The sequence below is a fragment of the Trichomycterus rosablanca genome, chromosome 13 (genome assembly GCF_030014385.1).
Source record: "Trichomycterus rosablanca isolate fTriRos1 chromosome 13, fTriRos1.hap1, whole genome shotgun sequence".
NCBI classification, from domain to species: Eukaryota; Metazoa; Chordata; class Actinopteri; order Siluriformes; family Trichomycteridae; genus Trichomycterus; species Trichomycterus rosablanca.
In genome coordinates this window covers 3,657,113-3,723,321 of record NC_086000.1, presented here as the reverse complement: position 1 = coordinate 3,723,321, position 66,209 = coordinate 3,657,113, and the positions used below count along the sequence as shown (strand labels likewise).

General features: G+C 41.9%; 2 protein-coding genes and 1 long non-coding RNA gene across 3 annotated transcripts; all 3 read right to left on the bottom strand.

Moving 5' to 3' along the window:
* Positions 1–8,727: 8,727 nt before the first annotated feature.
* On the bottom strand, positions 8,728–30,551 carry ctsl.1 (cathepsin L.1). Its single transcript, XM_063007884.1, has 24 exons — positions 30,461–30,551; positions 29,363–29,505; positions 28,971–29,168; positions 28,656–28,847; positions 27,869–28,034; positions 26,774–26,867; positions 26,573–26,666; positions 22,423–22,433; positions 21,583–21,716; positions 20,944–21,086; positions 20,552–20,749; positions 20,244–20,435; positions 19,501–19,666; positions 18,411–18,516; positions 18,210–18,303; positions 13,924–13,937; positions 13,287–13,387; positions 13,036–13,178; positions 11,306–11,503; positions 10,926–11,117; positions 10,685–10,850; positions 10,208–10,313; positions 9,531–9,632; positions 8,728–8,912 (listed from the first exon to the last, which is right to left on the bottom strand). Exons 1-23 carry the CDS (start codon positions 30,549–30,551, stop codon positions 9,533–9,535), a joined length of 3,042 nt encoding a protein of 1,013 aa, XP_062863954.1. The 3' UTR covers positions 8,728–8,912; positions 9,531–9,532.
* Positions 30,552–46,206: 15,655 nt separating this feature from the next.
* On the bottom strand, positions 46,207–48,898 carry LOC134325824 (uncharacterized). Its single transcript, XR_010014364.1, has 3 exons — positions 48,778–48,898; positions 46,741–46,872; positions 46,207–46,335 (listed from the first exon to the last, which is right to left on the bottom strand). It is a non-coding gene; the product is annotated as an uncharacterized LOC134325824 (long non-coding RNA).
* A 1,789-nt stretch (positions 48,899–50,687) lies between these two features.
* On the bottom strand, positions 50,688–56,103 carry vgll2b (vestigial-like family member 2b). The gene is made up of 4 exons (XM_063007883.1): positions 56,004–56,103; positions 54,529–54,897; positions 52,834–53,238; positions 50,688–51,289 (listed from the first exon to the last, which is right to left on the bottom strand). Exons 1-4 carry the CDS (start codon positions 56,101–56,103, stop codon positions 51,246–51,248), a joined length of 918 nt encoding a protein of 305 aa, XP_062863953.1. The 3' UTR covers positions 50,688–51,245.
* Positions 56,104–66,209: the final 10,106 nt, after the last annotated feature.

The following is a 66,209-nucleotide window of genomic DNA, read 5'->3' as shown; positions in this document are numbered from 1 at the left end:
CGCCCGGATTTCTCGATGATAACAGTGAGAACGTGTGAGAGAATCTTCTCAAAGCACAAATTTTCATCTTAAAGGCCACACGACGGCAATAAACAATGCAGGGAGGGACAGTGGCCCTGCTAGCGCTACCGTAAATGATCAGCTACAGATACAGTCAGAGCGAACGAGTATTCAACCACTTATGTGCAAATATTTACTTCAGGTTTACACACAATGTCTTGACAAATGTAAACAAAACAAGTATTTATGTGCGTAATCAAAGAATTATTACATTATTACAACATTATTACAGCAGGAAAAGTATTTGGGTATTTAGTTGGGGTGTTTTGCTCAGGATCCCAACAGTGGCGGGGCTTGAACCAGTCCAGTATGTTAACCACTGAGCTACCACTGCCCTATTATATTAAAAATGTAAGTGTGCTCAGGTGGCACAGCAGTAAATTATACCAGCCCACCACTGCTGGGATCCAGGGTTCAAATTTCAGGGTTCACACACACACACACACCCACCCACATGATTGGCTGTGTGTAAAGGGGTGGGGGTGGCCGAGGCAATGGAATGTACACTAAATGACTCAATGAATTAACGCCCATTCAGTGTCCAGTATGCAGTTCCCAAAAGGGATTCTAATAACTAGATATAATAACTGGTGCAAGACTACAAGAATACAGTCGCTGTATTTGTAAACGTCACATCGTCTTAATTTCAGCCGTGTTGAACCCAAACAGGACTCGGACTCTTGGCTCCTGCACATACAGATGATGACCACAAAATGTATGTGACCTAGCTCGCCCTCCATCAACCTCTGCATGGTGTCTGTCAGCGCTTCGGCCAGAGAAGCCGCAGAGTCCAGCACTAGGATGGCATTGCCGAAGGAGCTGGTGGCCAGCTTGGCCAGCCAGGGTAGCTGGGAGGGCGTGAGGGGCTGCGTCAGGGCTGAAGTGGAATTGTAGAACAGAGGTTTTGGTAAATCTCAGGTCCAGTTTGGGTAAATTAAAAGGGTGTCTTGTGTGATCTAGGAAAGTCATATTCACTAAAATATGGAGGTGTGTGTGTGTGTGTTATTATGGGGCTGATTGTCTGCTAATAGTACTGGGGCATTACAAACCGTTAACAGGAACATTACTGAAGCAATGTACCGGGACTTACACTAGATTGACTAGGAAACTAAACCTGGACAGGGCGCGTCAAACCATCTCAAAGCATCACACACTAATTTATCCAATCACTTACACATACAGGTGCAATTTAGAGCAGCAACTACACCTACTGGCACATTTTTAAACATGGGGAGAACACGCACCAGTTCGTTTTAACCTGTAATAAATTGCATTTCTTAAAATGTCCACTAGGTGGAGGCAAACCGCAAATCACAGAAACACTTTCTTAACCGCTTATCCACCTAGGGTTGCTGGAGCCTATCCCAGCTTTTCAATGGGCGCAAGGCACACAGTAACACCTTGGACAGGACGCCAGTCCATCGCAGGGCAGACACACACACACACACACACACACACACACACACACACATTCACTTATAGGGCAATTCAGTGTCTCCAATACACCTGACTGCAAATTTGAAGTAAATAAACACCAATCAGCCATAACATTAAAACCACCTCCTTGTTTCTACACTCACTGTCCATTTTATCGGCTCCACTTACCATATAGAAGCACTTTGTAGATCTACAATTACTGACTGTAGTCCATCTGTTTCTCTACATGCTTTGTTAGCCCCCTTTCATGCTGTTCTTCAATGATCAGGACCCCCACAGAGCAGGTATTATTTAAGTGGTGGATTATCCTCAGCACTGCAGTGACACTGACATGGTGGTGGTGTGTTAGTGTGTGTTGTGTTGGTATGAGTGGATCAGAAAAAGCAGCGCTGCTGGAGTTTTTAAATACCGTGTCCACTCACTGTCCACTCTATTAGACACTCCTACCTAGTTGGTCCACCTTGTAGATGTAAAGTCAGAGATGATCATTCATCTATTGCTGCTGTTTGAGTTGGTCATCTTCTAGACCTTCATCAGTGGTCACAGGACGCTGCCCACGGGGCACTGTTGGTTGACAGTGAGGTGTTTAAAAACTCCAGCAGCGCTGCTGAGTCTGATCCACTCATACCAGCACAACACACACTAACACACCAGCACCATGTCAGTGTCACTGCAGTGCTGAGAATGATCCACCACCTAAATAATACCTGCTCTGTGGTGGTCCTGGGAGAGTCCTGACCATTGAAGAACAGCATGAAAGGGGGCTAACAAAGCAGTCAGTAATTGTAGAACTACAAAGTGCTTCTATATGGTAAGTGGAGCTGATAAAATGGACAGTGAGTGTAGAAAAAAAGGAGGTGGTTTTACTGTTATGGCTGATTGGTGTATAACAAAACCAGAAGTGGTTGAATATTTGCTTTGGTTCACTGTGGTATAAATGTAATTTATTGAGAATTATTTTTATGATTCGTTCACTTGTCAATTTCATATGCAGGTCAATTTAATAGAAACAGAATCTGGATTCCATTGGAATACATTTCTCCCAACTTGAAGGTGGTTGAAGGTGCCTAGGAAGGTACCTGATCATCTTGTGTTCTCACAAAGCCGGGCTGAACGTTGAAGAGCGTCTTTGATTACTGTGGTCATGTGAAACTTTTGCTTGTTCTGTTTTATTTCACTGGAACGTTCCTGCATTCGCTGTTATTTTATCCCTCCATGGATCCAGGGGGGAAAAAGAGCATTAAAGCATTAAAGCATTAAAGCATTAAAAAGCATTACGATTCTCGGATGGGTTGAACTTCGAACTCCGGGCTGAATCTGTGAGCAGTTGTTTTCTCAAGGTACGGAACGATTGCGCTCTTTCACCAAGACTTTGCTCAACACGGAGCTGCCTGCAATGAAATCAAGTGCCTTCAGGACTCAGAGGAACATCATTCTGTTTGGAAAACTGCTGAGCTGTTGTTGCTCTTCGGGATTCTTTAATTGTAAGGAGTCGCACCACACACAGATCGATCCATCTTCCATTTTTCCATCATTATTTCCATCAGCCATTGCTTTGAAGCCTGCATCTGGTCGTTCATCGAACCCTGACTGAGACGGAGGAACTGAAGAGGAAATAATTCCTTGAACGATGGGAAGGAAATTGTTTCGTCACAGTTAAGAGGGTCACTGTGAAATCTTACTTCAATCCGAGGTGTTAAGGAAGGACGCTGCTTGTGCTGTTGAGGACCTTCCCGAACGGTACAAAGGACAGTAAAAAAAATCCACACGGATTCTTACAAATAATATTTTATTACAGAATAAATAATAAATGACTGATTTTACACAAACTCTTTCAAACGTCTGAACTACCTGCAATCATGTGACCTTAACCAGCCGGTTTTTAAAAAAATATGTATTATAAATTCACTTTTATTCCTCATCATATTCGGGATGAATTTGTTCCCTCCATTCGTTTATTTTTTAATCTAAAATACATTTTAAGCTGCATTTTTTTCTTTTTGTGTGTTTGTTTCAAACGTTCCTTTGTACTGTATATTCAACATAATATATTATGAATTCATATGAAATATTATATAAGATTTATATACAGATACGTTGAGCAGAGCAGGACGTCCTATATATATATATATGAAAATATATATAAAAAATAACATTTTTACCACTCAACAAATCAAAAAGCACAAGTAATATTACTGTCGACAAACAGACACACACACACCGTTGTTTTTCTTCGATTTAATTTAACAAAACACTCAATACACGCCACTTCCTAGTAAATGAACATGAAAAGAAGTTTTGTCTCCAATCAATAAAAAAAGATTCACTTTATTTGATCCAGTGTTTGTTTTGTTGAACATTTTCCAAATCTGCTGTTACGAATATAGGTGGACACCCCTTCCAATAACAGACTTCAGATATTACTGTTTCTATACTCACTGTCCATGTTATCAGCTCCACTTACCATATAGAAGCACTTTGTAGTTCTACAATTACTGAATGTAGTCCATCTGTTTCTCTGCATGCTTTGTTAGCCCCCTTTCATGCTGTTCTTCAATGATCAGGACCCCCACAGCCAACAGCGCCCCGTGGGCAGCGTCCTGTGACCACCGATGAAGATCTCAGAGATGACCAACTCAAACAGCAGCAATAGATGAGCGATCGTCTCTGACTACAAGGTGGACCAACTAAGAGTGGACAGTGAGTGGACACGGTATTTAAAAACTCCAGCAGCGCTGCTGTGTCTGATCCACTCATACCAGCACAACACACACTAACACACCAGCACCATGTCAGTGTCACTGCAGTGCTGAGAATGATCCACCACCTAAATAATACCTGCTCTGTGGTGGTACTGTGGTGGTCCTGACCATTGAAGAACAGGGTAAAAGAAGGCTAAAAAGGTATGTAGAGAAACAGATGGACTACAGTCAGTAATTGTAGAACTATAAAGTGCTTCTACATGGTAAGTGGAGCTGATAAAATGGACAGTGAGTGTAGAAACAAGGTGGTTTTAATGTTATGGCTGATCGGTGTATCTTTGGATTCTTTCATTTGAGAAGGGAAACAATGTACATTATAAAATGCACACTTGATGATTTGTAATGTTTTATTCTGTATTCTTGCTCAATACTCATGTATTCGTGTTAGTCTGTTATCTTGATCTGGCTGGATTTCAGTAGGCACTGCCAGTCTTGCATCAGTGCAGGTATGTCTTGCTACACTTGACATGATGTTGAATTTTTTGATTAACAGCTGGAAAACCAGTACACACTACTGTTCCACTGTAACGATGACCTGCTACTGTGCATTTTCCATGGATCTGGAAGTGTACTGGAAACCCGTTCAACCAGTGGACCAACACTGCCCACATGTGGCATGATTTGGTAAGTTTGTTCCATAAGTCGGTAAAGCTACACTTCATGGCCAAACGTAGGAGAACATCAGGGGCAGATTTGGGGTATTTGTGCCAATTCAGTCAAACGAGTGTTTGTGAGGTCAGGCATTGAAGTTAAGGTCAATTTGCAATGGGGTTTATTTACTCTGGTCCAACCATGTATTTCTTGACGTTGTTTGGTGCACAGAGGTAGAAAAGGTAAGGACATCCCATAATAGTTAAAAGTAAATCATTTATTTATGATTGAATAGTATTTTGTAGTGTGCTGTTTTATCAGGTGAAAAATCTACTGTGTGAGGACCAAAGGTGACGCACCAGACCAGCTTGGCTGACTAGAGGACAAGAGAACAAGAAGTGGGGTCTGAACCTTGGGTTCCCAAAGCGTAGCCCCATACATTAGCTTACAACCGCCTTGCACATTGTAAACATATATGAAAGGTATGTAATGTATACAGGTAATGTACACTGATCAGTCATAACATTAAAACCACCTCCTTGTTTCTACACTCACTGTCCATTTTATCAGCTCCACTTACCATATAGAAGCACTTTGTAGTTCTACAATTACTGACTGTAGTCCATCTGTTTGGTCAGGACCCCCACAGAGCAGGTATTATTTAGGTGTTGGATCATTCTCAGCACTGCAGTGACACTGACATGGTGGTGGTGTGTTAGTGTGTGTTGTTCTGGTGTGAGTTTTTAAATACCGTGTCCACTCACTGTCCACTCTATTAGACACTCCTACCTAGTTGGTCCATCTTGTAGATGTAAAGTCAGAGATGATCGCTCATCTATTGCTGCTGTTTGAGTTGGTCATCTTCTAGACCTTCATCAGTGGTCACAGGACGCTGCCCACGGAGCGCTGTTGGCTGGATGTTTTTGGTTGGTGGACTATTCTCAGTCCAGCAGTGACAGGTGTTTAAAAACTCTGATCCACTCAGACCAGCACAACACACACTAACACACCACCACCATGTCAGTGTCACTGCAGTGCTGAGAATGATCCACCACCGAAGTAATACCTGCTCTGTGGTGGTCCTGTGGGGGTCCTGACCATTGAAAAACAGCATGAAAGGTGAGTAACAAAGCATGCAGAGAAACAGATAGACTACAGTCAGTAATATGGTAAGTGGAGCTGATAAAATGGACAGTGAGGTGGTCATAATTTTATGCCTGATCGGTGTATGTTAGATTCATGATGACAAGCTGTTATTGTACTAAGGTTTTTAGATTCCTGGTGTAACATTTTAATAATGTCCCTACTTTATGATCATCTGACTTTGAACTTTAAGCATAAGGAATATAATCAGGAGCTCTCAGCTCTATTTCCCACATTATGGTTTTGTAATTTATGGTTTTCCAGGTCCTAGCAAGCAGGTCCATTTATCACCTCTGACAGCCAACAGAGAAAACAAACTACTGGGTGTGTAAATGTAAATGACAGCACTCTTTACCGCCGTCCAATGTACGTACTTTGGAAAGGGATTTGAGCCAAAATGCATAATTAGTAATTAGATGATGTCCTGGTTTTAATGGTAGAGGTTAATAACATCAGTAAGATGCATCTTACACTAATGATGCTCTGGTCGGTTTTGTGTCTGCGCATTTTAATTCAATCTGTGGACAATGAGTGCAGTCATTTACTGAATAATCTGTATAATATCAGTCAGTTGGGGGAAAAAGGAACAAGAACATCGTGCTTCTGGCTGTAATTGTGGTCTGTCAAACCAACACTGACTGTAGTGTGGAAGCAAATGCATCATTCACGTGGTAGATGCTAATTGCAGTGCTATGCTACCTATCATTAGCCTTTGACATGTCCTGTTTTATCATTATGTTGCCTGTTAGGAAATGATACGATGTTAATTCACTAATCTACTGATTTATTTAGAAAATAATTTGCCCTTTGCAGCCTTATTGTTTCATTTTATGCCATTTCTTTTAGTAAATCATCTTTAACTGTCCCCCCAAAAAATTTAAACAGGATTTAATGTAAAAGATTAGCTAGGACTCACAAGCATCGTCTTTCTTGTACAGTATTATTCTGTTTAAGACTATTTAAATTTGTTCCATCTTATGTCCAGGTTTAGTTTATTGGCTAATGTGCATGTTTAATACCTCAGTACCAGTAGCCCCATATCATGATGCTCCCACATTCAAAGTTCAATATTTACTTATTTACACTGATCAGCCATAACATTAAAACCACCTCCTTGTTTCTACACACACTCTCCACTTTATCAGCTCCACTTACCATATAGAAGCACTTTGTAGTTCTACAATTACTGACTGTAGTCCATCTGTTTCTCTACATGCTTTTTAAGCCCCCTTTCACCCTGTTCTTGAATGGTCAGGACCACCACAGAGCAGGTATTATTTAGGTGGTGGATCATTCTCAGCACTGCAGTGACACTGACATGGTGGTGGTGTGTTAGTGTGTGTTGTGTGTTTCATTTTACCATAATGAAATCAGGAGTCCTCAGCATCACTACCAATAAAGTGATTATAGGCTGGGAATCTTACATACAACAAGGCTATACTGTATATTTTATTTAAATGCATGCACTTCTATAGAAACAAATAATGTATTCATTATTCATTCATTTTAGTAGTTAGTAATTTAGTAATGTTGCTGATTTAGTAAGATAAAATGTCCATATTATGCTTGTGCTGTAATGTGTTAATGCGGTGGAGTTACTTTTACCATATAAGGATGTTTCCGTTTCCGGTGGTGTGTAATTAGCCACGCCCATTATCAGTTCTATTTCCCCCTTTTTATACCACATTAACATTTAAACCTATGAAAATGTTTTATCAGTCAGTTTTCTGTGCTGGAGTGCAAAGAAACCTTTCAGGATTTGAATATAATACTGTTTTACAGATCATTCCTGTACTTAACCTGCTTAATTTTGGTTAAACTGTTCAACCCTACATAGAAAACAGTGAAATTGCTGTAATTTATATTGACCTTTGGATAAAAATGCTTCCATTACTGTTGTATCAGTCAACAATGCTAAATCAATCCTGGTTTAAGTGTAAACAGAGAATTATTTCAGCGAAGAAAGCTTATATAAGTTTATAACTTATCACATTGTAATGTCCTGACACTGTCTAACATCTATGAAGTAATCTACAGTATTAGACAAGACTAAGACAACCTCAAAATGAATTGTTTTATCATTGTGTTTTATACTAATACTGCAAAAAAATATAATTTTTCACCAAAAGTCTCCATCTGTACCTGTCAGAATAATTCATCCTCACTACTGCACCAATCTGCAAAGCAGCTTTTACCACGTGTCAGCGTGTCTGCTCTTCAAGACCACAAGTACAGGTAAGGGTTCACCTCACTGGCTTCCGGTCATTGTTGTTTACATACAGTCTTTAGTTCTATCAGTTCTGAGCTTCACTTACCCATTTACATTTAGTGCATTTAGCAGACACAAAATACGTACAATAAAGCAATTAAGGGTAAATGATCAAGCGTCATGCTCCAGGGTCTAACAGTCACAACTTGGCAGTGGTGGGGCTTGAACCACAACCTTCTGATCACTAGTCCAGTACCGTAACCACAGTACATCTACGCGGACGCTTTTATCCAAAGTGACTTACAGTACTGTGACAGTACTGTCTAAGCAATTGAGGGTTAAGGGCCTTGCTCAAGGGCCCAACAGTGGCAACCTGGCAGTGGTGGGGCTTGAACCATTGACCTTTCGATTACTAGTCCAGTACCTTATCTGTTAGGCTATAACTGCCCCCTGTGATGTGTAACTGTAGGTGTAAAGCAAAATAACTCACACCAGAAACAGATGTTTTTAGTTTTAGATGTTTTTATTTAATTATTGTCCTGTTCACCTTCATTTAAATATTCCCAACATGCTCTCACCCACTCAGCAGAAAATTATAATCCTTGAACTACAGTAGTAGGGTTTTCGGAGCGGTCTTTAAATTTCTTTGTGTACACACATTTCAACAGGTCAAGTTGTCACTGTGGATTGCAGATCTTTGGCGTGTCCACCTGTAGAAAACAATTATTATGAATACAGAGACACTTTTAATGTTTGATTTTGTTAATCACCTCATTGATATGCTATCTGGTCAAAAGAATGGGCCAGAGAACTTGGCTGTCGGATCAAACCAGTGTTCTTTTGATGGCCTCACCCCCAGATCACAATCCAAAATATACAGATGGGCACCTCTGTGTTAATGGTATGGTTTTGGAATGGCTTGTAGTACAATTCATGGTCAGATATGTGCAAACCTAAGACGATGCAGCAGTGGCTTAGATTTATTCATGTAGCAGTTAAGCTGTGCTGGTTACGTTAGGGTGGCACCTCTATATTAATACACACATTTATGAATTGAAATGTACATTTAGATTTTACTTTTATTTAAAGTGACTTACAGTATTGTGAAAGTATATTATCTAAGCAATTGAGGGTTAAGGGCCTTGCTCAAGAGCTCAAGAACTTGAACCAGCGACCTTTCAGTTACTAATACAGTACCCTAACCGCTAGGCTACAACTGCCCTCTGTTGGTAGTGGAAAGTAGAGCGGTACAAAAGCTTATGGTATAGTGTTCACATACTGTACTTGTAGCTATACAGCATATTTTATATAATCATTATTGTACAAACCTTTAGACCAGTGGGTAGCTGGCAGCTGTGGCAATTCCACACTGGTTATTCTTTTTCATGGACATTTTGATGTATCCTTTGGTACCCCAGTCAAGTCCCCAGCTGGAAAACAAAGTTAGCAAAGGTTGAAATGGGCTGTTTTGCTTTAACTCAAATTAAAATGTAAACAGGTAATTAAATCTATGTGCATGTAATAGACATAATTACTATAATTAATTATATAATTACCCTGTGCTTAATGAATTTTTTACTTATATTAAAAATAAATAAATATTAAATGTAATACATTATTTTAATTTTATAATAAACAGTTAATTAAAAACATGTTTGTATGCATAAACTGGGTATTTTTCCTGTTATAACAAGCATGACAAAGGGAGACGAGTATTATATAACATTTGGCTAACACACAGTTATAGTATGTATTTAATTTACTCAGAATAACATCAAGTGAAACATTTCCCCTGGCTTAATTTTAATTCTATTTAAACGGGCTCTTGAGTTGTCACCAATCAGAATTGAATTAGGAGGCCACGTCAGATGTTCAGTGACTTTACAGATATTTTTCCCAGTTCAAATAATAGTCTGAACTGCTCTATGTATGTTTTTGGCCCTCCAGATTTTGTCATTTTTGGAATTTAGACAAACAAAAGTCCTAGTTTATATTTTTTATTTACCTGTTCTTTACCAGCCAGTAGTCCTTTCCATTGTCTGTACCATAACCAACAGCTAGTACGCCATGATCCAGTTCAGTGCTGCTACAATCAGGCTCATCGTAGATACCTGCAATATCAACCAGGGGTTAATGGTCCGAACACCAAGCACTAAATTAGTAATTTAGTTGTTATGTAAATATGCACTATATGGCCAAAAGTATGTGGCCACCCTTGTTATTAACGTTCTTATTGACACAGCCACTCCAAAATCTTGTGCAAAGCCTCCCTAGATGAGTGAAGACTGTTACAGCCTCAAAGACTGGAGCCAGCTCAGCTCAGAATAATGCCCATGGTTTTGGAATGGCATGTCTACCAAGCTTATGATCAGATGTTTACATACTTTTGGCCATCAAATGTATCTAACACACACTAGCCTGACACTTGTGAATACACTAGTTAGCTATGCTGGTGTTACTGGCACATGAGACTTTGCGTCACCTGACTCGTAGAGCTGGAAGGACTCATGGCCGGCGTCGATGGCGACAGAAATGGGTCCGATGGTGGCCACGGCTTCCTGCAGGGCGTTCTCGTCTTCGCTGGTGATGTCCACGTACCCAGTGCAGGTGGCGCCCACCGTGGCCGTATTGAACCTGCAGTCTCCGTCCTGCAAAGATTCAGATTGCTAGATTGCTAGTTTCACATGTCTCTTTATCCCGCCGCGTTTTCATGATTCACTCACTGTGGCTTCGTAGGGGTAGGACTCCTCAGTGTCGATTCCCTTGTTGTCCTTGATGTACTTGAAGGCGTAGTCCATCAGGCCGCCCCCGCATCCCATATTGCCGTAGGAAGTGGAGCAGTCCACCAACTGCTGCTCGCTCAGAGACACCAGCTTTCCGGTCTTTCTGAAGTTCTGACCTTCCAGGGACCCCGTCTGAAAGAGACAGAATGGAAATGGTCACATTTAGGGCCACGTGTTCCTTGTGGGGCCAAAATAGCAGAGCTGAGATTTAACTTAGACAGCACTGGTGGCTAGCTGGATACACTTAACAAGTTTAATGCTACCACCCTGGTTCACACTCGTTTTCTTAATCATCTATTCTGGATCTGGTTCTGCCTTACCGCACTGAAAGCCCAGCATGAGCCACAATCCTTCTGGTCCTTGATGTCAGTCACGTAGCCTTTGTCCCTCCAGTCTACGGTGTTTGGAAGAACAGCACCTCCTGCTTGTCTCAGGAACGTCACTCCACTGTGTCCCTTGGTCCTGTTGAAGGCACCCAGGCAGCCCATGGAGACAGCCTGTCTGTACTCCTGGTTATCCTATCAGAAAGGGAAATAGTAGATGTTATAATTTAAGTTGTCCAGACTGTCTTTTAACATAATGGAGGACTGGCATCCGAGGATCAGTAGTTGTTTCGTGCACATAAGATGTAAAATCCTTGGCCTGTAGTCCACAGGTTGAGAATGAACCATTTATGCTCTTGGACTTTTGGACGCAGCTGCTCTGATTGCTTTTCTGTTGTACCACTAGCATCAGTCAAGACTTTTCCAAAGACCAAAATGCAACGTCACATGGATTAGCTTAGGTCCTTTAATTCTTCCTTTATAACTAGCCCTTCAATACATAATTCATTACACAATATTAGCATTTACTTAACACTGTTTAGAATATAAAGGTAAGAGTGATTGTTGACTCAAATGATTTTTTTGTGTGTATAGAGTATATAGGGACAGTGGTAGCCTATGGAAAGAGCTTTGAGCTGTCAATCGGAAGATTGTCGGTTCAAATCCAGGCTCTGGGATGTACGGAAAAAAACGGTACTGTACACGTGTACATGTAAATACTGTATAACAAATAAACACACTCATGTTCTTCTTCATATAACATTAGTATTGTCTGGATAGGAAAATATTGAGATATAAATTCAAGCTTTTATAAATCATTATATATACGAGTTTGCATTAGGTTTTCATTTAAGTCAACAAATTATTTAAATGTCAACAAATTATATCACCGTAATTTGACTATTATAACTACTGTGTTTTATTGATTATACTTTCAGTGCATACTGTATTTACACTTCAATTTTACGCACAGTTTAGTTTCAGTTGTACTCGTAAATATGGGGGGAAAGCCTGTATTCATAATAATAAACAAATAAATGCTTAATAACATAATTAATAACAAATAAAAAGTATTTAGGCACCACAAGCGAATCCTATCAGCACTGTTGTATTGTTGCAAAACTGCTGTTGTCCACTGTTGTGTTATTTGTGTTTGTTTGTTTTTTTCATTTATATAAATCCTTTTTTTCCACGTTTGTTCCCATTAATTTGATTTCTTGCACAGAGCTTTGGTTTTTCTTAGTCATAATTATAAATATGTGCAAAAGTTCATATTTTAAAATAGAAATATAGACGTGTCTACATTAGTGAGTGTATTTACTAGAAGTATCTAAAATTATCATTATCATTAAATATTATTTTGCTTTTTTTATTTTTTTTTATTTCAATAGCATTCAAGCAGTAGATTGGCTAGAAAAACCTGCCTGTGAAGGTTTAAGGTGTTTGCTCTGGTTCTATTTGCACAATTTGCTGCATTAATATTTAGAACTTATTTTTGTGGGTTTTTTCCATTTATATAAATACTTTTTTGTTCATGTTTGTTTCCATCAATTTGATTTCTTGCACATAGTTTTGGTTTTTCTTATTCATAATTATAAATATGCGCAAACGTTCATAGACTTTTTCTATTTTGGAATATGAACATGTCTACATTAGTGCATATATTTACTAGAAGTATGAATATTTTTTTAAATAATTTTTTTAAATATATTCAAGCCTCATCTCACCATGTCAGCAAAGAAGGTCATGCCAAGTCTGTAGTTCTTGATTCCCTGGTCAGCTAACATGTTGTGGACCAGGACATATTTGCGATTGGCAATCCATGTGATCTTACGCTGAGATTCCTCCTTAATAGAGCTGTAGCTCTTACCTAGTAGAAAAAAATTTAAAGATTTAATGTAAAAAAGTGTGCGTGAAAATGATACGATCAAAAACATTATAAGATTATAACATTTCAGGCTTGTTTAGGATTTCTCACCGAATTTGAGTTTCCAGGAGTGGAATTCCAGGTCTTCTAGAGAGATGCTGGCTGCACTGCCCAAAGCCACAACGGCGGCAATAAGAATAAAAACCCTCATCCTGCACACAGAGGATGAAGAAATACACAGAATAACATGTTAGTTCTAGAAGTAGTCCTCTCCTTATAGTCATATAGCAATCTTGCGTTTAAAGTGGGGTAAAAAACAGGTACAAATTACATATTTTTTTGCATGTAATACTTACCTGTCTGAAGCCACTCGACTGCACCTATGGATGGATCCTAGACTGAAGCTTCGAGACTTTTATATAATACTTTATTGCATCTCGGATCAGCTGCCTGTCACACGTACAGCCATAGAACATCTCTTTTTATTGAAGAAATTGCATTGCAAGTTTGTCATGAGATGATTACACAACACACAGCACATGCACATGACCCCATATATGCTATATGGACAAAAACATACACACACCCTTCCAAATATACAGCTCTGGAAAAAAAACAACGTAAGAGACCTGTGCAGAATTACCTACAGTAATTTTATATTTTCTGTAATAAGATCTGCTTCAATTTCCCCCCAGAACTCAAATTTAACACCTTTAGGATGAATTAGAACATCAGTTTTGGACTTTACAGATGATCTTTTGACTAAAAAGGTACAAATTCCCACAGATGCACTCTAAAATCTTGTAGAAATCCTTCCCAGATACGTAGAGACTAATATAACTGCTAAGCAGGAAACAACTTCAGGTACCCACATACACTATATGGACAAAAGTACTGTATTGGGTTACCTGACCGTGAGCTAGTTGGACGTCTCATCCCAAATCATGGGTATTATGATTGAATTGCTCCATTTTTCTGTTGTAGCTTTAATATCGTCCACTCTTCTGGATGAGCCTTTCTATAACACTCTGACTTGTGTCTGTGGGAATTTGTGCCCATTCTTTTTATTTTTAGAATTTAAATATTTTATTAGATTTTTGTCATGAATATGGTATTCAGCAAACAAGAAGGAAATAACAAAAAAAAAGCAAGAAAAAAAAAAGAAAAAACAAATACACAATTACATTTACAATCAGGCAGGTATACATAATGAATACATAATAAATGAACAAGGCATCTGCTAGTCACATTGACAAATAAACTGGCAATTGTACACCATCTCCGGTACTGTTATGTCCGTTCATCAGTGTCTTTACAAGGTTTGGCTGTGCCCTCAAGTATTTACTGAAACTATCCCATTGTTCCATGATGTTATCGCTTGTCCAATTCAATCTGTCCAGCATCTTCTCACATGCCACACTCTCCATCATTAGAGTATTCCACAAATTCAGTGGAGTTTGAGGTTCCCTCCAACACCTTAAAATTACTCGAGCGCATGCAATAGTCCAGTTTTTAATATCCTAAACATAGGCTTGCTTAGGTGTGGCACTTGAGATTTGTGCCCATTCTTTAGTCCCAACTTTTTTGGAACGTGTTGCAGGCCTGAAATGCAGGAATGGATGTTTATTAACAAATGAAATGAAGTTGACCAAAACATGAAATATCTCAGGTTCATCCTTTCTGCAATCAAATAAAAGTCAAAGTAAATGTAAGAAACACTGCATGTTTATTTTATTTGCGTTTTCCACACTGTCCCAACTTTTTCTGATTTGGGGTTGTAGTTAAAATATTACTAGATAAGCTGTTACCAGTTTGTTAGCATTACTAGTAATGTTTAATACTCAGAATGAGTGATAAGGTCTCCCACAACAATCTTGCTCTCTTATTAACCACCTATTGTTTTTATTGTGTTACATTCCGCTTCATGGAGATGTAATTGAAAAACACAATGCTAGCTTTCACTTCTGATACATTTATGCTAATCTGTGTAGCCAGACAGCAGCACAACGTTGTATTCAAAACATAGCGCTTACATCTGGTAATAATTTGGATGAATTGGAACCTCCTTCTCCTAAAGTATGACTTTTATTCTCAAGTTTATGTCCTGTCAAACATTAGCAATATGCTAAAGTAGCTTTGGACTTTTGGACTGCAGTCTTATACAGTTACACAGACTGAGTATTAAGTTCTGCAAGTCATGCTAACTCATCAACATGCATGTTTTTATTTTCACTTACCGTTTAAGCCTGGTCAGGGTTGTGGTGTGTCCACCACACGAGGCTGTAACATACCCCAGACAGGCTGTCGGTTTGATTGCACCTAGGGTCAATGTAGAGCAGCAAATCCACCTTCTGTATGTTTGTGGGAGTAAACCAGTAGACCCAGTTTGTTAAGAACCTTGTTACTACAGTACGTGGTGCCCAGTCTACCACCCCACGCGTTAAGGTCATTATTAAGAAGAATTAATTATTAATCACGGTGATGCCGCTTGCACAGGAGACATCACACACCAACCCGGATTCAGTCTTTGCCTTCAGTCAATGAATGTGAGAACTTTTGCATGTTCTTCATACACCGATCAGCCATAACATTAAAACCACCTTTCTACACTCACCGTCCATGTTATAGAAGCACTTTGTAGTTCTACAATTACTGACTGTAGTCCATCTGTTTCTCTGCATGCTTTGTTAGCCCCCTTACATGCTGTTCTTCAATGGTCAGGACCACCACAGGACCACCACAGAGCAGGTATTATTTGGGTGGTGGATGATTCTCAGCACTGCAGTGACACTGACATGGTGGTGGTGCGTTAGTGTGTGTTGTGCTGGTATGAGTGGATCAGACACAGCAGCACTGTCCCTGCTGGACTAAGAATATTCCACCAACCAAAAACATCCAGCCAACAGCGCCCCGGGGGCAGCGTCCTGTGACCACCGATGAAGGTCTAGAAGATGACCAACTCAAACGACAGCAATAGATGAGCGATCGTCTCTGACTTTACATCTACAAGGTGGACCGACTAGGTAGGAGTGTCTAATAGAGTGGACAGTCAGTGTACACTGTGTTTAAAAACTCATACCAGCACAACACACACTAACACACCACCACCATGTCAGTGTCACTGCAGTGCTGAGAATGATCCACCACCTAAATAATACCTGCTCTGTGGTGGTCCTGTGGTGGTCCTGTGGTGGTCCTGACCATTGAAGAACAGCATGAAAGCAGGTTAAAAAGGTATGTAGAGAAGCAGATGGACTACAGTCAGTAATTGTAGAACTACAAAGTGCTTCTATATGGTAAGTGGAGCTGATAAAATGGACAGAGTGTAGAAACAAGGAGCTGGTTTTAATGTTATGGCTGATTGGTGTATGTCTACATGGGATTATTAATTGTACTTCTAGTGTTTGTGTTGTACCAACTTTACTGCTACTCAAACCAGGTTGGGTAGAAAGAATAAATACAAATCAGATTCTTTCATTTTTATACAGATTCCAAACTGTGCTGAATGTATATAATCTGTAGTTCACTTTTACATTCATCAGTAACCCAGACACCAGTCTTGTTGTGAAGTTCCTTTTATTACATTTTACATTTTCAGCATTTAGCAGACGCTTGTATCCAAAGCGACTTACAGTACAGTTACAGTTACAGTATACAGTCAGAGCAATTGAGGGTTAAGGGCCTTACCCAGTGACCTTCTGATTACTAGTCCTGTACCTTAACCACTAGGCTACAGCTCGCCCATTATATTAGTTGTAAATTATGTTAAAGTAGAAAACAATACAGCATACAGGCATAATAGTAAATCCATCACTGCTGACGCTCAGATTGGTGCTTCTTCACAGTTAGTCATGGACGTGCTGGTTCTCTCCTCCTATAAAAGCATTTAAAAGAGTCACATTAACTAATGTAACTGCACTTAAGGTCAAATATTTACACACCTTTAGAAGTAACGTTTCACATATGCGCAGTCTTAGACACTCACTGTCCATTTTATCAGCTCCCCTTACCATATAGGAGCACTTCGTAGTCCTACAATTACTGACTGTAGTCCATCTGTTTCTCCACATGCTTTGTTAGCCCCCTTTCATGCTGTAATGGTCAGGACCCCCAGAGGACCACCACAGAGCAGGTATTATTTAGGTGATGGATCATTCTCAGCACTGTAGTGACACTGACATGGTGCTGGTGTGTTAGTGTGTGTTGTGCTGGTATGAGTTGTGCTTCACTCTATTAGACACTCCTACCTAGTTGGTTCACCTTGTAGATGTAAAGTCAGAGACGATCGCTCATCTATTGCTGCTGTTTGAGTTGGTCATCGCAGGACGCTGCTCACAGGGTGCTGTTGGCTGGATATTTTTGGTTGGTGGACTATTCTCATACCACTCATACCAGCACAACACACACTAACACACCACCACCATGTCAGTGTCACTGCAGTGCTGAGAATGATCCACCACCTAAATAATACCTGCTCTGTAGTGGTCCTGTGGGGGTCCTGATCATTAAAGAACAGAGTGAAAGTGGGTATGTAGAGAAACAGATAAACTACGGTCAGTAATTGTAGAACTACAAAGTGCTCCTATATGGTAAGTGGAGCTGATAAAATGGACAGTGTGTGTAGAAACAAGGAGCTGGTTTTAATGTTATGGCTGATCAGTTTATATTTACATTGTACATTGGTTGGTGTAGGAAAAGCCAGTCGTTCAATGAAGCTTGTTGCTGGAGGGTCGTCTACATTCCAGCAACTAAATCATGCCATGGGTGTAGTCACACTACCCCTAGTTACAGTACATGGGCACAGAGAGGCCATCAGCTGGACCACGCCACAGACTAGAATGTTCAAAACTACCAGATAAAATCATTTAGGTTACAGTGTGTATATTTTTAACCCAAAAAAGACCTTCAATAATTCAGCCGTACACCAAAAAACTACTTAACAACAGTCGTATGTACAGTATATATTTTATTATGTGTTGTTAATTTGCATCGATTTACTTTTATTATAAGACATTATTGTACGCACATTTAGACCAGAGGATAGCTGGCTGATGTGGCAATTCCACACTGGTTATTTCTGTTCCTGGCCATCCTGATGTAGCCCTCCTCACCCCAGCCGACACCCCAGCTGCAAAACAGTCAATTACAGACATTAGTGTGAAATGTTGAAAACTGGGTAAATCCTATATTATTTAACAGGATAAAGTCCAGGATTTAGATCAATTATTATTTTACCTGTTCTTGACCAGCCAGTAGTCCTGCCCGTAATAACTGTCATAGCCAACAGCCAAGACACCGTGATCGAGCTGGCTGCTGCTACACGCAGGCTCATAGTAGATTCCTACAATCAATCAAACAATAATAAATGTAGCTTTTTCACTAGTATAATTTAACATAAATTGGCGATTTTAATACTTCCCTGAAGAGGACTCTAATTAATGAAAAGCACAAATGTTCTCTTTGTTTTTAATCATAGCTGTAACATGGCACAGACATTAACCCAAAACAGGGGTTGAACATGGGACACTAGAGCACTGATCAAGGAAAACTGGACCATGTTAAGCTTAGGTTTAAGAACCAAGTTCTGTTTGGCTGGAAGCTCTGAAGAAAACATCGCTGGTGCTTGATTACTCATTTGGGAGGTGACATTTAACAGAGGAAACTGGTCATCGAATGACATAAAATGACAATTCCAGTTCCAACTAGTGCAAACAGAGCTGCACCAGCTACACAGTGGGTTTAACTGGCTGTTCAAAGTAGTTCCTCGATCAGATTAGGCCACTAAAATAATGACTTTCATACACATTTACTGTAATACTGAATGTAACGTCTTTTTAAAACACCGGAAATTGGCGGGTTTTCTTTGTGCCATGTGTCCTCTGGTTAAACCCTTTGACACGGGTTATGATAGTATTCCTATGCTTTTAGCGAGGATGACAAAGGTTTTGTATTCTTGCTCAATTTCATGAATCCTTGATATTTTGGTATTTTCTGATATTGGTTGATTTAGTGGGTTTATTTCTTGTGAACTGGTGGTGGGAGCTTCCATATCTGGGTCTGCTTCAGTAGGATCCGCATCAATAACTCAATCGGAATCAATTGTGGTCACCATCCATTGACCTTTGCACCTTAGAGGTGGCTAAATAGAAAATTTGTCAATGCTCGTAGACCCAGCGTAGACCCAGCGTAGGCTATGGGCACATTAAAATAGAAATATGCCAATAGTCTACCGATTTTCCCATCCCATCACGTTATGGGATCCCCCTCTGAGTTCTCTGAGAACCGCCGCCCTCGACTAGGCTGTTGTGAATTACATGTTAGTCACCTGAGCTATAGAGCTGGAAGGATTGGTGGCCTGCGTCTATGGCGACAGAAACAGGTCCGATGGACGCCACGGCTTCCTGTAGAGCTTCCTCGTCGCCACTGTCTATGTCTACGTAACCAGAGCAGGTAGTACCCACCGTATTGGGGTTGTACCTGCACAGGTTATCCTGCGGAGAGATAAGCACTTAACCACAGTTTTTATTCAAGATTTACTTGAGCATTTTATTAGGGACACCCATCTGGTATGTGCGTTCATTTATTATTTTCTAAGCCACCATTTACCATACAGATCAACTTTGTGGGTATCAGTGTGTCACCTTATCAGTACCCTATTTAACACTGACCAGATTGCATTTGGGCGGTGGACCTTTAGTGGAAACAATAGAGCTTCTTCCCAGTATTGATTTTGAGACATTTATAAATCTCAGCACCCGACTGGGCACCCACACAGACGCTCTGCGTTTACGGATAGCACTGGTGAGGGGAGAGCCGTACGGAACACGGTGGGTGAACAGAAGAAGGTGGTGACTGAGCGTGTGTCGGAGGGGGGCCGATAGTCTGAGGCTCTCCTAGGTCAGAGTGGGAGATCGGGAGGTAATAGGTGACCAATGAGGAAGGAAGTCCCTTGACTCATAATTGTATACCTACATTGTTTATCGTTATAGAAGCTGTACCTAATAAAGTGCTCAGTTAATGTAAAAACGTTGTGTTCAGGGCATGGATGCGTTTCCGTGTTCCGCTCACCCTGGCCTCGTAAGGATAGGACGACTCCGTGTCCAGTCCGAAGTTGAAAATGACATATAAAAAAGCCGCGTCCATCCAGCCTCCGTTACAGCCATAGTTCCCGAAAAACTGGGAGCAGTCAACCAGCTGCTGCTCGCTGAGTGACACCAGTTTCCCAGTATACTTGAACATCTGACCCTCTAGTGCCCCTGTCTGCGAGAAAAAAACACAAAAATAAAGGTTTTACTCTCGTTATATTATGATTTGGGGATGGGCAGGTGGGAATAATGGAGCCACGACACTGTTGTCGGGAGGAAATGAATACTTACCGCACTAAATGCCCAGCAGGAGCCACACTGCTGTTGGTCCTTGACGTCGGTCACGTAGCCCTTTGCCCTCCAGTCTACAGAGCTCGGTACAGCAGCGCCCACTGCCTGTCGGTGGAATGTAGCTCCACCGTGTCCCTTGGTCTGGTTGAACGAGTGCAGGCACCCATTTAGCACAACATGTCGGAATTCCTGGTTGTCCTGGTTGCAAGAAAATTATTTACCAGTTACCTCCAACCAGAAAACAGATTACTCCCATATGAAAACACCTTGTGCAAATGAAATGAAGCAGTTGATACTGCACAGATGTCAGAGGCTCTTTTAGCCCAGGACTGGAGGTATTCAGCAGTAGTTACGCCCTCTCAGTTTTTGTATTTTCTTATTTATCATCTCACCATGTCTGCAAATATGTTCATCTCAAGTCTGTAGCTCTTGATCCCCTGGTCGGCCTGCATGTTGTGAAGCAGGACATACTTGCGATTCTCCAGCCAGGTGTTTTTACGCTGAGTTTCCTCCTTAATAGACTCATAGATCTTGCCTATGAGTAAAAACATGTTAATTCTATAGTATAATTTGTAATTAATGACTACACCGATCAGCCATAACATTAAAACCACACATTGTCCATTTTATCAGCTCCACTTACCATATAGAAGCACTTTGTAGTTCTACAATTACTGACTGTAGTCTATCCGTTTCTCTACATACCTTTTTAGCCTGCTTTCACCGTTCTTCAATGATCAGGACCCCCACAGGACCCCCACAGAGCAGGTATAAAAGTATGTAGATAAACAGATGGACTACGGTCAGTAATTGTAGAACTACAAAGTGCTTCTATATGGTAAGTGGAGCTGATAAAATGGACAGTGAGTGTAGTACAATAACCCCAAAAATATTCAAGTGGTCAAAATTAATTGGTTTTACTGCAATCTTTGCATCTATATGGGATGACCCAATGCATTGAGGATTCATCACTTTCTGCATTAAAGGCAGAAGAAATTTTATTGCATTTTATTTGGCATAAAGGTTCTTACCAAACTTTAATTTCCAGGCATTGAACTCCAGGTCCTCCAGGGACAAACTTTTAGCAGTGGCCACGACCACGACCGCAGCAAAAACAATCAAAGTCTTCATTCTGCCCCGTGTTACGTCCTGTGTATCTGTATGTCTGAAAGGGAAAGAAGAATAACCCGATAAGGGTTTGTTTTTTTATAAGTACAGTCACTCCCCCCGTTACATCCTCTCATCTGCTGTACCAGTTTCACATTTCAGATAACAAACATCACATAGGAACTTCAGGTTTAGCTTTCAGTTTCAGAATGAGAAGCCCGGGTTTGTGTGATAACATTCAAAACACACTCGTGTGGGCAGGTAACGTCAGGGTTCTTTTGACTGTGTTTTGGTGACAGAAGGATCAGAACGTCCTCCTTCTGTTTAAAAAGATCTAGATGAATATTTTTTTCCCCCAATTTTCCCCCCCTAATCTAGTTGTGTCCAATTACCCTGAATGCGTCCTCTATACTGATTCGACCCTTCACCGCTGACTGAGGACGCCCCCTCCGCCACGTACAGTCAGTACAGACTGCATTTTTCACCCGCACGAGTCCAGTTCATACACTTGACGAGCACTGTGTACGGAGGGCCACACCCCCACCAGCGTTATTCCTCAGCCCTGTGCGGGCGCCATCAGTCGGCCAGCAGGGGCCGCAGTCGCACCAGTTATGAGGACCTATGATCCGACTTTCTTACTCTCTAACCCTGTAAACAACAGCCAATCGATGTTCATGCTGCCACCCAGCCCAGTCGGAAAGGCAGAGCTGAGGTTCGATACGATGTATTTGAAACCCCGACTCTGGTGCGCTAGCGTACTTTACCTCTGCGCCACCTGAACGGCTTCTTGATGAAATTAAGCACCATTATACACAGATTAGGCATAACATTATGACCACCTTCCTAATATTGACTTGGTCCCCCTTTTGCAGCCCCATACACAGCAAACTGTGATGCTCTGTGTATTCTGACACCTTTCTATCAGAACCAGCATTAACGGCTTTAGCAATTAGACCCTGTCGCCGGTTTTTCTTCCTTGGACCACTTTTGATAAGAGCTGCAGTTTTGGAGACCCAGTCGTCTAGCCATCACAATTTGGCCCTCGCTCAGACCCTCACACTCGCCCATTTTTCCTGCTTCTAACATCAACTCTGAGGATAAAATGTTCACTCGCTGTCTAATATATACCCCCACTAACAGGTGCTGTGATGAAGAGATAATCAGTGTTATTCACTTTATCTGTCAGAAGTCATAATGTTCATACTGTAGGACGCTGCCATATCTTGATAGGGTTCAGGTCCAGCCTTCTATTTCCAAGCTTAATTTCAGCTCACTGTCCTGTCAGAACACCCAACTGCATTTAAGACTGAAGACCTTTAAGGTTTCTTGTTCATCTTCATTATTTCTTCTATAGTTTGCCTCACACCAGTTAGACTGGCTGCAAAACAGCACCAGTGCATGCCACCCCCACCACCACAATTCCTGACAGAAGGTACATTGTTGTTGGGTTTGAATGGTTTATCGTTCTTGTTTGACCATACCTCTGGTCATTGTGGTTTACACATACAATTTTTGCTTCTCGTGACCATAAAACCTACTCACTGCCCCACTTATCTTCATCAGGGTCACCCTGGACAGGGTGTGACCATACACCTCTTATCTAGAGATCTCTTTTCTGACCAGCAGCAAACCTTTATTAGAGCTTTATGGTGCTTTTCTTTCAAACCTCTGTGATACAAATGTAGCTTAAATGTAGACAAACCTGTGTTAGAGCAATGTAACCAACTAGCTGTGAGCTGATTGGACATGCCATTTGGGGTGTAATTGAGGACAAGAAGACCTGACTTGTTTAGGGCTCTGTTCAGACCACACCAGACTTTTCAAACCATGTGTTTTTGGACCTCGCTGGCCAAAGAGGGTTACAGGCTGGCACGCGTCTTTGCAACGTGTCGGGACCATCCTACTTCCTCAGTATTAGGACATAAGAGTCACTGTAACAGCGACCATCCCTCCCTCAGACACAGCCAACTGTTTTGTTGAGCGCCCAACAGATCTGTGGCATGATCGAGACTCAAACTTAAGAGTCATGTCTCCATTTTTCATCAGCTGTCCGATTATTTGAACTTGCATTTATAAACGCAGTGGCCAATCGTGTTTGCTGACGATGGTTTTCCGTCTACTGTCCGATTATTTGAACTTGTATTCATAAACGCAGTGGCCAACCGTGTTTATTGACAATGGTTTTCCGTCTACTGTTCGATTATTTAAACTTGTATTCATAAACGCAGTGGTCAACCGTGTTTACTAATAACGGTTTTTCCATCTACTGTCAGAAGAATGCTGATTGTAGATGGAGAATCCTTTCTTATTCACTGACGGTCTCAAATCTTCCTCACATTCTTGCTTCTAAACTTTATGCGCCCTTTGTTAATGCCCCGTTTTTATACCCAATCATGACAGCATCACCTTTTACCTACATACAGTATATAGAAAGGTGGCAGATAGCATGTGCCTCCAACACGTGAACCTTCTATTTTTTTAATAGCAGTCAGCGGCAGATCTGTCCGGAGCTTTAACGTGCAGCACGATGAGGAAGAACAAGTCTCATCGGATCACAGGACTCGATTATTCTATGTACAGTGGTGCTTGAAAGTTTGTGAACCCTTTAGAATTTTCTATATTTCTGCATAAATATGACCTAAAACATCATCAGATTTATTTATTGAGGAAAATGATCCAATATTACATATTTGTGAGTGGCAAAAGTATGTGAACCTTTGCTTTCAGTATCTGGTGTGACCCCCCTTTGCAGCAATAACTTCAACTAAACGTTTCCGGTAACTGTTGATCAGTCCTGCACACCGGCTTGGAGGAATTTTAGCCCATTCCTCCGTACAGAACAGCTTCAACTCTGGGATGTTGGTGGGTTTCCTCACATTAACTGCTCGCTTCAGGTCCTTCCACAACATTTCGATTGGATTAAGGTCAGGACTTTGACTTGGATATTCCAAAACATTAACTTTATTCTTCTTTAACCATTCTTTGTAGAACGACTTGTGTGTTTAGGGTCGTTGTCTTGCTGCATGACCCACCTTCTCTTGAGATTCAGTTCATGGACAGATGTCCTGACATTTTCCTTTAGAATTCTCTGATAGAATTCAAAATTCATTGTTCCATCAATGATGGCAAGCCGTCCTGGCCCAGATGCAGCAAAACAGGCCTAAACCGTGATACTACCACCACCATGTTTCACAGATGGGATAAGGTTCTTATGCTGGAATGCAGTGTTTTCCTTTCTCCAAACATAACGCTTTTCATTTAAACCAAAAAGTTCTATTTTGGTCTCATCCGTCCACAAAGCATTCCAATAGCCTTCTGGCTTGTCCATGTGATCTGTAGCAAACTGCAGACGAGCAGCAATGTTCTTTTTGGAGAGCAGTGGCTTTCTCCTTGCAACCCTGCCATGCACACCATTGTTGTTCAGTGTTCTCCTGATGGTGGACTCATGAACATTAACATTAGCCAATGTGAGAGAGGCCTTCAGTTGCTTAGAAGTTATCCCGGGGTCCTTTGTGACCTCGCCGACTATTACACGCCTTGCTCTTGGAGTGATATTTATTGGTCGACCACTCCTGGGGAGGGTAACAATGGTCTTGAATTTCCTCCATTTGTACTCAATCTGTCTGACTGTGGATTGGTGGAGTCCAAACTCTTTAGAGATGGTTTTGTAACCTTTTCCAGCCTGATGAGCATCAACAACTCTTTTTCTGAGGTCCTCAGAAATCTCCTTTGTTCGTGCCATGATACACTTCCACAAACATGTGTTGTGAAGAGCAGACTTTAATAAATCCCTGTTCTTTAAATAAAACATGGTGCCCACTCACACCTGATTGTCATCCCATTATCAGGTGAAAACACCTGACTCTAATTTCACCTTCAAATTAACTGCGAATTCTAGAGGTTCACATACTATTGCCACTCACAAATATGTAATATTGGATCATTTTCCTCAATAAATAAATGACCAAGTATAATATTTTTGTCTTATTTGTTTAACTGGGTTCTCTTTATCTACTTTTAGGACTTGTGTGAAAATCTGATGATGTTTTAGGTATTTATGCAGAAATATAGAAAATTCTAAAGGGTTCACAAACTTTCAAGCACCACTGTATTGCTGCTGTTTGAGTCGGTCATCTGCTAGACCTTCATCAGTGGTCACAGGACGCTGCCCACGGGGCGCTGTTGGCTTTATATTTTTGGTTGGTGGACTATTCTCAGTCCAGCAGTGACAGTGAGGTGTTTAAAAACTCTAAGAGAGTGGACAGTGAGTGGACATGGTATTTAAAAACTCCAGCAGCACTGCTGTGTCTGATCCTCTCATACCAGCACAACACACACTAACACACCACCACCATGTCAGTGTCACTGCAGTGCTGAGAATGATCCACCACCTAAATAATACCTGCTCTGTGGTGGTCCTGTGGGGGTCCTGACAAACAAAGCATGCAGAGAAACAGATGGACTACAGTCAGTAATTGTAGAACTACAAAGTGCTTCTATATGGTAAGTGGAGCTGATCAAATGGACAGTGTGTGTAGAAACAAGGAGGTGGTTTTAATGTTATGACTGATCAGTTTATATTTACATTATACATTTGTTGGTGTAGGAAAAGCCCGTCCTTTAATGAAGCTTGTTGCTTGAGGGTCGTCTACATTCCAGCAACTAAATCATGCCATGGGTGTAGTCACACTACCCCTAGTTACAGAGTTACAGTATATGGGCACAGAAAGGCCATCAGCTGGAACTACTAACTAATAAGTGATTAGAAGGCTATGCCATAGACTAGTATGTTCACCACAACCAGATAAAATCGTTCAGTCATAAACTAAAAAACTACTTAACAACAGTTGTATGTATATATTTTATTATGTCGTTAATTTGCATTGATTTACTTTTATTATGACACATTTAGACCAGAGGATAGCTGGCTAATGTGGCAATTCCACACTGGTTATTTCTGTTCCTGGCCATCCTGATGTAGCCCTTCTCACCCCAGTCGACACCCCAGCTGCAAAACAGTCAATTACAGACATTAGTGTGAAATGTTGAAAACTGGCTACCTACTATATTATTTAACAGGATAAAGTCCAGGATTTAGATCAATTATTATTTTACCTGTTCTTGACCAGCCAGTAATAACTGTCATAGCCAACAATTAAGACACAGTGATCCAGCTCGCTGCTGCTACACGCAGGCTCATAGTAGATTCCTACAATCAATCAAACAATAATAAATGTAGCTTTTTCACTAGTATAATTTAACATAAATTGGCGATTTTAATACTTCCCTGAAGAGGACTCTAATTAATGAAAAGCACAAATGTTCTCTTTGTTTTTAATCATAGCTGTAACATGGCACAGACATTAACCCAAAACAGGGGTTGAACATGGGACACTAGAGCACTGATCAAGGAAAACTGGACCATGTTAAGCTTAGGTTTAAGAACCAAGTTCTGTTTGGCTGGAAGCTCTGAAGAAAACATCGCTGGTGCTTGATTACTCATTTGGGAGGTGACATTTAACAGAGGAAACTGGTCATCGAATGACATAAAATGACAATTCCAGTTCCAACTAGTGCAAACAGAGCTGCACCAGCTACACAGTGGGTTTAACTGGCTGTTCAAAGTAGTTCCTCGATCAGATTAGGCCACTAAAATAATGACTTTCATACACATTTACTGTAATACTGAATGTAACGTCTTTTTAAAACACCGGAAATTGGCGGGTTTTCTTTGTGCCATGTGTCCTCTGGTTAAACCCTTTGACACGGGTTATGATAGTATTCCTATGCTTTTAGCGAGGATGACAAAGGTTTTGTATTCTTGCTTATGGCAAATTTCATGAATCCTTGATATTTTAGTATTTTCTGATATTGGTTGATTTAATGGGTTTATTTCTTGTGAACTGGTGGTGGGAGCTTCCATATCTGGGTCTGCTTCAGGGGGATCCGCATCAATAACTCAATCGGAATCAATTGTGGTCACCATCCATTGACCTTTGCATCTTAGAGGTGGCTAAATAGAAAATTTGTCAATGCTCGTAGACCCAGCGTAGACCCAGCGTAGACCCAGCGTAGGCTATGGGCACATTAAAATAGAAATATGCCAATAGTCTACCGATTTTCCCGTCCCATCACGTCATGGGATATCCCTCTGGGTTCTCTGAGAACCGCCGCCCTCGACTAGGCTGTTGTGAATTACATGTTAGTCACCTGAGCTATAGAGCTGGAAGGATTGGTGGCCTGCGTCTATGGCGGCAGAAACGGGTCCGACGGACGCCACGGCTTCCTGTAGAGCTTCCTCGTCGCCACTGATTATGTCTACGTAACCAGAGCAGGTAGCACCAGTCGTAAGGTTGTTGTACCTGCACAGGTTATCCTGCGAAGAGATAAGCACTTAACCACAGTTTTTATTCAAGATTTAATTGAGCATGTTATTAGGGACACCCATCTGGTATGTGCATTTATTTATTATTTTCTAAGCCACCATTTACCATACAGATAAACTTTGTCACCATATCAGTGTGTTACCGTATCAGTACCCTATTTAACACTGACCAGATTGCGTTTGGGCGGTGGACCTTTAGTGGAAACAATAGAGCTTCTTCCCAGAATTTATTTTGAGACATTTGAAAATTTCAGCGACCGACTGGGCACCCACACAGACGCTCTGCGTTTACGGATAGCACTGGTGACGGGAGAGCCGTACGAGATACGGCTCTCTGTGAGACTCCGTTTCTGGCGGGTGAAAAGAAGAATGTGGTGACTGAGCGCGTGGCGTGGGGGGTGGGTCTCAGGGGTTGGGTCCGATAGTCTGAGGCTCTCCTAGGTCAGAGTGGGAGATCGGGAGGTAATAGGTGACCAATGAGGAAGGAAGTCCCTTGACTCATAATTGTATACCTACGTTGTTTATCGTTATAGAAGCTGTACCTAATAAAGTGCTCAGTTAATGTAAAAACGTTGTGTTCAGGGCATGGATGCGTTTCCGTGTTCCGCTCACCCTGGCCTCGTAAGGATAGGACGACTCCGTGTCCAGTCCGAAGTTGAAAATGACATATAAAAAAGCCGCGTCCATCCAGCCTCCTTTACAGCCTTTGTTCCCGAAAAACTGGGAGCAGTCAACCAGCTGCTGCTCGCTGAGTGACACCAGTTTCCCAGTATACTTGAACATCTGACCCTCTAGTGCCCCTGTCTGCGAGAAAAAAACACAAAAATAAAGATTTTACTCTCGTTATATTATGATTTGGGGATGGGCAGGTGGGAATAATGGAGCCACGAGTCACGACACTGTTGTCGGGAAGAAATGAATACTTACCGCACTAAATGCCCAGCTGGAGGCACACTGCTGTTGGTCCTTGACCTCGGTCACGTAGCCCTTTGCCCTCCAGTCTACAGAGCTCGGTACAGCAGCGCCCACTGCCTGTCGGTGGAATGTAGCTGCACCGTGTCCCTTGGTCTGGTTGAACGAGTGCAGGCACCCATCTAGCACAACATGTCGGAATTCCTGGTTGTCCTGGTAACAAGAAAAATATTTACCAGTTACCTCTAACCAGAAAACAAACTACACCCATATGAAAACACCTTGCGCAAATGAAATGAAGCAGTTGATACTGCACAGATGTCAGAGGCTCTTTTAGCCCAGGACTGGAGGTATTCAGCAGTAGTTACGCCCTCTCAGTTTTTGTATTTTCTTATTTATCATCTCACCATGTCTGCAAATATGTTCATCTCAAGTCTGTAGCTCTTGATCCCCTGGTCGGCCTGCATGTTGTGAAGCAGGACATACTTGCGATTCTCCAGCCAGGTGTTTTTACGCTGAGTTTCCTCCTTAATAGACTCATAGATCTTGCCTATGAGTAAAAACATGTTCAGCCGATCAGCCATAACATTAAAACCACACATTGTCCATTTTATCAGCTCCACTTACCATATAGAAGCACTTTGTAGTTCTACAATTACTGACTGTAGTCCATCCGTTTCTCTACATACCTTTTTAGCCTGCTTTCACCCTGTTCTTCAATGATCAGGACCCCCACAGGACCCCCACAGAGCAGGTATTATTTAGGTGGTGGATCATTCTCAGCACTGCAGTGACACTGACATGGTGGTGGTGTGTTAGTGTGTGTTGTGCTGGTATGAGTGGATCAGACACAGCAACGCTGTCCCTGCTGGACTGAGAATAGTGCACCAACCAAAAATATCCAGCCAACAGCGCCCCGTGGGCAGCGTCCTGTGACCACTGATGAAGGTCTAGAAGATGACCAACTCCAACAGCAGCAATAGATCAGCGATCGTCTCTGACTTTACATCTACAAGGTGGACCAACTAGGTAGGAGTGTCTAATAGAGTGGACAGTGAGTGGACACGGTATTTAAAAACTCCAGCAGCACTGCTGTGTAATCCACTCATACCAGCACAACACACACTAACACACCACCACCATGTCAGTGTCACTGCAGTGCTGAGAATGATCCACCACCTAAATAATACCTGCTCTGTGGTGGTCCTGTGGGGGTCCTGACCATTGAAGAACAGGGTGAAAGCAGGTTAAAAAAGTATGTAGAGAAACAGTAATTGTAGAACTACAAAGTGCTTCTATATGGTAAGTGGAGCTGATAAAATGGACAGTGAGTGTAGTACAACAACCCCAAAAATATTCAAGTGGTCCAAATTAATTGGTTTTACTAAAATTTTTGCATTTATATGAGATGCCTCACAATGCACTGAGGATTCATCACTTTCAGCATCAAAAGCAGAAAGAAAGAAATTTTATTTATTTATTTCATTTATTAAAAAAGTTCTTACCAAACTTTAATTTCCAAGCATTGAACTCCAGGTCCTCCAGGGACAAACTGTTTGCAGCCACGACCGCAACAAAAACTATCAGAACCTTCATTCTGCACAGAAGCAAACTCCAGGCCTGTGTTACGTCCCGTGTATCTGCACGTCTGAAAGGGAAAGAAGAAATAATCCCATAAGTGTTTGGTTTTTTTAGTCACTCCCACCGTTACATCCTCTCATCTGCTGTACCAGTTTCACATTTCAGGTAACAAACATCACATAGGAACTTCAGGTTTAGCTTTAAGTTTCGGAATGAGAAGCCGGGGTTTGTGTGATAACATTCAAAACACACTCGTGTGGGCAGGTAACGTCAGGGTTCTTTTGACTGTGTTATGGTGACAGAAGGATCAGAACGTCCTCCTTCCGTTTAAAAAGATCTAGATGAATTTATTTCCCCAATTTTTCCCTAATCTAGTCGTGTCCAATTACCCTGAATGCGTCCTCTATACTGATTCGACCCTTCACCGCTGACTGAGGACGCCCCCTCCGCCACGTACAGTCAGTACAGACTGCATTTTTCACCCGCACGAGTCCAGTTCATACACTTGACGGGCACTGTGTACGGAGGGCCACACCCCCACCAGCGTTATTCCTCAGCCCTGTGCGGGCGCCGTCAGTCGGCCGGCAGGGGCCGCAGTCGCACCAGTTATGAGGACCTATGATCCGACTTTCTTACCCTCTTTCTTACCCAGTCGGAAAGGCAGATCTGAGATTCGATATGATGTTTTCGAAACCCCAACTCTGGTGCACTAGCGTACTTTACCTCTGCGCCACCTGAGCGGCTTCTTGATGAATTTAAGCACCATTATACACAGATTAGGCATAACATTATGACCACCTTCCTAATATTGTCTTGGTCCCCCTTTTGCAGCCCCATACGCAGCAAACTGTGATGCTCAGTGCATGCCACCACCACCACCACAATTCCTGACAGGAGGTACATTGTTGTTGGGTTTGAATGGCTTATCGTTCTCGTTTGACCACACTTCTGGTCGTTGTGGTTTACACATACAAGTTTTGCTTCACGTGACCATAAAACCTACTCACTGCCCTGCTTATCTTCATCAGGGTCACTCTGGACAGGGCGATAGTCCATTGCAGGGCGTGACTATACACCTCTTATCTAGAGATCTCTTTCCTGACCAGCAGCAAACCTTTATTAGAGCTTTATGGTGCTTTTCTTCGAGACCTCGGTGATAAAAATGTAGCTTTACGTGTTCTTCTTATGTCTGGTTTTCTTTTAAAAGCATGCAAAAGATGGATCAGGTGCTCTACAGTGGTGCTTGAAAGTTTGTGAACCCTTTAGAATTTTCGATATTTCTGCATAAATACCTAAAACATCATCAGATTTTCACACAAGTCCTAAAAGTAGATAAAGAGAATCCAGTTAAACAAATGAGACAAAAATATTATACTTGGTCATTTATTTATTGAGGAAAATTATCCAATATTACATATTTGTGAGTGGCAAAAGTACGTAAACCTCTAGGATTCGAAGTTAATTTGAAGGTGAAATTAGAGTCAGGTGTTTTCACTTGATAATGGGATGACAATCAGGTGTGAGTGGGCACCATGTTTTATTTAAAGAACAGGGATCTATTAAAGTCTGCTCTTCACAACACATGTTTGTGGAAGTGTATCATGGCACGAACAAAGGAGATTTCTGAGATTTCTGACCTCAGAAAAAGAGTTGTTGATGCTCATCAGGCTGGAAAAGGTTACAAAACCATCTCTAAAGAGTTTGGACTCCACCTATCCACAGTCAGACAGATTGAGTACAAATAGAGGAAATTCAAGACCATTGTTACCCTCCCCAGGAGTGGTCGACCAACAAAGATCACTCCAAGAGCAAGGCGTGTAATAGTCGGCGAGGTCACAAAGGACCCCAGGGTAACTTCTAAGCAACTGAAGGCCTTTCTCACATTGGCTAATGTTAATGTTCATGAGTCCACCATCAGGAGAACACTGAACAACAATGGTGTGCATGGCAGGGTTGCAAGGAGAAAGCCACTGCTCTCCAAAAAGAACATTGCTGCTCGTCTGCAGTTTGCTACAGATCACATGGACAAGCCAGAAGGCTATTGGAAGAATGTTTTGTGGACAGATGAGACCAAAATAGAACTTTTTGGTTTAAATGAAAAGCGTTATGTTTGGATAAAGGAAAACACTGCATTCCAGCATAAGAACCTTATCCCATCTGTAAAACATGGTGGTGGTAGTATCATGGTTTGGGCCTGTTTTGCTGCATCTGGGCCAGGACGGCTTGCCATCATTGATGGAACAATGAATTCTGAATTCTATCAGAGAATTCTAAAGGAAAATGTCAGGACATCTGTCCATGAACTGAATCTCAAGAGAAGGTGGGTCATGCAGCAAGACAACGACCCTAAACACACAAGTCGTTCTACAAAGAATGGTTAAAGAAGAATAAAGTTAATGTTTTGGAATATCCAAGTCAAAGTCCTGACCTTAATCCAATCGAAATGTTGTGGAAGGACCTGAAGCGAGCAGTTAATGTGAGGAAACCCACCAACATCCCAGAGTTGAAGCTGTTCTGTACGCAAAGGGGGGTCACACCAGATACTGAAAGCAAAGGTTCACATACTTTTTGCCACTCACAAATATGTAATATTGGATCATTTTCCTCAATAAATAAATGACCAAGTATAATATTTTTGTCTCATTTGTTTAACTGGGTTCTCTTTATCTACTTTTAGGACTTGTGTGAAAATCTGATGATGTTTTAGGTCCTATTTATGCAGAAATATCGAAAATTCTAAAGGGTTCACAAACTTTCAAGCACCACTGTCCATAGAATAATCGAGTCCTGTGATCCGATGAGACTTGTTTTTCCTCATCGTGCTGCACGTTAAAGCTCCGGACAGATCTGCCGCTGACTGCTATTAAAAAAATAGAAGGTTCACGTGTTGGAGGCACATGCTATCTGCCACCTTTCTGTATACTGTATGTAGGTAAAAGGTGATGCTGTCATGATTGGGTATAAAAACGGGGCATTAACAAAGGGCGCATAAAGTTTAGAAGCAAGAATGTGAGGAAGATTTGAGACCATCAGTGAATAAGAAAGGATTCTCCATCTACAGTCAGCATTCTTCGGACAGTAGATGGAAAAACCGTTGTTAGTAAACACGGTTGACCACTGCGTTTATGAATACAAGTTTAAATAATAGGACACTAGATGGAAAACCATTGTCAATAAACACGGTTGGCCACTGCGTTGATGAATACAAGTTTAAATAATAGGACACTAGATGGAAAAACCGTAGTTAGTAAACACGGTTGGCCACTGCGTTTATGAATACTGGTTAAAAATAAGACACTAGATGGAAAACCATTGTCAGTAAACACGGTTGGCCACTGCGTTTATGAATACAAGGTAAAAAATAAGAAACTAGATGGAAAACCATTGTCAGTAAACACGGTTGACCACTGCGTTTATGAATACAAGGTAAAAAATAAGAAACTAGATGGAAAACCATTGTCAGTAAACACGGTTGGCCACTGCGTTAATGAATACAAGTTTAAATAATGAAACACTAGATGGAAAACCATTGTCAGTAAACATGGTTAGCCACTGCGTTTATGAATACAAGTTTAAATAATAGGACACTAGATGGAAAAACCATTGTCAATAAACACGGTTGGCCACTGCGTTTATGAATACAAGTTTAAATAATAGGACACTAGATTGAAAACCATTGTCAATAAACACGGTTGACCACTGCGTTTATGAATACAAGTTTAAATAATAGGACACTAGATGGAAAACCATTGTCAGTAAACACGGTTGGCCACTGCGCTTATGAATACAAGTTTAAATAATAGGACACTAGATGGAAAACCCGTTGTTAGTAAACATGGTTGACCACTGCGTTTTTGAATACAAGTTTAAATAATAGGACACTAGATGGAAAACCATTGTCAATAAACACGGTTGGCCACTGCGTTCATGAATACAAGTTTAAATAATAGGACACTAGATGGAAAACCATTGTCAGTAAACACGGTTGGCCACTGCGCTTATGAATACAAGTTTAAATAATAGGACACTAGATGGAAAACCATTGTCAATAAACACGGTTGGCCATTGCGTTCATGAATACAAGTTTAAATAATTGGACACTAGATGGAAAACCATTGTCAGTAAACACGGTTGGCCACTGCGTTTATAAATGCAAGTTCAAATAATCGGACAGTAGACAGAAAACCATTGCCAATAAACACGGTTGGCCACTGAGTTAATAATTACGAGTTTAAATAATCAGATCATAGACGAAAAACAATTGTCAGTAAACACGGTTGACCACTGCGCTTATAAATACAAGTTTAAATAATCTGACTAATCAGACAGTAGACGGAAAAACCATTGGCAATAAACACAGCAGACCACTGCATTTATAAATACAAGCTTAAATAAATGGACAGTAGACGGAAAAACCATTGTCAGTAAACACGGCTGACCACTGCATTGACAAGTGCAAATTTAGACCTTACTACTAGAAAACTGAAGCCATAAATTACAGAACATTCATATTAAAGAAAAATAGGTAGTTAAAGTACAGTAAAGGACAGTAGACAGAAAAAGATAGTCAGTGAACACGGCTGACCACTGCATTTATGAATACAAGTTTAAATAATAGGACACTAGATGGAAAACCATTGTCAGTAAACACGGTCTGAATCGAGCTGATGGCAGCCCGGGGCGTTTCAGGTTTATTGTGGCAATTTAAAGAACACGGAAACCGAAGCAACCGCCGGTCTCATGACTGATCATGTGCAAGTTCGGTAAATGTAATTAGTAGTTGTGGGAATTCTAATTGTGAATTTCAATAGGAACTTAATCTAAGAGCTCACAAACAGCTTTGATCAATAAACAGTTGGACAGATTTTAGGTATTTCACCTTCTGCAGTGCATAATATTAAAAGATTTTCTCTGATTGGATGTCACTACACTAGACTGCACAAAGTAGCTTCATTTTATCCAACATGATTCATTGCTTATTGCTGGAGAATGCACCTCCTGTAAACCTCTTTGGCCAGCGAGGTCCAAAAACACATGGTTTGAAAAGTCTGGTGTGGTCTGAGCAGAGCCCTAAACAAGTCAGGTCTTCTTGTCCTCAATTACACACCAAATGGCATGTCCAATCAGCTCACAGCTAGTTGGTTACATTGCTGATATAATTATTTAATAGACTAAAGTCAAAAGAACACTAATACGCTTAAGACTCATCTCAAAAAGACTGAGGATACCTCAAAGTCAGTTTAGCCCATATTAAAGGAAAATATTAAACTACAACCCAACTGCCAAGATCAGGGTGTGACACACCGACTGAGTCACCCTGATCGATTCGCATTCAATGTAAAACCTTTTGGAAGAAAAACAAGAATAAAAAAACCCTCCAACAAGTCACAGCATGTAAAGTATATACTACATATAGCCACCTACATAGAATAATCGAGTCCTGTGATCCGATGAGACTTGTTTTTCCTCATCATGCAGCAAGTTAAAGCTCCGGACAGATCTGCCGCTGACTGGTATTAAAAAAATAGAAGGTTCATGTGTTGGAGGCACATGCTATATGCCACCTTTCTATATACTGTATGTAGGTAAAAGGTGATGCTGTCATGATTGGGTATAAAAACGGGGCATTAACAAAGGGCGCATAAAGTTTAGAAGCAAGAATGTGAGGAAGATTTGAGACCATCAGTGAATAAGAAAGGATTCTCCATCTACAGTCAGCATTCTTCGGACAGTAGATGGAAAAACCGTTGTTAGTAAACACGGTTGACCACTGCGTTTATGAATACAAGTTTAAATAATAGGACACTAGATGGAAAACCATTGTCAGTAAACACAGTTGGCCACTACGTTTATAAATGTTTGAAAAGTTTCAATAATCAGACATTAATAAAACGAAACAGGAAATAGGAACTATATCAACACTTATTTTCTAAGAAACTGAAACAAACAAACACTGACTGGTAAAATGACCATCTCAGCTCTCAGTCAGTCAGACGTTCTGGTCTAAATCGAGCTGATGGCAGCCCGGGGCGTTTCAGGTTTATTGTGGCAATTTAAAGAACACGGAAACCGAAGCAACCGCCGGTCTCATGACTGATCATGTGCAAGTTCGGTAAATGTAATTAGTAGTTGTGGGAATTCTAATTGTGAATTTCAATAGGAACTTAATCTAAGAGCTCACAAACAGCTTTGATCAATAAACAGTTGGACAGATTTTAGGTATTTCACCTTCTACAGTGCATAATATCAAAAGATTTTCTCTGATTGGATGTCACTACACTAGACTGCACATAGTATGTGAACCTTTGCTTTCAGTATCTGGTGTGACCCCCCTTTGCAGCAATAACTGCAACTAAACGTTTCCGGTAACTGTTGATCAGTCCTGCACACCGGCTTGGAGGAATTTTAGCCCATTCCTCCGTACAGAACAGCTTCAACTCTGGGATGTTGGTGGGTTTCCTCACATTAACTGCTCGCTTCGCCTTGCTCTTGGAGTGATCTTTGTTGGTCGACCACTCCTGGGGAGAGTAACAATGGTCTTGAATTTCCTCCATTTGTACAAAATCTGTCTGACTGTGGATTGGTGGAGTCCAAACTCTTTAGAGATGGTTTTGTAACCTTTTCCAGCCTGATGAGCATCAACAACTCTTTTTCTGAGGTCCTCAGAAATCTCCTTTGTTCGTGCCATGATACACTTCCACAAACATGTGTTGTGAAGAGCAGACTTTAATAGATCCCTGTTCTTTAAATAAAACATGGTGCCCACTCACACCTGATTGTCATCCCATTGATTGAAAACATCTGACTCTAATTTCACCTTCAAATTAACTGTGAATACTAGAGGTTCACATACTTACAAATATGTATTATTGGATCATTTTCCTCAATGAATAAATGACCAAGTATAATATTTTTGTCTCATTTGTTTAACTGGGTTCTCTTTATCTACTTTTAGGACTTGTGTGAAAATCTGATTTTAGGTATTTATGCAGAAATATCGAAAATTCTAAAGGGTTCACAAACTTTCAAGCACCACTGTAGGTGGCTATACGATAACATGTAGTATGTACTTTACATGCTGTGACTCGTTGGAGGTTTTTTTTATTCTTGTTTTTCTTCCAAAAGGTTTTACATTGAATGCGAATCGATCAGGGTGACTCAGTCGGTGTGTCACACCCTGATTTTGGCAGTTGGGTTGTTGTTTAATATTTTCTTTTAATATGGGCTAAACTGACTTTGAGGTATCCTCAGTCTTTTTGAGATGAGTCTTAAGCGTATTAGTGTTCTTTTGACTTTAGGCTATTAAATAATTATATATGCAATGTAACCAACTAGCTGTGAGCTGATTGGACATGCCATTTGGGGTGTAATTGAGGACAAGAAGACCTGCCTTGTTTAGGGCTCTGCTCAGACCACACCAGACTTTTCAAACCATGTGTTTTTGGACCTTGCTGGCCAAAGAGGGTTACAGGCTTTTCAACGTGTCGGGACCATCCTACTTCCTCAGTATTAGGAAATAAGAGTCACTGTAACAGCGACCATCCCTCCCTCAGACAAAGCCAACTGTTTTGTTGAGTGCCTAACAGATCTGTGGCATGAACAAACTCAAGAGTCGTGTCTCCGTTTTTCCCGTCTACTGTCTGATTATTTGAATGTGCATTTATCAAAACGGCGGTCAACCGTGTTTACTGACAATGGTTTTCCGTCAACTGTCTGATTATTTAAACTTGTTTTTATAAACGCAGTGGCCAACCATGTTTACTGGCAATGGTTTTCCGTCTACTGTCCGATTATTTAAACTTGTTTTTATAAACGCAGTGGCCAACCATGTTTACTGGCAATGGTTTTCCGTCTACTGTCCGATTATTTAAACTTGTTTTTATAAACGCAGTGGCCGACCATGTTTATTGGCAATGGTTTTCCTTCTATTGTCCGATTATTTAAACTTGTTTTTATAAATGCAGTGGCCAACCGTGTGCACAGACAATGGTATTTCCACTTATTGCTTGAGTATTTGAACTTGTATTTATAAACGCAGTGGTCAACTGTGTTTACTGACAATGGTTTTCTGTCTAATGTCTGAACCACTTTTTTTTTTTACATAGGAGCAGCAGTGTAGCATAGGGGGTAGTGCAGGTGCCACAGAGGTTCAGAGCACATGTAATAAAAGCACACCTTGGACCCAGTGTTGGGTAATTCTAAACATTCTAATCTAATTCTATATTCTATACATAGGAAACCCTAATGAGGGTGAATCGGTCACTAAAAAGAAGGATCTTTAAATATAAATATACAGATTTCTTTAGAAATTCCTCACTGTTTGGTGGTAAATACAGATGTTTGATTTTATTACCGGCATTGTGGAAGTGGAAGGTCACGGTCATAAACTGCTGGCTTATCTGCCTGACAGTGCAATACCACACTGGTTCTGTTGCTTTCAGAGGGACAAATGAAACAAAATGTTCTAAGTCACTGTGGTTAGATAGAGAAACATCATGTGTATTGGAATTGTGCTCTATTAAAAGCGATTTGTGAGAGGCCACCAGAACGTCTCACAGGAAAACCACCAGTTCACACGATCTTGAATATGCGAAGGAACGGGGTGTATTGTATCCTCCATCCTAAGCTGTTCTTTGAAAAGCGGTTCATTCGAGCAACGCTAGAGACTCAGAGATGTTCTCAGGATCTTCTGCCAGCTTTGAATAAAGCCATAACTAACAGACCTGATTCAGCTCATAGCCCTCAGAAGTTCCTAAGAGAGGGCGGCACCAGCCTAGGCGGGCGCTCTACCGACACAGTTGGCGACAGATTGGATATCACCTCATGAGTTATCGAGGCGCCAACACAAGTGGACTAGGAATATTTGAGTGTAGTAAGAAAGTAAGAAGCTGGTCGGAGGGTGAATGTTTCATTTATTTATTTATGCATGTTCTCCCTTTTTCTCCCGATTTAGCGTAGTCAGTCTGTCTTCCTCTGCCGTGGATCCCTGAATGCGTTCTATGATTGTACACCGGTGTTCACGCCTCCTCCGAACCATGCGCAGTCCTAACAGACCCCTTCTTTACACCCATGCTTCTGCACAGGAGCTTAGGTCTGCGCTACCCACCTGTTCTGGTTGTTCCCCCACCCAGCAGAATCGGTGGCCAATTAGTGCTGCAGGCCACCGCTAGGCTCAGCTGACCGGTAGCAGAGCCGAGATTCGAGCCAGGGTTCAGAATCTCGGCGCCGGCATGCTAGCGGAACATCCCGCTGCACCAACCAAGTAACGTTCAGTTTTAACAAAACCACAAGTGAGTGGGTGTACAGGTTCTCAGAGCTTTATCGCTGACATTACTTTCTCCAGACTTTTAGCGTGTCCAATCGCCCGATCGCATCACGCTTCCTCTCCACTAATGCCGATCCCTGCTCCGATTCGAGGGGAACGAAGCTAACCCACGCCCCCTCCGACACGTGAGCAGCAGCCGTATGCATCTTATCAAGTGCACTCGACGAGTGCAGGGAGTGTACGGAGAGACACACCCTGAATAACTGCACTCCTGTGCAGGCGGCATCAGTCAGCCAGCAGAGGTCGTAGATGCATCAGTTACGAGGAGTCCCTATCCGGCTTACTACTAACCCACCCCTATATGAACAACAGGCCAATCGTCGTCCATGTGGCAGAGCTGAGATTCGACACGGTGTGCTAGCGTGTGTTTTATCGCTGTGCCACCTGAGCGGCATAAATATGTACATCGATTTGGAAAGGCTGTTTCTTGTTGTGTACCAAATGATTGAAATAAAAATGTGTAACAAGTTTGCTGTAATGGAACTGCAGTGGCCTAAACTGAGCCCTGACCTTACGAATGCTCTTCGACTGGCACAAATTCCCACAAACCTTGCAAAATCTTGTGGGAACTTTTGACCGTTATGTCTGTAAAATGGGGAAGACGAGTATAGATGCCAGTGGTTTCAGAACAGGAGGTGCGACAAGCTGAACAAGGTCTTTAACATACATTCTGGTGTGTGTGTTTGAATGTTGTACCGGCGCTGTGAGAAATAAATCAGTACGAGAAAGAGTAAATCCCCAAAGTACTTTACAGTGAGGGGAAGAGACCACCACAGTATCTCACAGTAAAACCACATCTCAGCTAAATCATTCGCTTGTATCGCTTCACTTCTGTTGATGACATTTCCAGGATGACAGGGTTCCTTCCTCTTCAAAACCAACAATCCACCACGTGTCGCACTTTAGCCGCGTGTGTTATGTTATGGTTTTATGATAAATCAGGTGACGGAACACTTTTGTACTTAATAAAATCGTGCTACGGGAAACTGTGGATTTTTCTTCATAAACAGGATGCACGCTGTGGTCGCGGTTACGTTTTCAGCTTCAGATGCACTTCGAGACGTCGCACTTTATTGGGATGTTATAGACGTATACACTCACTGAGCATTTTATCAGGTACACCTTTGTAATACGTACATTGGCTTATTACACCTCCCATACAGATAATCTGTGTGGTTATATAACGACCAACTGTAACGCATTTGCCGTTCTGTACACCATCACCCCACTGGACCCCCATAGGACCTCTATCGACCAGATGATGTCCGCGTGGTGGATCGTTCTCAGCACCGTACTGACTCTGTAGTTTGTGTCATATCGGTATGAATGTATACAGCACACCTCCCCTGCCCTATGAGCAGCGCTACACTCTACAGTACAGCTTTGAATAAAGCCATACCTGATAGAGCTGATTCAGCTTATAGCCCTCATAAACGGAGGGTGGGAGGGGAGGGTGGCCTGACGCTCTATTGACACAGTTCGCGGCAGATCAGATATCTCCTCAAGGTCGTCGCAGTAGCGACTCCTACCGACTTATTGAGGCGCCAACACAAGTGGACTAGAAGTACACGAGTCTAAACCTCCTGGTTTCTACACTCACTGTCCATTTTATCAGCTCCACTTACCACATAGAAGCACTTTGTAGTTCTACAGTTACTGACTGTAGTCCATCTGTTTCTCTGCATGCTTTGTTAGCCCCCTTTCACCCTGTTCCTTAATGGTCAGGACCCCCACAGGACCACCACAGAGCAGGTATTATTTGGGTGGTGGTTTATTCTGAGTACTGCAGTGACACTGACACGGAGGTGGTGTGTTAGTGTGTGTTGTGCTGGTATGAGTGGATCAGACACAGCAGTGCTGCTGGAGTTTTTAAATCCCGTGTCCACTCACTGTCCACTCTATTAGACACTCCTACCTAGTCGGTCCACCTCGTAGCTTTAAAGTCAGAGAGGATTGCTCATCTATTGCTGTCATCTTGTATGAGGCGCCGTTGGTTGAATATATTTGTGGTCGGTGGACTATTCTCAGCGCTGCTGTGTCTGATCCACTCATACCAGCACAACACACACTAACACACCACCACCATGTCAGTGTCACTGCAGTGCTGAGAATGATCCACCACCCAAGTAAAATACAATCAGAATGCCATCCAGGCTCACTTGTCACTGACCTTACAAATGCTTTTTCGACTGGCACAAATTCCCACAAACCGTGCAAAATCTTGTGGGAACTTTTCTGTAAAACGTGATGACTTATGTCTGTAAAATGGGGAAGATGAGTATAGATGCCAGTGGTTTCTGAACAGGAGGTTCAACAAGCTTTTAACATACAGTACTTTTGGTGTGTGTGTTTGAAGCATCAGGTCTCAGTACAATGTTAATGATGCTGTGAGAAATAAATCAGTACAAGAGAGTAAAACCCCAAAGTACTCTCAGATGTTTACAGTGAGGGGAAGAGACCACCACAGTATTTCACAGTAAAACCACATCTCAGCTAAATCATTCACTTGTCTTACATCACTTCTGTTTATGACATTTCTAGGATGACAGGGTTCCTTCCTCTTGAAAACCAATAATCCACCACATGTTGGACTTTAGCCGCGTGTGTTATGGTTTTATGATAAATCAGGTGACGGAACGCAAGAGTTCGTACAGCCGCGGGAAGCTGCTGACACGCATATACGTAGATGCAAACAGTGATTAGTCTTCATAAACAGGATGTACGCTGTGGTCGTGGTAACGTTTTCAGCTTCAGAAGCACTTAGAGAAGTCGCACTTGTCTAGAGTCGTCGTTGGCATGTTGTAGATGTATACACTCACTGAGCATTTTATTAGGTACACCTAATGTGGTACGTACATTAGTTACAACCACCATACAGATAAAATGTGTAGGTATGCAATGACTGACTAGCCCATTCATTGTGCTGTACACTGTCACCGTTCTGTACCCTACGGTACCCTATTTATTAATTTATTACTGTACACCCTACCCTGTCACTGGCAACGTTTGCATCTCCAGTGTTACCCAACTTAAATGTCATTGGACCGTGGGAGGAAAATGGAACTCCTGCAGGATGTCTACACAGACACCTGGAGAACATGCCAACTTCATACAGAAAGGATCCAGGCGGCTTGACCTGGGAATCAAAGCCAGGATTCACTCACTGGGTGGCACCAGCTCTACCCACTGAACCTGTGCACTAAGGTATGGTGGCAACATCATAATGTTGTGTTTATGGTGCACGTACACAACACAGGTGAAGGGCCGATCAGTTATCCTGTATGAGACATCTGTTTCTGTACATCCCTTTTTAGCCTGCTTTCACCCTGTTCTTCAATGATCAGGACCCCCACAGGACCACCACAGAGCAGGTATTATTTAGGTGGGGGATCATTCCCAGCACTGCAGTGACACTGACACGGTGGTGGTGGTGTGTTAGTGTGTGTTATTGTAGATGTAAACTCAGAGACGATCGCTCATCTATTGCTGCTGTTTGAGTTGGTCATCTTCTAGACCTTCATCAGTGGTCACAGGATGCTGCCCACAGGGCGCTGTTGGCTGGATATTTCTTTGGTCGGTGGACAATTCTCAGTCCAGCAGTGACAGTGAGGTGTTTAAAAACTCCATCAGTGCTGCTGTGTCTGATCCACTCATACCAGCACAACACACACTAACACACCACCACCATGTCAGTGTGATTGATTGACTGTGCAGATCCATCCCCAAGCCATCTTGAAAGGTGTTTGAGAAGAGAAGTTGATAGTTTCAGTGACAGCAGCCTCGAGTGTGTCAGCAGCAGCAGCAATCACATGTAATTAATCAGTGTAATAAAAAGATGAACTTCAGTATGGTCGTGAACATAATTTGTGTGAAGTGGTTTTCATTGTAATAAAGTGAAGTATTGAGTGAGATTCACAGGGAAGAAGAGTTGTCTTCGAAGGGTGTGAGGTGTCCTGGAAAGAGGATGTGTAAGTGGTCAAGGTTTGGTGGACAGTAAGTAGTGAAAATGACTGTGTATATACAGTATATATATATATATATATATATATATATATATGTGTGTGTGTGTGTGTGTGTGTGTGTGTGTGTGTGTGTGTGTGTACTTACATAAATACCATATATGTGTGTGTGTGTGTGTGTGTGTGTGTGTGTGTGTGTGTGTGTGTGTGTGTGTGTGTGTGTGTGTGTGTGTGTGTGTGTGTGTGTGTGTGTGTGTACTTATATACCATATATATATATATATATATATATATATATATATATATATATATATACAGTGTATCACAAAAGTGAGTACACCCCTCACATTTCTGCAGATATTTAAGTATATCTTTTCATGGGACAACACTGACAAAATGACACTTTGACACAATGAAAAGTAGTCTGTGTGCAGCTTATATAACAGTGTAAATTTATTCTTTCCTCAAAATAACTCAATATACAGCCATTAATGTCTAAACCACCGGCAACAAAAGTGAGTACACCCCTTAGTGAAAGTTCCTGAAGTGTCAATATTTTGTGTGGCCATCATTATTTCCCAGAACTGCCTTAACTCTCCTGGGCATGGAGTTTACCAGAGCTTCACAGGTTGCCACTGGAATGCTTTTCCACTCCTCCATGACGACATCACGGAGCTGGTGGATATTCGAGACTTTGCGCTCCTCCACCTTCCGCTTGAGGATGCCCCAAAGATGTTCTATTGGGTTTAGGTTTGGAGACATGCTTGGCCAGTCCATCACCTTTACCCTCAGCCTCTTCAATAAAGCAGTGGTCGTCTTAGAGGTGTGTTTGGGGTCATTATCATGCTGGAACACTGCCCTGCGACCCAGTTTCCGGAGGGAGGGGATCATGCTCTGCTTCAGTATTTCACAGTACATATTGGAGTTCATGTGTCCCTCAATGAAATGTAACTCCCCAACACCTGCTGCACTCATGCAGCCCCAGACCATGGCATTCCCACCACCATGCTTGACTGTAGGCATGACACACTTATCTTTGTACTCCTCACCTGATTGCCGCCACACATGCTTGAGACCATCTGAACCAAACAAATTAATCTTGGTCTCATCAGACCATAGGACATGGTTCCAGTAATCCATGTCCTTTGTTGACATGTCTTCAGCAAACTGTTTGCGGGCTTTCTTGTGTAGAGACTTCAGAAGAGGCTTCCTTCTGGGGTGACAGCCATGCAGACCAATTTGATGTAGTGTGCGGCGTATGGTCTGCGCACTGACAGGCTGACCCCCCACCTTTTCAATCTCTGCAGCAATGCTGACAGCACTCCTGCGCCTATCTTTCAAAGACAGCAGTTGGATGTGACGCTGAGCACGTGCACTCAGCTTCTTTGGACGACCAACTCGAGGTCTGTTCTGAGTGGACCCTGCTCTTTTAAAACGCTGGATGATCTTGGCCACTGTGCTGCAGCCCAGTTTTAGGGTGTTGGCAATCTTCTTGTAGCCTTGGCCATCTTCATGTAGCGCAACAATTCGTCTTTTAGGATCCTCAGAGAGTTCTTTGCCATGAGGTGCCATGTTGGAACTTTCAGTGACCAGTATGAGAGAGTGTGAGAGCTGTACTACTAAATTGAACACACCTGCTCCCTATGCACACCTGAGACCTAGTAACACTAACAAATCACATGACATTTTGGAGGGAAAATGACAAGCAGTGCTCAATTTGGACATTTAGGGGTGTAGTCTCTTAGGGGTGTACTCACTTTTGTTGCCGGTGGTTTAGACAATAATGGCTGTATATTGAGTTATTTTGAGGGAAGAATAAATTTACACTGTTATATAAGCTGCACACAGACTGCTTTTCATTGTGTCAAAGTGTCATTTTGTCAGTGTTGTCCCATGAAAAGATATACTTAAATATCTGCAGAAATGTGAGGGGTGTACTCACTTTTGTGATACACTGTATATATATATATATATATATATATATATATATATAGTTGTATACTGGTAATGATTAGCAAGTGCACACTGATGAGATGGCAATGAAGTAATAGGTAGAAGAAAGGTGAAGTTAGAAGTGCTATGACACAGCTAAGAAGTGGAACTCTAAATCCTAATAACATAGTCTAAACTCTGCTACAAAATAAAGAAAGAAAGAAAACAAAATAAACAATACCACAAAATAAAAAAACTATAAATAAAAGAAACTACATAGGAAAAATATAAAAAGAACTTAATCAACCTTTTGTTCCCCTCCACCGTCGCCATCTACTGGAAAAGACAAAAAGCAACATGGCAAACAAACTTCGTACATTTACTACTGTCACTACAATAAATCACACAGTGCTCACAAACACTCACAAAGACAAACCACGACCACAGACTTTAATTCTTTATTTTCACTTTTTTTTACACAATAAAAACTTCAATCAATTCAACAGTCATCGTCAGCAGCTCCATCTCCAGCCTTTCTTTGCAATCTCGTCTGTCTTTTCCATCTCCAGTCTTCACACCGGTCCTGTTAAGCACACACAAAAAAAACATTACAATTCAGCAGATAGCATCTATCACCATGTGCAACACATTTCTATTGATGTAGCATTAAACTGGACCTCTTTTAACTTGACTACTTACAATAACAAAACACACAAACATCAATTTAGGACCAGATTTAACCCTGGGGAATGACATGCATCAACCCACCTACAATTTAGCTACCATTACCCATATTCACCGACAAACATCTAACTTAGGCACTGACATTTGAGCTGAACCCTGCTATATAATTTTGTTGAAAAAGCTACTGTTTAACAACCATAATGCACAGCCAATCCAGGTCGACTATAGCCCACACATCTACCATGTACAAAAAGGGGAAACACTTAACAAACATGCCGGGATTAGAACCGAGAGAAAGCATAACCTCAACCGTAACCGAGCCGGGTCATCTGGACCTTCATCTGGACCTTTTGTGCTGCTGCTGCTGCTGCCGAGGACATCCGAACCACAGCTCGTCCAAATTCGCTCTGAGCTCCTCTCCTCGGGACACCGGCTTCTGTGTTGTCACAGTCAGAGATCGTTCCCTTTCCAGTGGCACAATTACCCAAAGCTTATACATATATATACTTATACTGTCCATATCAGCTCCACTTACCATATAGAACCACTTTGTAGTTCTACTATTACTGACTGTAGTCCATCTGTTTCTCTACATACTTTGTTAGGCCCCTTTCATGCTGTTCTTCAATGATCAGGACCCCCACAGGACCCCCACAGAGCAGGTATTATTTGGGTGGTGGATCATTCTCAGCACTGCAGTGACACTGACATGGTGGTGGTGTGTTAGTGTGTGTTGTGCTGGTGTGAGTTTTTAAACACCGTGTCCACTCACTGTCCACTCTATTAGACACTCCCACCTTGTAGGTCCACCTTGTAGATGTAAATTCAGAGACGATCGCTCATCTATCGCTGCTGTTTGAGTCGGTCATCTTCTAGACCTTCATCAGTGGTCACAGGACGCTGCCCACGGGGCGCTGTTGGCTGGATGTTTTTGGTTGGTGGACTATTCTCAGTCCAGCAGTAACAGTGACCTCTGATCCACTCATACCAGCACAACACACACTAACACACCACCACCACCATGTCAGTGTCACTGCAGTGCTGAGAATCATCCACCACCTAGAACAGGGGTGTCAAACTCACGGCCCGCGGGCCACATCCGGCCTGCCACGTCATTTTATGTGGCCCGCAAGAGGTTTAACGACTGTACGATTGTTGTGATGGTTCGAGTCGTTACAGAGACGCGCTTATAATTTAACGGGACTCCTCCGCCTTTAAGAGACAACGTGACATCGTAGTCATGGCAACTAACTTTAACCTTCGCTAAGTAGCCATATGACTTTTACGGCAAAGAGAACGCGAAGTAGCGTAGTCAGTAATGTAAACAATAATAAATAAATACAAATAATTATCTTTCAGTATAACACCAAAGCATCGTCTGTAAGTAGTGGCGTTTATATTCTCAGTTGTTAGTAAATGTTTAGTGAGTATATCACAGCGTTTTAGTTACAAACTTACCGTCATTAAATACTGTTGTTACCGTTACTATAGCAATTAGTGTCTTTACACAAAAGTTTAACTCGTTAGTGTTATTTTACGTTTGGTTAAATCTCATATTGTACCAGATGTAACACTTGACTACAGCTGTGTGCTTTTACTGTATTAAGTTCTTTATTGTTTTTATTGTTTGTATTTTTACTTCATTTTGATGCACACAGTGTATCACACAGCTGGGAAGCAAATAAACCGACTGTATTCTGAAGGGAGCTGTCTGTCTGTCTGTCTGTCTGTCTGTCTAGCTGGGAAAGGGGGATAAACTATTAGTGAGGACAGAATGATTATTTTAAAAAATACACAGTAAAATCCTAAACAAACTGCATCTTTCAAAATGCTGGCTGATTTTGTGACCTGCAAAGTGACACATCCCGCCAGTAGATGATGTTACACATATTTACACATGATCCTAAAATGTACAAGAAGATAAGTAAGAAAATTAAGCATAAGGAGGAAATGTAATGAAAGTGAAAACAAGTTTGTGCTTCAGGAAGAGAAACCGGTGCGTCTCTTGTGTTATGAGGCTGTGTCTGTGGTAAAGTAGGACAATATAAATGCAGAATTCGGACTCTAAGAAAAACAACAGACTGCAATCACAGCAGGACACGGTACAATCGGCCCTTTGAGGGCCACCATAATGCTGATGTGGCCCTCGGTGAAAATGAGTTTGACACCCCTGACCTAGATAATACCTGCTGTGTAGCGGGTCCTGGGAGAGTCCTGACCATTGACAAACAGATGGACTACAGTCAGTAATTGTAGAACTACAAAGTGCTTCTAAATGGACAGTGAGTGTAGAAACAAGGAGGCTGATCGGTGTATATAAATATAGAGGTACCAAACCTACCTTGCTCGAGTTGATCCTCTTATTACCGTCCTTGTGTTTACATGTGGGTTTGAAACACACGTGGATGAGCAGAACTGACAGTTCCAGTTGATTAAAAAAACAATCTAGCTGCATTAATAACATGTAAAAGATTTACGGGTTGTTTTAATTTTAGCAGCTTTATTTTTAATTGTCTGTAATTGTCTTGTTCACGCTGAATCCGGTGTAATTCAGACCTAATACTGCAGTGTTTGAATGAAGCGATACATTGCATTACCACTAGAGGGCGCTGTCTCATATGTCTCATAGACTATTTTAAAGAAAACAAAGACACAAACAGTGCCGCAGCTAGCAAGACCTGGTTAAGGTAAAAGCCTTAATATATACAGTAAATTACACACATTTAAAACCCTTGAAACGTTAAAAAAAAAATCCTTAAACAATTTGCCCTTCTTGCCCTGTGAATGAAGGCATTGTCATTATAAAAGAAACCTTTGCCACAGGTACAAACATGTTACCTCATATTAGCCATGTGATAAAATTAATCTAGTTTACTCAGTGAGAATCTACATTCACCACGACCCTGATCAATAAGAGGTATAATAAGGAAGAATAAGGATCTTAATGCTTTTATTAAATATGTATATTATTCTCAACTCACAAGTCATGTTTATCTTTGTGATTACATCTGTTACTGCAGCTCCACTTACCATATAGAAGCACTTTGTAGTTCTACAATTACTGACTGTAGTCCTTCTGTTTCTCCGCATGCTTTATTAGCCCCCTTTCATGCTGTTCTCCAATGGTCAGGACCCCCACAGGACCACTACAGAGCAGGTATTAGTTAGGTGGTGGATCATTCTCAGCACTGCAGTGACACGGTGGTGTGTTTATGGGAATTTTTGACCATTCTTCCAGAAGCGCATTTGTGAGGTTGGACGAGAAGGCCTGTCTCTGCCCTAATTCATCCCAAAGGTGTTCTATCAGGTTGAGGTCAGGTCAAACTCGCTCATCCGTGTCTTTATGGACCTCGCTTTGTGCACTGGTGTGCAGTCATGTTGGAACAGGAAGGGGCCATCCCTAAACTGTTCCCACAAAGTTGGGAGCATGAAATTGTCCAAAATCTCTCTGTATGCTGAAGCATTAAGAGTTCCTTTCACTAAAACTAAGGGGCCGAGCCCAACTCCTTAAAAACAACCCCACACCGTAATCCCCCCTCCACCACACTTGACCAGACTCGTCCATCGGATTGCCAGACGGAGAAGCGTGATTCGTCACTCCAGAGAACACGTCTCCACTGCTCTAGAGTCCAGTGGTGGCGTGCTTTACACCACTGCATCCGACGCTTTGCATTGCGCTTGGTGATGTTACACTTGGATGCAGCTGCTCGGCCATGGAAACCCATTCCATGAAGCTCTCTACACACTGTTCTTGAGCTGATCTGAATGCCACATGAAGTTTGGAGGTCTGTAGCGATTGACACTATGCTCCTCAGCATCCGCTGACCCTGTTCTGTCATTTTACGTGGCTTTACACTTTATGGCTGAGTTGCTGCCATTCCCAATCGCTTCCACTTTGTTATAATAGCACTGACGGTCGACTGTGGAATATTTAGTAGCGAAGAAATTTCACGACTGGACTTGTTGCACAGGTGGAATCCTATCACGGTACCACGCTGGAATTTACTGAGCACCTGAGAGCGACCTATTCTTTCACTAATGTGTGTAGAAGCAGTCTGCATGCCTAGGTGCTTGGTTTTATACACCTGTGGCCATGGAAGTGATTGGAACACCTGAATATAAAGATTTGGATGGGTGAGTGAATACTTTTGGTAGTATAGTGTAGATGGGGAATTAGCAATAACAGAGGCAATACAAGTATTTATACAGGACTGTGTACATGTTAAATACCACATAAAACATTTTCTTAACTTTAGCATGAATGTAACTGGCCTTTACTCAGACACCAACAGTTCACTTAAATATTTCAAACAAAATTCATCTAAAAATAGAAAATAAATCCAAGCAACTCTTAACGTACATATTTCTTCATTTCTACCATTTGTAATACAAAGTGTCAGAAATATGGCAACCCTACCGCTGAGCCTTCCACCTCATAAATACATTCTATTTAATTCAAGTTATCACCCTGTTTCATCCAGGATACGATGTTTCCGTTCCTCACGCAGTCTCTCGAGTGAATCGACTATTCTAGGAGCAGGAATTGTTTCTTTTTTTGTCACACCGCACAAAACGAGAGGAGAGAAAACAAAGAACGGGAGGATTAGAGGAAAACACAGAGATGCGAAGAGCTGGACCCGACTCGTTTTCTTCCCCCTCTGTTCCTTTTCCATCCCTCTTTATCTCCATGGTGCACACGGACAGACCTGGCGGGGCTGGACGGGTCTGATAGACGGGAGCTCGGTTACAATGGTTTGGTCTCCAGCTCTCCAGAGCTTTAATTGGACGAGTCGATGAGCGCGGCGGTCATTAAAACCAGTACAGCTCCTTTCCTTTCTTGTGCGGCTGCAGGCCTGGAGTGCGGAGCAGACAAGGGCACAAAAGACAGGACAATGAAGATGCGGGTCACCATGGATGCCGGAGGACAATAAGCGCAAACGCTTTCTGGCAAATGAGGTTCTGGGTTTGTACCTATTAGCTGTTTTATGTTTTCTGGATGCCGTGATGGATAATGGGAAACGAGAGGACGACTGTGCCAGTTAGGTGTTAAGGGCAAACAGACAGGACAGCGTCTACAGTTTTAATCAGGTGGAGATTTACTTTAGAATTAGGGATCATTGATACTGTACCACTCTGAGGTGTGTAGTAATGAAAACGCTTTACAGAATTCTTTATGTTCATTTGTAACTGGCTCTAGAACGCAGGTTTCAAATTATTCTAGATTTCTGTTTTAAAATGGTTCTATTTAAAAATTGGCTGTACATAAATTCATTAATCCATCGAGAACTGGTTTTAGGCCCCAGGTTTCAAATGAGTCCATACTTCCATCTGGACCTTATTACAGAATTTGTCCTCCATCTGGAACTGGTTCTATTACTCTATTACGTGTCAAATTATTCTAGTCGAGGTGCCTTTAAAATGTAGGGCGGAATGGTTCTGGAAGTCTATTTTTCTAACTGATTCTAGAAACTGCATTTGGTTTTAGGCTCCAAGTTTCACATGATTTTATACTTGCATCTGGACCTGGTTTCAGAATTTGTTGTTGAATGTTTCTAGATCTCCATCCAAGTCATTCTAGAACTTGTCTAGACACAGCTCTAGCTAACCCGGGTATTAATTGAGACTTGATCTCTATCTGGAACTGGTTTTACTACCTAGGTGTCAAATGATTCTAGACCTGCATCTCAAAGTGTCTTTAAAACATAGGGCCCAAATAGTTCTAGAACTCAATTTTTTTTAACTGATTCTAGAAACTGCCTTTGAATACATTTATAATTCCATCTAGAACTGGTTTTAGGCTCCAAGTTTCAAATGAGTCTATACTTCCATCTGGACCTGGTTCCCGAATTTCTCTTTGAATGTTTCTAGATCTCCATCCAAAACCCATTCTAGAGCTTGTCTTGACATAGTTTTTGCTAACCCAGTTATTACTTGAGACTTGATCTCCATCTAGAACTGGTTCTACAACTCACGCATCAAATGATTCTAGACCTGCATGTCGAAGTGCCTTTAGAAAGTAGGGCCCAAATGGTTCTAGAACTCTATTTTTGACAGATTCCAGCAACTACCTTTAAACAGATATATAATTAAATCTAGAACTGGTTTTAGGCTCAAAGTTTCACATGATTCTATACTTCCATCTGGACCTGGTTGTAGTAGAACTGGTTCTACTGCTGACATGTCAAATAATTCTAGACCTGCATCCTCAAGCGCCTGTTAAACGTAGGGTTCAACGGGTTGTGAATCATGTTATATAAAAATAAACAAATGGTGATAGAACTGGTTCTAGACTTTGAACCACTTTAGATCTTCCTCGGGAACTTTAGGCTTTATATGAGTCTATATCTCAATCCAAAGCTGTTGTAAAACTATTAAGTCACAATCGATCTGCTCTTACCCGGGTCCATGTTCAGGGCGAGCGCTACGTCCCCCGGTGGCAGCAGCCCTGGCCACGTGTGCGTAGGTTCCAGCTTCCCCATGTCGTAATGGCCCGGCAGGTGGGGCGGTCTGACGGCGGGCATGAGCAGGGGGCTGTAGTGCGCCTCCAGGCCCGGCGGGGAGTACAGTTCATGGAGGGGCCGCGGAGGTCCGTATACCTGACTCTGCGTGAAGCCCCAGGAGTCGGATGGGTGCGGGTGAGGGTGGGCGTGGGAAAGACCCGTGTGTAGGGTTTGTGAGTAGGGGTCCACGGGGAAAGCGGGGGTCCCCGTCGGCTCGCGGTGAGGCCGGCTGGGGAGAGGCGGGTAATTGCTGTCCCAGAAGGATGGAGGGAAACTTCTGCGACTGTTTGGAGATTTGGGTTCTAGAGAAAGAGAGAGAGAGAGAGATGAGTAACGACTGGTGGAGTTGGAAGGTGGCTGGTACAGCGTGTCTATACTAAGTCCCTCGTCTAAATTGCTCAGTGGGGTTGTGTCACGCATGGCGCATGTTTAGGTGTCAGTTTGATCCCTTGTTGGACCATCTGAGGTTGCATCTGCAGGCTGGTATTGTCCCAGATGACCAAAATAAACACAAGCTTATACTGTACGACAAACGGCAAACAAACAGAGGACCGAAAAGGCTCAAGACTGAAGGCCCGGCCTGTCTCTCCAGGACTCCTATATAAGGTAGCGGGTTTGCACTCCTGGAAATAAAACACGAGGACTTTGACACTTTAAATCACCTGCTGTGATGACATGTCGCACTCTCAAGTTGGGAGACCGTCTCTCCATTAGCTCAGAGCGCCGTTCCTCTGTTCCTCCCCTCCCCGTGGCTGCCTTCTGACCCCAGCAGTTGTTTTCGCCAGCCTCCCTGTCAAGCCTCGTAGAATTTCGGGACGGGGGTGTGTCTGTGGGGGGTGTTTTATGTTTTTGGCTGTTAGTTTTTATATTTAGAATTCTTCTGAAAAAAGACACCGGTGATGTAGTCTGAAAGGGAGGGGGGTGCTGGCAGGCATAAATATCCTGCATGGGGATGGTGAGGCGTTTGAAGCCGATACGGCCTCGAGCCTCGGAGCTTACCGCCGCGTTTAAACATAGTATCTGTTGGTAGGCAGGAAGCGGCGCTGAAAGAGTAGGTCGGGGTCGGACGGGGGATCCTTCCGATTGGCAGCGGTAATTGCGTAATGCCGAACACTTAACTCTTATTAACAGATGAAGTCAAACAACCAGGCGAGTGACAGATCTGATACGCCTCCTCCGAGCTAAACAGATGTAAAGCTACACACGTAATTATATTATATAACGACTACAAGACTATCAAACATCTGTCCTGGACACATCTGGTATTATCCTGATAATACTCTAATATTAATTATTGTGCTTATATTAATCACACATCTGGACAGCTGCTATATGTAGACACCTGATTATGGGCTGAATAGATCCCACTAAGAAACAATGGGCATTAACATGGAGTTACCCCCTTTTATCCTTATTTGCAGCTATAACAGCCTCCACCAGGACTCATATCAGTGAACGTCTCACCTCTCTAGGAACCCATTTTTTAGGATCAGCTTTCAGCTCTTAGGGTCTAATGATACAGTTATGTTATATACAGTTATATCTAATGTGGGACACTAAGTTCCCTACTGGAATGCATCGTTCTGACTCACCTATGCTATGATGGTTGGCCCGCCTCTTGCTCTCCACCTCCGTGCAGGAGCTCAGCGCTCTGGAAAAGTGCTCGTCCACCACGCTGCTAATGTCCCCTTGGTAGTAGGTAAAAAGGACGCACCGCGAGCTCAGATACTCCGCTTCGCCCACCGCCTGCTTCTCCTTTGGTCTGGCTGAGGAGTACGACGACGAGATTGGGCTTGCCTCCAAAACTGGGACCCCCTCTGCCCCAGAGGCATCCATTAGGTCCTTGTGGCGAGACGCTGGGCTGCTTGCACCAGTGACAATCTGGGAGAGAGTGGAGGACAGGATAGGTGAGGGCACTGGGAGGGGCAGGGCCGCTGCCAAACAATGTCGTAATGCCAATGCTATCGGTGCGTGTACGTGTTTATGTCTGTGCAGTTGTGCACGCAACTAAGCTTCGCCATTTTTATATTTTATATTCACTCTTAAGTATACCAATAAATAAAATTTTAAATGCATATTAAATAAAGAATAGAAATGTACAATTTCCATTTAACCCTTTAAAGACTACACTTAATTAATACTTAGAACTTTTAGATAGCTAGACAGACAGACAGACAGACAGACAGACAGACAGACAGACAGATAGATAATTATTGGCCTCCAGTAGCTGAACAAGATTTAAAAAAAAGAACTAAAAAAATAAAGTATAGGTTGGGTGTAGCAAATGTACAACGTGCAGTTTGTGCAGCCGGCAGTATTGCATGGATTACAACTAAAAATAATAAGAAGAAGAATAATAACCAATTCTATTATGAAAATAAAATGCAAAAAAATACATTTTATATTGATTTAAAATACTCAAGTTAATACTTTAATAAATAAATATTGAATGGACAGGTACACAATTCCCACAGACACACTCCAAAATCTTGTAGCCTGATTTCACAAATCTTTTTTTGACCCTGACTGAATGGACAGGTACACAATTCCCACAGGCACACTCCAATACGCTCAAAATGACCAAGTGCTAAAGGAAAGTAAATAATTATGCCTGGTGATGAATTGATTTGATGTCGTTTGAAAAGCTAATCCTGTCCAGATTTCCACTATAGAGTTTGCGGTGGCACGTTCGGAGTTTTGCACGTTCAATACAGTAAAGCGTGACACACAAACTCACCGGTAAACTGCTGACCAAGGTCGCGGCTCCGTACTGACCATAAAACGGGCGCATGACATCCAAGCAGCTCATGTTAAGACGCCGGCGCGCGCGATGCCCTCGTGCCCCGGAGCTCTCAGGTGCGACAGATACAGACGGGATGAAGCTGTGATGGATAGCGACAGCGACCGCCGGGGTTTCTGTGAGGTCTCTCAGTGTCGAGCTTACTGACAGCCAATCACAGCTATATAGGATAGCAGTGCGGTGGTAAAGAGGTGGGATTGAAACTGTGCAACATGCGCGCCGCATACTGCGCAAATACGCACATGTAGAAGGTACAGCGGGGTTAACTGGCGCAGTTGTCGTTCTTTGATGTGAAGTCGGGGTCAAAAAGTTTGCATACACTAGTAAAGGATTTCTGCAACTGTTCTCGACAGGGTTTCACCTCCATGTGTCGTTTTAAGGACATTCTGGTTGGATCCTTGACCACTTTTACCAAATTTGTTGGGGTTGTTGTTGTTTTTTTGGCACAGTCCACATATTCTTAAATGGGATCTTTGAATTTGGATTAAAACCAGTGTTTAGGGTCAAGGTGCAAGATTCGGACACATACATATTAGTTTACTTGTTAGAATGAGGCTAACCAACTTATATTTATTTATTTAATTAGGATTTTAACATTCATGACATTAGTTTCATCAGTTCAAGTTTTAATGTTAAACATACTCACGGACAATTTTCTATCTTCAGTTCAGCTCACTTGCACGTCTTTGTACTGTGGAAGGAAACCGGAGCTCCCAGAGGAAACCCACACATTTACGGGGAGAACTCCACACAGAAAGAACCTGGGCCACTCTACCTGGGAATCAAACCCAGGACCTTCTGGCTGTGAGGCTGTTGTTGCAGAAGTAAGTTCACATCTGTAATTTTTGGCTGTGAGGTGACACCGAGCCACCGTGCCTTTAGCTGTTAAGCACACGGCCAGGTCTAGAGGCCTATTTACACCAATCAGCCATAACATTAAAACCACCGCCTTGTTTCTACACGCACTGTCCATTTTATCAGCTCCACTTACCATATAGAAGCACTTTGTAGTTCTACAATTACTGACTGTAGTCCATATACAGTATTTCTCTGCATGCTTTGTTAGCCCCCTTTCATGCCGTTCTTCAATGGTCAGGACCCCCACAGGACCCCCACAGAGCAGGTATTATTTAGGTGGTGGATCATTCTCAGCACTGCAGTGACACTGACATGGTGGTGGTGTGTTAGTGTGTGTTGTGCTGGTATGAGTGGATCAGACACAGCAGCGCTGCTGGAGTTTTTAAACACCTCACTGTCACTGCTGGACTGAGAATAGTCCACCAACCAAAAATATCCAGCCAACAGTGCCCCGTGGGCAGCATCCTGTGACCACTGATGAAGGTCTAGAAGATGACCGACTCAAACAGCAGCAATAGATGAGCGATCGTCTCTGACTTTACATCTACAAGGTGGAGCAACTAGGTAGGAGTGTCTAATAGAGTGGACAGTGAGTGGACACGGTATTTAAAAACGTATACCAGCACAACACACACTAACACACCACCACCGTATCATTGTCACTGCAGTGCTTAAAATGATCCACCACCTAAATAATACCTGCTCTGTGGGGGTCCTGACCATTGAAGAACAGGGTGAAAGCAGGTTAAAACAGTATGCAGAGAAACAGATGGACTACAAATTCTACTAATAAATGTAGAACTACAAAGTACAAAGTGGAGCTGATAAAATGGACAGTGTGTGTAGAAACCAGGAGGTGGTTTTAATGTTTTGGCTGATCGGTGTTTATGGGATTTTATTCTTTTGAGGACAAAGTGGCAGAATTGTTCAACAAGTATTCTCGAACATTAAGAGAATCATGCTGAGTGTTCGCAGAATTCCGTTCCTTGGTGTTAAATGAGATGGAATGTCTCTGATGTGTGTGTGTGTGTGTGTGTGTGTGAGCGTCAACTTAGCTCGTGACCCTTACATCATCTTTTATTTTAGTTTGTAATCAATACAGCCTCCTGCCACAGCACCAGGGTTCTGGGGACCTGGGTTTGAACCTTGCCTCCAGTCACTGTCTCCGTGTACTCTGGGTCTACAGAAGGTTGTCTGTCCATGACTTGAAGCTGAGGTATAACTAAATAAATAGAGTGGAGCTTGGAGTAACCACTCACTCACATAACCGCTTATCCAATCAGGGTCATGGGGGAGGGGGTGCTGGAGCATATCCCAGCTTTTCAATGGGTGCAAGGCACACAGTAACACCCTGGACGGGGTGCTAGTCCATCTCAGGGCTGACACACATACACACTCACATACACACACCCATTCACCTATAGAGCAATTCAGTGTCTCCAATTAACCTGACTGCACGTCTTTGGACTGTGGGAGGAAACCGGAGCTCCCGGAGGAAACCCACGCAGACAAGGGGAGAATATGCAAACTCCACACTGAAAGGACCCGGACCGCCCCACCTTGGGATCGAACCCTGGACCTTTTTGATGTGAGGCGACAGTGCTACCCACCGAGCCCCTGTGCCTCCTTGGAGTAACCAGTCCACCTTAAGATATATTCGTATGTACAAAAGGGGGCACTGCAAAATGTTTGGGAACCACTGTTTTAAGGAAATGCTATCTATATGGTAGCCATGAGTCAGAATTGATTATTATTATTAGTATATTTTTTATAACACTATCCATAATGTCAACATTAGTCGGAATTGACATTATTGTCATTATTATATTTTTATATAGTGCCATAAAATAGGGAATTTATTACAGAGATGTCCCAGAATTATTTGGAATTCTTTGATCTGCATTCTGTCTGAAATGTCCCTGTTCACGTGGTCAGAGCCGCAGTGCTGGGTAAACAGTAGCTTCTTCTGAGATATTTTTATTAAAAGCTAACCCTCTCGGATGGACGGCACACAAAGAGGCATGACAGAAGTAGCTTATGGGTGCTAAATTCCGCCTTTGGCAGCTCGGACTGTCCCAGCAATGTAGACCAGCCACTGATGTCATTGTGTGTGTGTGTGTGTGTGTGTGTGTGTGTGTGTTTCAGTGGGGCTTAAGAGACTGTCACCCTGCTGTCAAACATTCCTGCTGTACAAGCAAAGGCTGACCACCTGAGTGATTTCCTGTCTGCATCCAGAACGACATCCTAAGTTCTACACTGTGTGTAACTACACCATTTATACTATTTTCCACCATAGATTGCCTTCTAAATTACTCAATAAAACCATATTCACGTCCACTTCAAAGCAAAAACCTTTACACATTTCTCCAAATATCACAGCCCGTCTGGGAAGTTGACTGGCCCCGGGATAGACGTAGAGAGAGACGGTGGGTGTTGGATTATCCGTGTCCACATATGCAAGATGGTGAGAGTGCTTTAGAATGCCAGGTATGAGCGCCAGCTCTCTCACTCAATCAAACTGACACCCGATTTGAAGGGAATGTATGAGCAGTTCCTCAGGGGTCACAGGCCATTAGACGGGCATCTAGTTGTTGTTACATGGACCACAGATAGTTCTGTATTGCATGGGTCCCAATCTTGTGACTTGGGACTGAATAGGGGGAATAAACAGGGCACGAAAGACGCAGGTCACATGTAGGTTTGGTGTAGGTGCTCCCGCTGCACCTGAAGAATGCCTTTACTTGTCATATATACATTTACAGATGTACACTCACTCACTTACTTAACCACTTATCCAGTTAGGGTCGCGGGGGGCGCTGGAGCCTATCCCAGCTTTTCAATGGGCGCTAGGCACACAGTAACACCCTGGATGAGGCGCCAGTCCGGGCAGACACACACACACACACTCTATAGGGCAATACAGTGTCTCAAATTAAGGGCCCAACAGTGGGAGGAAACCGGAGCTCCTGGAGGAAACCCACACAGACACAGGGAGAACATGCAAACTCCACACAGAGAGGGCCCGGACCGTCCCGCCTGGGGCGACAGTGCTACCCACCGAGCCACCATGCCAGCCTTACAGACATACAGTACAACGAAATGGGCTCAGAGCACAGGGTCAGCCATTGTACGGCACCCCTGGAGCAAAGAGGGTTAAGGGCCTTGCTCAAGGGCCCAACAGTGGCTGCATTGCAGAGCTGGGATTCCAACTCTCAACCTTTAAGTTGATAGCCCAAAGCTCTACCCACTGATTTGAATGCCTTTCCATATCACTAAGACCTTATATAGGCACAAACGTTCATCCGTCTCCATAACATGTTCGAAGTCACCTGATTTTAGAATGGTCAGGTGTCCACATACTTGTAACCAAAGCAGGTATTTGTAGATTTACTAACCTTTTGATCATTATTTCTAGTAATAGTCTGCTGGACTCATGACCTCCGTGAATGCTGTTCATCATTCTCAATTCACAGCCAGTCATTTGCAGGGCACACGGAGAGCGCAGCTATTTTTATTGGCTGGTAAACAGGCAGATCTGAACTCACCTCCGGCCAATCAGACTGGCTCAAATGAACGGCTGAAAATACCTACAGGTACGTCCAAATCGACTGCTATAGTACATACATAAAGTTGTTTTTTACTACTGATTGGGAATGTGCACTATATGGCAAACAACCATCCTAATAATTAAATTATACGGTCCTTTCTTGCTCCAGCATGAAGCCCAGTGATCCAGCATGAAGTCCAGGCCGCAATGACTAATTGGGTGCAAATTCCCGCAGGTGAAACTCTACATTACTGCACACGGTTTTGGAATAGGGTGTCCACATACTTTCGGTCATAATCCTTTTTTTTCTCCAGCTCTTGTCCTCTCGAACAGCAGGGTAACGTCACTCCTGAGCCATCTCCACGTGGGTTGTTATAAATATAAGGGCCACCTGTTGGAGCAGCCCCATGACCCAACACTTTCTACCCTCCTTCACCCTGCCCCCTGCGCGAGAGGTGGTGTTTTTGGATCTCAGCCCAGAAAGAAGAAGCCGAACAGCCTGTCTGGCCGTCTCTAGTCTCTATGGAGCGGAGGGAAACTGGATTGCGTGTCAGGGGACCAGATGATGTTACCTTTCTGTTCACTGATTGGCTGGTGAATATGTAGCCTTGTTGTTAATGGAAATGTTGACATGTTTTTCTCTGCTCTGCTACCGGTCGCCTGGGCGTCATCTAGCGGGCACAATTGGCAGTGCGTGCAGCAGATGATCGAAATGATCGAACCGAGTGGGTGGGGTCTTCAAACGCTGTGCAAGGACCCTGGTTAGTAGAGCGAGGAGACTGTACAGAAGCACGGGCGTAAAGAAGGGGTCGGCTAGGACTGCACATGGGTCGTAGGGCACGTGAGCAGCAACATACTCTCCTCGAACGCAATCAGGGATCCACAGCAGCGGAAGACAGATTGACTACGCTAAATCTGGAGAAAAAAAGAGAAAATGTGTGTGTGTATTTATTTCAGCTATGTGTACATGATTTGGGGAAATGTAATCACTATTATTAATATAATAATAACAGTAGTAATAATTACCATAATAAAAAATAATTAAAAAACAGGTTGGTTACAAATAGAGGTGGGTTATGAAAACAGGTGTTTTTTTAAAACGGGTGTGTTTTAAAAATGGGTGGGTTCTAAAACATGGGTATTTCAAAAATTCTAAAAAAAAATTCACCAAATTAAAAATAAATAAATAAAATAAAGGTGGGTTTCTAAAAACGAGTGGGTTCTAAACACAGGTGGGTTTTATTCCTCTATTCGTATTTAAAATTTGTTTTAGAAAAATTTCATGTAAAAACCTATGGAGCTCAAACGCTGCCATAAGTATTTGAATCTGAATTTTATACATTTGAAATATTTCAATCTGAATTTTATAAATTTGAAATATTTCAATCTGAATTTTATAAATTTGAAATATTTAATGGCGTAATTTATAAATTTGATATTTAACAATGCTTTTTTGTGATTTGAACTTGTGAGGTAATGACATTTGCTGTTGAAAAAATTTCATTTCAAAATCACAACTTGCAATTTTCAGATTTTAAAAATTCAGATTAAAAAAATTCAGATCTCTCAGATTCAAATCTCAAAAATACGAATTCAAGCTTGAGGTGAAACATCCGGGTTTCCCAGGAAAAGTAAACTTTCCAGAGCGATCGAACGCAGCATTTAACCAATCACAGCGCTGCCTCACCTGCGTTCATGTCTGTGGAGGAGAAATGAATCCCAATGAGGTAAGTGCATCCAAAGTGTCAACCTCAACTGACCAGATGAGTCGAACCAGGTGTGTTAGGTAAATGAGGTAAAGACTGAACTCTGAAGTGCTATACGGCACACCAGGAAAGAAGTTTCACAACATTTCTGAACTCCCCGTTTTAATATGTGCAAGCAACGGAATATCCATGCCTTCCTAAACTCAGACCAGCTCATGCCAAGCAAAACTCTTAGCTAACCACTACCAACAAGCTAGCTAACGCTAACTAACCTTATCCCGCGCGTTATCACGCCACCAGCGTTACATAACGCAAAATATAAAACTTGCCGTAAAGCACGTTGAGTATTTACCAGAACTATAAATAATTAGCTGACTGTGTGGATCTGAAGAACTTTGGATGCACTTTCCTCATTGGGATTTATTTCTCCTCCACAGACATGAACGCAGGTGAGGCAGCGCTGTGATTGGTTAAATGCTGCGTTCGATCGCTCTGGAAAGTTTACTTTTCCTGGGAAACTCGGATGTTTCACCTCAAGCTTGAATTCGTATTTTTGAGATTTGAATCTGAGAGATCTGAATTTTTTTTATCTGAATTTTTAAAATCTGAAAATTGCAAGTTGTAATTTTGAAATGAAATTTTTTCAACAGCAAATTTCACCACCTCACAAGTTCAAATCACAAAAAAAGCATTGTTAAAATTCAAATTTATAAATTACGCCATTAAATATTTCAAATTTATAAAATTCAGATTGAAATATTTCAAATTTATAAATTACGCCATTAAATATTTCAAATTTATAAAATTCAGATTCAGATACTTATGGCAGCGTTTGAGCTCCATAAAAACCCACCTCTATTCGTAAACCACTTGTTTTTAAAACCCCACGCGTTTTTTAAACACACCTCTAATCATAAGCCCAACTGTTACATTACCCTTGTATAGAGACTCAAGGATGTAGTGTGTAGTGCTCAATGGAACGGAATAAACCAGACAACACACATACCTTTTTCAACTTGTTTAATAGACAAAGTGGACTACAGTACCAAATTAAAGAAATAATTAAAATGACTTACCTAACTAGCCACACAACTTACCTAACAAAAACACACAAAAAGATACAGTGGGTGGCCCATGACCTAGTGTGTTTAGGTTGGTAAACCTCCAAGGTGTAAGGTATAGGTGCCCGTGCTTACCTGTCCACACTGTTTTACAAGCTAAACAAGAGAAAGAGGGGAGTGTACAGAGACATCACAGAAGTGTGGTAACAACAGCTTCCATTGCAAATACTAACTAGCAGATTGTAACAGCAGCAAACATCAAACTTTAAAAGCTAAACTAAAGCTAGCAGCACTACAGAAAACCACCTCCTCCAGGAAGATAGCAGATAGGATTGGTAAAACAGGACAGCAGGCTTCAGAAGCAGGTTCACAGGTTGCAAGCTAATTAAACAGAAAGAAAGATAAAGAACAACAAAAAATAAACATGCGTGTCTCTATGGCACGTAACACGCCACAGGTTTGCTATAAAGAGCAAAGTTGGTTTGTGTCTATTTACAGTAGAGTACTAAAAACAAGGCTAATGCGCCCTTTTCAATCACTGAATAATTCAATTGATGTTTATTAAACTTATGAGAGTAATAAAGTACAGGGTGATCCAGTCAGTACAGCATCAGCACCAACAGCACATGCATCAACCCCTTACTTAAAAGGCTTAGAAAAATCAGTGGCTATTAAATACTTAAAAGTATCTTTACACTATTAAATGCATATCACCAATCAAAACTAACAGATAGACTAAGCAGCTTAGTCAACTACTGCAGAAAAAATTCTACAAAAGGCCCTGTAGTAGCCAGCCATACCTTGAAATCTACACAGTTCACGCCAGGTGTTAGGAACAGGGAAATTTACCATAGCAGTTACTTTGGCATCCAACCTGCTTTCCCAAGTAGGTCACCTTTGTCTGAGCAAACTCACATTTAGCAAAATTTAAAGTTAACAAGACAATAAAAGAGCATGCCTAATGTGTATACGTGGGTCATCCAAATACTGTACACTGAACAATTATGAACATCACCCACCACTATATTAATCAACCTCTGAAACGTTGCTGGTGTGTTTTTAATCCCACAAGCCATCACGGTATACTGTGGAAAGTCATCTGGAGTAACAAAAGCAGAAATGTCAAAGGCACTTGCCAATATCCTTTCAATACGTCCAGTTTACTAACAAAGTGGGCAGCACCAATGCCATATGTGGCAATGGATACGAATCTGTGGTTGTAACTGTCCTATAATCTCTACAAAGTCTAAATGTTCCATCAAGTATACATGGCGAGCTCCATGGACTCACACTAGGCTTTGCAAATCCATATTCTGCAGCACAGCGGTTTGGGAAGGGACGTCTCACTAATAAGTTCAAGAATGTCCCTCTATTGTTTCTCTATCTGAGAGGGCAACTTTAACATCAGGCCTCAGATTTGGGTAACCTGGCACTAGAAAGGGTCTTACTGTAATGTAACCCAAAGGCAAAGATGTGGCAACCGCTACTGGGGCTGGACTACACACCACAGTAACACAAACATCTCTGGATTGATAAGATTTTAGCATATTAATATGACATACACACACACTTTTCTGCCCTCTGGAGTTACTAATGACAATCTGTTTCACACAGCGTTTTGTCAATAACATAAAGACCAGAAAATCAAGCTGCGAGAGATAAGCCAGAAACAGGCAAACTTGGCTAGTAGGTACAAGTCTCTAGGGTTAAAACTATGAACCACTGCCTTTTAATCAAAATACAACTCCAAGGTTTATCTTGCAACTTTCCCTGTTCTGTGCAATCTTTCCCGAAATTTACTGACATAGTCTAAGATAAGACCTGGCTTCTGTGCATCATCTATACTCGTAAGAGTTCAGCAGGGCTAAAAGAAAGTGATTCCTGTACAGCTTCTCTTACTGTAAACAAGAAAAAAAGGTGTACCTTCATCTCGAGCCTTCCCAGTTTCCAAGCAGCATTTCCTCAGCTTGGCTTTCAATGAGTGGTGGAATCGCTCCAGGGCACCCTGAGATTCTGGATGATAAGAGCTAGGAAACAACATAGAAGAATGTCTTTAGGGCAGTGAATGTCTTTAGGGCAGTGATAGCTCAGTGGTTAAGGTACTGGACTAGTAAACAGAAGGTTGCCGGTTCAAGCCCCGCCACCACCAAGTTGCCACTGTTGACTTAACCCTCAACTGCTCATCGTGTTCAGATCATTGTGTAAGTCGCTTTGGATAAAAGCGTCTGCTAAATGCTGAAAATGTAAAATGTAATGTAAAATACAGAAAACGTGTAGCTGCACACATGACGGTAAGTAAAATCTGGTTACTTACCATGGTTTCGTCTTCGGTAATGGACTAACGCAATCCACAGCACACACTCAAATGGCTCATCAATAACTGGAATTGGACATAAAGGAGCTGGAGGAGCAGTTCGATCAGGTTTTCCTGTGATTTGACACACACATGACATGAGCGACAGTAGTTAGAAACATCTCTTTTCAGTGCAGACCAAAAATAAAATGCGTCAACATTTGCTGGTAAGTTTGTGACTCCTAAATGACCTGACCAAGGACAACCATGAGCAAGACTTAAGCTATTAGACTTACTCTAGAGACTACAATCTGGTAGACACTACTAAACTTGTTTATCAGAGGTATTTTCTTTGCTGCTCAAACTACAAAAATACTTAGTTAAGCTGGGATCCACTTTTTGTGCTGCTACTAGCTGATCATGCTCAACAATGCTTTCTAATTGCTGACTATCAGACAATTTGTTATGATCTTCGTGGTTTTGACTACAGGACTCAAAACTGTACCTGGCTTTTGCTTACTGTACAGAAAGGAATCAGACAAATACAAAGCATCATCGAGTAAGAACACATGCCGGAAACACTACTGGATCATTATTATTAGCTTCCAAAAACGCTGGAGAACTAACAGAGACATCTAAAACCTTTAAATGGGTAAAACTGTACGTCTTGCAATGTCATTTTCCACAAACTGCAACTTTAAACTGACCAAAAAGCAAGTCTGTAGTTAGCTGTAAAACACATAACACATTCCAAGTTCCTGACATATGGCATAAGAACCACAAAATGAAAGTTCAGATAATGGTAAGACATCTGCTAAAATAAATGACTGGGCGGCTCCAGTATCTCTTAAAATTTAACTGGCATGCAATCATTAGTACCTACTAAGCAGACACAAAATGCTGGTAGCAAGGATCAATTCTAGACTCTTCTAAAGAGATAATTGCAGAATCTATAGAGTATTCAGGACCTACCAGAGCTACACCTTTAGACTGACTGCTAGAGCTTTG

Bases quoted from the DNA above. Each gene is read 5' to 3' on its own strand.
- ctsl.1 (XM_063007884.1), bottom strand. From the start codon at position 30,551: ATGAAGGTTCTGATAGTTTTTGTTGCGGTCGTGGCTGCAAACAGTTTG. The intron at 29,506-30,460 runs GTAAGAACTTTT...TTTTACTCATAG, and splicing joins TGCTTGGAAATTAAAGTTTG to GCAAGATCTATGAGTCTATT. The intron at 26,868-27,868 runs GTGACTAACATG...GATTGATTGTAG, and splicing joins CTTCCAGCTCTATAGCTCAG to GAATCTACTATGAGCCTGCG.
- vgll2b (XM_063007883.1), bottom strand. From the start codon at position 56,103: ATGGAGGTGAAACCCTGTCGAGAACAGTTGCAGAAATCCTTTACTAGT. The intron at 53,239-54,528 runs GTGAGTCAGAAC...CTCTTTCTCTAG, and splicing joins GGCCAACCATCATAGCATAG to AACCCAAATCTCCAAACAGT. The intron at 51,290-52,833 runs GTAAGAGCAGAT...TCCGCACTCCAG, and splicing joins CGCCCTGAACATGGACCCGG to GCCTGCAGCCGCACAAGAAA.